The sequence below is a fragment of the Hibiscus syriacus genome, unplaced genomic scaffold (genome assembly GCF_006381635.1).
Source record: "Hibiscus syriacus cultivar Baekdansim isolate YM2019G1 unplaced genomic scaffold, ASM638163v2 tig00113096_pilon, whole genome shotgun sequence".
Lineage (NCBI taxonomy): Eukaryota > Viridiplantae > Streptophyta > Magnoliopsida > Malvales > Malvaceae > Hibiscus > Hibiscus syriacus.
The window spans coordinates 1,206,277-1,270,000 of record NW_024063440.1 but is presented as its reverse complement, the minus strand read 5'-3'; the positions used below and the strand labels follow the sequence as shown (position 1 = coordinate 1,270,000).

At 31.9% G+C, this 63,724-nt stretch overlaps 3 protein-coding genes across 3 annotated transcripts; all 3 read left to right on the top strand.

Moving 5' to 3' along the window:
- Nucleotides 1–11,826: 11,826 nt before the first annotated feature.
- On the top strand, nt 11,827–17,339 carry LOC120185305 (apyrase 2-like). The gene is made up of 9 exons (XM_039189558.1): nt 11,827–12,318; nt 15,020–15,148; nt 15,240–15,296; nt 15,391–15,483; nt 15,560–15,765; nt 16,160–16,251; nt 16,487–16,701; nt 16,779–16,968; nt 17,040–17,339. The coding sequence occupies exons 1-9, from the start codon at nt 11,920–11,922 to the stop codon at nt 17,147–17,149; spliced, it is 1,491 nt and encodes a 496-aa protein (XP_039045489.1). The 5' UTR covers nt 11,827–11,919; the 3' UTR covers nt 17,150–17,339.
- Nucleotides 17,340–27,330: 9,991 nt separating this feature from the next.
- On the top strand, nt 27,331–28,945 carry LOC120185348 (NAC transcription factor 47-like). Its single transcript, XM_039189595.1, has 4 exons — nt 27,331–27,385; nt 27,430–27,598; nt 27,705–28,030; nt 28,298–28,945. The coding sequence occupies exons 2-4, from the start codon at nt 27,430–27,432 to the stop codon at nt 28,916–28,918; spliced, it is 1,116 nt and encodes a 371-aa protein (XP_039045526.1). The 5' UTR covers nt 27,331–27,385; the 3' UTR covers nt 28,919–28,945.
- A 12,666-nt stretch (nt 28,946–41,611) lies between these two features.
- LOC120185298 (ricin B-like lectin R40G3) lies at nt 41,612–42,842 on the top strand. Its single transcript, XM_039189553.1, has 4 exons — nt 41,612–42,135; nt 42,211–42,333; nt 42,417–42,642; nt 42,773–42,842. Coding segments are annotated over exons 1-4 (864 nt in total). The 5' UTR covers nt 41,612–41,622; the 3' UTR covers nt 42,775–42,842.
- Nucleotides 42,843–63,724: the final 20,882 nt, after the last annotated feature.

Sequence of the window (63,724 nt, the reverse complement as noted above, 5' to 3'; positions counted from 1 at the left end):
TGAATAGGTTTCAAGTATGATTATGGAATTTATTTTGGAAATGTATTTATGTTAGTACAATACTAACATATGTATCGATATGAAATTATGATTTTGTAAAGATCGTGATTGATTCGGTGTTCAAAACAAATCGAGTATAAAAAGGACTAAGTTGGAGCATAGTGAAGAAAAATATTTTGAAAATTTTAAAGTGTCAAGGTGAGTGCAATACATGCATGACATTGTACATAGATGTTTTATACATCATGTACATAGATGTTTTATACATCATCAGGAAGACTTGCGATAAATCGATCTTGTTTATGTGACATAATATTTATGTCATTTATCATATATTTGATATATTTTAAATATGCCAAAGGTTGAATATAAAATGCATTGATTACTGATCATTACATATGTTGTTATCATGAACATATATGATATTTATCATGAATGATATTTCGGGTATGAACTGTCAAATGTTAAATGGTATTAATATACTTTGTCATGGAAGGATCAAATAAAATAGACTATATGCCCAAGTATGTTATTGAGGATCGGTGGTATTAATGGCATGTCATGGAGTCTAGCAGCTACATATTAGGTAGCACTAGAGTGTCTAGAGAAGGCACATAGTGCAGGCCTCAAAGTGTCAAGTGAAGACACAATATAAAACACTAGGTGTACAAGGTGGTTAAAGCCCGACCTCAGCACTACGGTTCATTATTAGGTGAGCAAAGCTCGACCTCAGCACTACGGTACAATATTTGACTCCTATATCGGGGTTCTCAGTTATACTTTGGGTTATAGTTTATTGGTTAATGAATGATAAACATACAAATAAGCTTACGAGCTTAAGGGATAAATGACAAGTATATTGGTAAGAAATTTTATATTTGGTTATATCATGTTGATTATTGTAAAATATTGGAAATGCATGTAAAGTGATCATATGTCATTGAATATGGTTATTAGTAAAATTATTATAAAGATATTACTATCTTGGGATTATGGTAAAATATTGGTAATGTGTATAAGGTGATTTTATTCCATTTGAAAATGACATGTAATTTCATGCATGATTTTGTATTGCATTATTTTATTGTTTTAATTACTTCACTAAGTATATACTTAGCGTGTGATGATTTTCATGCGTATGTAAAAAGCCAAGAGTAGAGTAAAGAGTACAAAGCACTCCAGATATCAACAAATATACTACAATATCATTAAGACATCCTATGATGAAATTTTGACTTTGTTAGTGACATGTACTTATCAATGTCCTAGTTGTTCAGTTGAACTATTTTGGAAATGGTTTGTAATAACTAAACTAAACTAACTAAATTGTTTTACTTTGTTTCAATATGGATATCATAAATCCATATTAATATATGTTTTAAATAGTATGTGATAATTTGATATGATATGATATTTTTATAATATCATTTACCATTTTAAGAAAAGAAATTTTAAATCATTTTGAATGGGAAAATATTTTACGAAATTTTAGGTGACATTTATAATCTGTATATGTATAATTATACGGGTTTTAGGTATTACAATTTGCTTTTAAAATCAAACATAAGATTTACTTTTTGTTTCAATTTGATATATTGTGGTTCAAAACTTAGCAGAATTGTTTCAACGTGGTACTTTTTTATGGGTAAATTACATTATTCATCACTCAACTATCTTCTCACTTATATTTTGATAACTAAAGTTTATTTTTTTAAATTTAATTACTTAACTTTCAATGTACTCCAAATTTAATCACTCAAACTTTTTTATTTTTTTATTTTAATTATATATTAATAAAATAATAATAAAAATGTATTATCATAAAAATTATTAATAAAATAAATTAGAGTGATTAAAACATGAGCAATTTGAAAGTTGAGTAGTTGAAAACTTTAGTGACCAAAATAGAAGTCAGAAAATAGTTAAGTAATGAATGATATGATTTACCCATAAAAAATGCCACATGCACTAGTTCCATTAAATCTTCAGTTTAGGGTCTTAAAATGAAACAAAAAATAAACGTTAAGTATGATTTTAAAACAAATGAAAATTTAAACACTAAAACCAAGCAAACTGATAATAATATAATTTACCCTAAAATGAAATAAAAGTGAGAACATTGTAATGTAATGTAATGTAATTATAAGAGAAAAAAAAAGTTGAGATTTTTTTTACATTAAATCTCCACCACATGTTTATTAGCATGTGCTTATCATGTTAAAAAGATAAAATAATAAAAATACTATATAGTGGAAAGAAGAGGACAAAAAAATTACATAATTATTCTTATCTTCTTCCTTCCAACGTTAGAGGACAAAAAGAAAGAAATTTAAAGAGTTTATTTCTTCCACATATTTCAAAAAGTATCTCAATATTTTATGTTTATTTTTATAATTTTTTCAATCATTAATATATTTTGTGAAGAAAAATAAGTATAAAGGAATATTTTTTCCATAGAAAACTCTAATGTTAAGTTGAGGAAGAAATGACTATTCAAAAAATTTATCCATAAGCTAATCTAGGTAAGAGTTTATAATTAAATAAGTAAATGTTTCATGATTATTTATAGAAATTTTAAAGCGTTTAGTTGTAAAAAATAGTTATTATTTTAATTAGTTCTGCATTATGTGTAAATTGGGGAGCTTATAAACATAATGATAATGTTTATGAGAACAAAACCTGAGCTCGATTTTTTTTAAAAAAAAAATCTGATCCAATCGGTTTGGATCTAAATACGTCGGATTCAAATCACATATTTATCCCTATTTACAAGTCATATCCAACCAAGCAAAAAGAAAAACTTATAATATATATGATTGGTAAAACAAAATCCAGTTTCTTGGATATCATCAGCTTTTTCAACCTATATATATATATATATATATATATATATATATATATATATATATATATATATATATATATATATATATATATATATGTGTGTGCGCGCGCGCGCTTGTGTTCGAGCACTCGTGCGTGTGTGGATTAAGATTATTTACACAATGTAAAACTCTTTAATTTTATATAGATTTATGATATTTAAATGGGTGAAAATATATATTTGAGATTGAGTCACTTTTTTTCTAGTGAATATCTTCTCATTTCATATTGTTAATCTCAACAATTTATTTTCACTTATCCAACGATTATAAATTTGTGTAAAATTAAAAGAGTTTTACATTGTGTAACAGGATTATATATATATATATCTTGAGTTCCTAATAAAATGAAGGGTAAATTATACGTTTAGTATCTAAATTATTAGTTTCGTTTTAGTACATAAACTTTTATTTGTTTCAAAAACATACATAACATTTACTTTTTATTTCAATTTGATAATTCGTCGTTAAAAACTTAGCGGAACTATCTCAACATGGCCCTTTTTATGGATAAATTATATCATTTATCACTCAACTGTATTCTCACTCCTATTTTGGTCACTGAAGTTTACTTTTTTTTAATTTAATTACTTAACTTTCAAATTACTCTCAATTTAATCGCTCTAACTTTCAAATTTAATTTTTTTATTTTAATTATATTTTAATAAAAATAATAAAAATTTGTGTCATAAAAATTATTAATAAAATAAATTAGAGTGATTAAAACATAAGCAATTTGAAAGTTGACTAGTTAAATTGAAATTTTTTAAACTTTAATGACCAAAATAAAAATGAAAAGATATTTAAGTGATGAATGATGTAATTTACCCATAAAAATGTCACGTCGTCAACAATTCTATTAAGTTTTTTTACTACAAGGTACTAAAGTTAAACAAAAAATAAATGTTAAATATGATTTTGAAACAAATGAAAGTTTATATTCTAAAACAAACAAAATTGATAATTAAATATTAAACATGTAGTTTACCCTAAAATGAATTAAAAGTGAGAACATTGCAATGTAATTATAACAAAAAAATTGAGAATTTTTAGAAACTTTATGGAAGAGTGTTGAAAATAAATTGAGTTCCAAATAAAATGAAGGGTAAAGTACACATTAATATCTAAATTATTAGTTTCATTTCGTTTTAGTATATAAACTTTCATTTGTTTCAAAATAAAAAATTAGATTTACTTTTTGTTTAAATTTGATATCTTGTCGTTAAAAACTTAGCGGAATTGTTTCAACATGACAATTTTTTATGGGTAAATTACATCATTCATCACTCAATTAACTTCTCGTTCATATTTTTATAACTAAAGTTTAATTTTTTTAATTTAATTACTTAACTTTCAAAATACTCCTAATTTAATTACTCTAACTGTCAAATTTATTTTTTATTTTAATTATATATTGATAAAATAATAATAAAAATGTCTTGTCATAAAAATATTAATAAAATAAATTAGAGTGATTAAAATATTAGATATTTGAAAGTTGAGTAGTTAAAAACTTTAGTGACCAAAATAGGAGTCAAAAAATGGTTAAGTGATGAATGATGTGATTTATCCATAAAAAATGCCACATGCACCAGCTCCGTCAAAAAATAAATGTTAAGTATTATTTTGAAACAAATAAAAATTTAGATACTAAAACTAAGTAAAAGTGATAGTACTATAATTTAACCTAAAATAAAATAAATGTGAGAACATTATAATGTAATGTAATTATAACAACAAAAAAGTTGAGCTTTTTTTTACATTAAATCTCCACCACATGTTTATTAGCACGTGCTTATCATGTTAAAAAGATAAAATAATAAAAATACTATATAGTGGAAAGAAGAGGACAAAAAATTACATAATTATTCTTATCTTCTTCCTTCCAACGTTAGAGGACAAAAAGAAAGAAATGTGAAGAGTTTATTTCTTCCATATATTTCAAAAAGGGCTGAATTTCTCAAATAATATAGTAGAAAAAATTATTTGTTTAAATAATATAATTAATAAATTATTTCGTGAAATAGAGTGATATTATCGTAAACACTAAAAACGTATTAGAGTCCAACGTATTAAAGTCCATGCGTCTTCCCCTCCCTGACCCATCTTCCTTCATTGTGGCCCCTGCGATAACTATAGCTTTGAATGCTCACAAACTCATTCAATTACATCAGCAGACATATTAAAGCTCCACATGCTCTTTTCGTTGACTAATTAAAGTGTAGAATCCTATCTTTAAATCATAATTTAATCTAATCTTTTGGATTATGGTATATTAAAAATCAATATTAAATAAAAAAAAAGGCAAACATGGAGCAATAATAGAAATGAGGTGGGCCTGCTTTTGTTTATTTTGTATTCCCACGTTTATTTTAATAGAAGAACAATAATACTTTAATAGAAGTGAGGTTGGATTTTAGTTTTATAAATCCACTATAATCGAGAGCAATAATACTTGTGGCCTTGGAGTGTTTTACACGTGAATATGTAAGAGCAATAATGTTGTAAAATAATGGAGCAATCATGTGGAAGTAGGGACGAACGATTGAGGTTTGTGGTTGGAGGATTGAAATTGATTTTTAAATATAAATATGAGGTGTATGGAGAGATGATTACATCGGAAATGAAAAAAAAGAGGGGAAGAAAGAAGAGAGAAAAAAAAGGGAAGAAATAAGAGAAAATAGAAAGAAAGGTGAAGAAGAGAATATCGGTTTGTGTTATATTATTTGATAAATTTAACTCGGTTAGTTAATTTTATTTATAAAATCTATATTATTTATAAAATAATATGAATAATATAGACATAAATTTAAATTTGTTATGTTTGTTAATTTCGATTCAATTAGTTGCATGTGTCATATGTTTGTTGAATAATTAGAAGTAGTTAGTTAGAAGTATGTGTTATTAAATTATGAATGTTATTAAATTTCATTGTGCAGATTCGTCTCGTTGAAATGGCAGAACAAAATCAACTACTTCATTTTGACGCTCAACATATTTCTAACCATTTGGGAGCGATGGTGTTATTAATATTTAATAAAATATTATAATTATTTATTAAATATTATAAAATGTTTATTTTATGATTAATTGATATAAATTTCATGAATATTATAATTGTAGGAAGACAAGCAACGAGTCATCCATCATCGAATTAGTATTCCCGCTAAGCCACACCCTTTGATTGAAGATAACCTGGAAGAGGCTGGATTTTATCATGTTACATTTGTACGAGAGTATAAGTTGGTCCCAGGTTTGATAAGTGCATTGATTGAACGTTGGAGGCCAGAAACACATACATTTCATTTGTCGTGCGGAGAATGCACGATAACCCTAGAAGATGTGGCCTTATAACTCAGGGTTCCAACAAATGGGATGCCGGTGGTGATGAAAAATGATTATAATGTGGAAACAATTTGCAATGAGTTTCTTGGGCAGACGGTAGTAAGCCCAAATGTAAAAGGGTGGCGTTTGAGGTTGTTGTGGTTGGAGGATCAATTGCAACTCGAAAAAATAGTATCGAAGAAGAAATTGTATATGCAACTCGAGCATATATCTTACAGTTGATTGGGGGAGTTTTGATGCCGGATAAATCCGGTGGTCTGGTTCACACGCAGTATATCTCGTTTTTGAGAAATTTTGAGAATACACGTCAATATAGTTGGGGATCTGCGATATTGACATTCTTGTACCGTGAGATGTGCAAGGCGTCAGTAATCGTCAATGATACTAATATCATGGAAATCAGTGGATGTCTGATGTTGCTACAATCTTGGGCTTGGCATAGACTTCAATTTTTAACACCGATTAGTAGAACATCGATTGACTTTCCTCTTGCGGGGAGGTAATGTTTCTTTTATGTATTTTAATTTTAATTAGAATTTATTTATTCTGATTAAAAATAATTAAGAAATATTTTTTTAATTTACAGATGGAGGCATAAAATAGAAAAGACATGACTATTTCACAATAATATCAAAGAGTTTCGGTTAAAGATCAACATTTATAACAAAAAGAAGGTAAATTTTAGAAAATGTAATATAATTATACTATTTAATTTAAATTAATTTATTTAACTTCATTTATTTCTTTATTTATAATTTTATAATTTTGTGTAATGAATTAATTTTCATAAATGTTAATTTTATAGTTTGTTTGGATGTCGTACCTAGAGCAAGAAGTTTTAGCGTGTGTGCCGCCATATGTTTTGTTGGGTTATGAAACGTGGGCTGCTGTTACACCATTGATTCATTTTACATTTGTTGAGATATTGTTTGCGAATCGAGTGTTGAGGCAGTTCAAGTGCCACCAACCTATTCCGTCCATTCCATGGGATCATTACCCCTTGCACAGATTAATGGACGGGGTAAGCACAGCGTGACTTGGGTTGCGAAGCACGCAAACTACATTCATGATTGGAACAACAGAGCTTCATCCGTGCCACCAATTGATCCAATGGAAGATGATGAGTTTAATTTTGAAACTTCTGCTTACCTTCAGTATTATTTCGAGCATGGAAAGTTGCACCTGACGACGTTGGGAGAAAGGCAAGAGTTTAAAAAATATAAGAGGAAATTTGGTAGAGCTGAGAAATTTATACGGAATGAAAGTGGGAGCTCATCTCAACAACATGAAGTTAAACAACATAACCATTTGAATCGACGGAGTTGATGCCTTCTCATGCACCCAATTACACTCCCATGTTTGAATCGACGTATGACTTTGACCAAATGACATCTATGATGTCAAATACCACTATTTGTCAGTCTACATTTCCAGGAGAGACAGAAGATGAAACTGGTGGATAGGAGAGCATAGTGGTGGGCATATATTTACAAGAGCAACTGATATGCCCCTAATGAATGAGGAGGATGAGTATCATACTCCTGAGCAACCGCAACGACCACAACGCATTAGACGTCCGCCTCGACATTATCATTCGACAACACCCCGACATCAACAACAATTATAAACTCTATTGTTAACTGTTTAAATAGTAATAGTGTGAAAAATGTTATTATTATATGTTAAAACTAAATATTTAAATTATACTAGTATTTTAAATCATTTTTTTTTCAAATAATGTAATGGAAAAAAGTATTTGCTCGAATAATGTTGTTGATTTAAAATAATTTTAATTTTTTACATGAGTAATTTTTTTTAATTTTTTACATTAACTTAAATTTGAAGATTTAATAAATAATAGTTATAAATTCGAAGATTTATAAATACCAATAAATTATTATAAAATTAAGTTAATTAAGTTAATTATTATAAAATCAAATATATACACAAATTATTGCGCATAAATTATTATAAAATCAAGTGAATTATTATAAAAAAAATTAAATATATGGTTACTACTGATGACGTCTATATCTTGGAAGATTAGGATATTTTTTACCTTAACTTAAATTCAAAGATTTAAAAATTATTAGTTATAAATTGTTTACCTTACCAAATTGATTAAATTTGAAGATTATAATAAAATAAAATAACAATCGTAAACATGAGTAAATAATTTCTTTGAAATTTTTTATAATAACTTAAATTTGAAGATTTAATAAATAATAGTTATAAATTTAAAGATTTATAAATAACAATAAATTATTATAAAATCAAGTGAATTATTATAAAAAATTAAATATATACATACATAGAAATACATATATGATTACTAATGAGGTCTATATCTTGCTAGATTAGGACATTTCTTTTTTGAATGACCTTCACCACTACATAATCCGTATCTCTTTGGTTGACCTCTCTCTCTAGCATGAAAATCCATACTGATATGATACGACTGGACTTAGGTCGACCCTTTGGACTTCTACGAAGCATTGGATTTGGCAGCCATTTGTCATGATCCTTTTTCGGCCAATATGATTCATTTGGGATTGTTTGATCGTATAACTGTAGACATTTAATATCCTATGTAGGTGAAAACACTCATCAACATAACTGTATGCGCTTACACCAGCATACATACATGCAGCGAATACATGAGTACATGAATATCTCCATGCTTGAAAGTAACCACAATCATACCATTTGAGTTGTAAATCAACTCTAAATGTTTGACATTCTCCTCCTTCGTTGCGACGTATGCATGACACAACAAAAGTATGACCAACTCGGTCAAAATTATGAACAATCATTGAGGTTGCCAATCTCTCGTTTGCTTCCATTGCTTCCACCACTGTAGGAGCCCAAATTTGACCTCTATTTATGAGACACTCAATCTCCTTACCTTTATCGGACCAAACCTTAGCCAACCTAAAGTATGTCTCCTTCATTAAACTCGCTATTGGGAGATGACGTGTACCTTTTAGTATTGAATTAATTGTCTCAGCAAGGTTTGTGGTCATGTGTCCGTATCGTCGACCCTCGTCGTATGCTTGTGACCATTTTTCTCGCGAATTTCGAAGCCTACTTCCATACACGTTGATCATCATAAAATACCTTCAAATTGTCCAATATCTTATCAAAATTTGGTTGTCGTAGTTCGTATCTTGTTTCATAATATATATATATATTGTGTTACAGCTCAATTAAAAAAACCACATAAATTAATGCATGCAGGGGTAAAACAACTATGCATGTAGGGCCACAGGTATTTTTGCTTACATAATCACGTGGGGTAAATTTTTAGATAATGTGTTGAAATTTTTTATTGACTCCATTATTGCTTACAATATTAAATTATACATTTTACATAATTCAATAAAATTAATTAAGATATAAACGATTAATATATTTTATTTTTTAATAAAAATAAAATTATTAATAAAATTGAAAAAATCATTTTAAGATTATATATATAATCCTTGAATTATAAATATGGAAAATAAAATATTTAATTTAATTTATAAATATATAAATCGTAATTTTTAAAATTTTTTGTATAAACTAGTGTTATAATATATATATATAATCTATTAAACTTTTAATTAAATCTAAGATTTCCTTAAGTGATTTTGTTTTTTTAAGTTCTATATCAGGACGGTTCAAATTCCTCTATAACTATTTTATTTTCTTTTTTATGGAATAAACTATAGAACCATTTGTAAACCTAAGAAATTAGGTTCAAATGGGAAACGCATACTCTTCCATGCGATTTGCATGGGTCAATAAAAAAATCTTTCATTATTGCTATACGGGGGCGACAAGGATGGTATGGGTCAGGGAGGGAGAAGACGCATGGATTTCCATGCGTCTTTGAGGAGACGCTAGGGGTTTTGATAAATCGTTTGGACTCCAATGCGTCTTCGGTGTTTAGTGTAACATTCAGTCTATTTCACGAAATAATCTGTCGAGTGCATTATTCGAGCAAATAATTTTTTCTACTACATTATTTGAGAAATTCAACCAAGTATCTCAATATTTTATGTTTATTTTTATAATTTCTTTTCCAATCATTAATATATGTTGTGAAGAAAAAAATAAATATAAAGGAATATTTTTTCCATAGAAAACTCTAATGTTAAGTTGAGGAAGAAATGACTATTGATAAAATGTATCCATAAGCTAATCTAGGTAAGAGTTTATAATTAAATAAGTAAATGTCTCATGATTATTTATAGAAATTTTAAAGCGTTTAGTTGTAAAAAATAGTTATTATTTTAATTAGTTCTGCATTATGTGTAAATTGGGGAGCTTATAAACATAATGATAATGTTTATGAGAATAAAATCTGAATTCGATTTAAAAAAAAATCTGATCCAATCAGATTGGGTGAGAATCTGTGGATTTGGATCAGATGCTTATCCCTATTCACAAGTCATATTCAACCAAACAAAAAGAAAAGATTATAATATATATGATTGGTAAAACAAAATCCAATTTATTGGATATCATGAGCATTTTTTAACCTAAAATGAAACGTTAAGAGTTAAAATGCTAAAAAAAAGAATAAGAGACAAAATGATTATTCTGTCAAATATTAAGGCCCTTTTTGTCCTAAAATAAAATGTTCAAGTCCAAATTGCTCCAAAAAATAAAATAAGGGCAAAATGATCATTTTGATAAACGTTTGAGTCTAATTTTTACATTATGCCAAATAAAATAACACATTATCATTTGTATCCATTTGATGAATACCGAATTAATTTCAGTTTAATCGATTAGATTCGAATAATAATCACCTCTAAAAACTAGGATTGATTGATAAAATATAAAAACAATGAAAATTAAATGTATATTATAAAAAATCGTTAAAAAATCGTTAACTATCTCACAACAATTCCGTTAAGAGTTAACAATAAGATGATTGATCGAAGTAATTTTAATAGTTTAATGATCAAATTGATAAAATTCATAATTTAATGATCAAAATGGAATCATCCTAATAGTTTAATGATTTCCGGTATAATTTGACTAAAAATTGATGTGTCAATTTTTTAATACAATTTAAAATGAAAACTGTTCATGCATGAAACATATGCTTTTGGCCACATCTTTGTCACAATAATGTGTCGGCGACATATTAAACACTAAATTCCATCCTTCTTAGTTATGAAAACTTAAGAAATCGATTTTTAGTCTAATTTGTCGTAACTTAATTTTTATACTTTTAAAAATTAATAATTTAGTTACACAAACCAACCGATTTTAGTGGTAAAAGAATTGTTGTTATTATTTGAAGTCTCAGATTTGAGTACAAAAAATGTCATGGATGTAAGCGATAAAATCAAATAGTTGAGAGTTATATTAGATGTAATTTAAGAAATAATAAATCTTTGGTTTTTAACTTATTAAATATCTTCGGTAATAAAAATGAATGTTATTTTCTCGGAGAATTCAGATTCGAACATATATATTTATTATTAAAGCTTTAAAAATCTTATGATCTTTATAAAAAAATCTCAGCCTTTATATTTAATTTCTCCCTCTACCAAAATAAAATATAGATAACACTAAATTTCCTCCGCCCCTTTCTCTGCCTTCGTAGATTGCTTATTTCCATTATTTTATTTTCTTAATTAAGGTTAAAAATCCTATAAATTTGAAGCTTCTCAAATCCAGAATACTGGAAGATATGGAGTCATTACACGAGCCCTTTATGAACCGAGGCTCGATATCCCCTACCGGAAACGGCACCACCGATCACCTTGAGAAGATGAAGCTTACGAAGGCGAGTCCCGACTCCGTCTCTGATAAGATCGAAAGATATCGAGGCGCTTTGTTGGTGATCTCCATCCCTGTGTTGGTCATAATGTTGGTGGTGTACGCTATGCCGGGGAAATCGGCGCATGATGCGACGGTGCTGAAGGAGATTGAGCTTCTTAGCAGGAAGGTCGGGGTGAGTTACAGAGGGGATAGGCAATATGCGGTGATATTTGATGCGGGGAGTTCCGGGAGTCGGGTTCATGTTTATTGTTTCGATCGCAATTTGGATCTTGTTCCAATTGGCTCTGAATTAGAGATTTTTGAACAGGTAATTCTTACAGTTTTATTATATTTTGTGTTATTATAGGATGTCGTTAAAAAATTATTAAAATTATTAATATGATAATTTTAAAATTTTTTTAACAATGACATAATATTATCTTATAGTAATACGTCAATATTACTGTCAGTTTTTAACTATGACTGACCCAAAAAAACTATAATTAAATGTTAATTATGATTTTGTAAAAAAAAATAATAGGATGATCAAAATAGAAAAAAGTGATAGTAACAACACATATATATTGATTTTGTCTCAAATCATTCAATAAATAAATGCTTAAAATGTTATATTTAAACCCTTAAAAAACTTTATATTTGATTTAAGAAATTCATGATAAAATAAGTTGATTTTGAGATCTTAAAGACGTTCCCTAAACTTGATTAGACTATATCTTAAACTCTATAGGTCGTTATCTTATGAAATACTTAAAATCTCAGTATAAAAAGTTATCGTTGACTATACTAATATGAATTTGATTAAGTTCAAAATAAATATGTTTAACCATAAGTTGTTTAAATATCACATGTTGAAATATATGTTATTTTCAAGTATTTAAATTTAACTTTTTAAATATACACTTATTTATAATTAAAGATAAGATTAACACATGCATTGTTAATATTTGTCCCATTTAGCTCGTACATATATCTTTTTGACTTTATAAAAAAATATTTTTGACATAAATCACAAAATGTTTATTATTTTTAGTCAAAATTAGTACAATTTTCCCTTTCTTTTATTTAACATATGATTAAATTATCATCACTTAGACCGAAAATATGATAATAGGATGTGGTTTTAAAAGTATGTCTGACGTGATACATCTTCGCATCATGTGATACAAAATAATATTAATCTAAAAAGTAATTTCATATAAATATTATATTAAATATTAAATTTTTAACGTGATATTCAGATAGAAAATCACTTTATGAAATTATCGATCTTTTCGTTTTAGAAAATTTCGGGTTAAGTTTTTCGGTTTTAATAATTTAGTTTTTGGTACGGTATATAAACAATCCTTTGATTATATGAGGTTGCATTGTTAAGTCCATTGACTATTAAAAGTTATAAAATAATCCTCTGATTGTAGGATATTGTTTTGTTGAGTCTCTCAACTATTAAAAGTTACAAAATGATCACCTAACTATTTATAAATTTTTCATTTTCTGTTAAAAAATTGACAGTGGTCTAAGTTAGATGCTAACTTGTTGATTGATATATAATAATATACGATCTTAAAATCTCAAACGACTATACAATTCAAACGATTACAGGATCAAATTTTACCATATCTCAATCAACAATTTAACATTATCTAACTCAAATGAAAGTTAATTTTTAACAGAAAAATACGAATTTAAAATATATAAATAGTTAAATAATTATTTTATAATTTTTAATAGTTAAAAATACCTAACAATATATAATTATATAGTCGAAGATTTATGTGTGTAGTTTACTCCTACTTTTTTAACGAAACGAAAAGTAATTATCCTTTTATGGAACTCTGTGCATGAAATCTGTTTCTCTATCTCTTAAGTTGTTTTGGTCGCATTATTTTAATAATTAAAGATGTTTTTCTCCCAAGTTTTTGGATTAGGATTTGATTTATGTTTTATGTTTAATTGTAGAAGCCAATGATTAAAACTTGGAATATTGAGAGAGAGAGAGATAAAGCTTTGAAATGATAACCACGTGCTAATGTGATGTAATTTTGCTTTTCATCTTCGTGGAATTTTATTTGACAAGCAGTTACTGTTATTTTTACCCCAAATTTTGTTGTTTTTAAGGTTAAATTCAACCATCATACAATTACGGAAAAGACGCAGTGTTGTTCGGACTTTTTTTTTTTGGAAAAGATCACGTCGTCTAAATGATTTTCAACGTGAATTGTAATAATCACACTGCTTAAAAAAATAATTTTACTCGTACTCTAGATGGAAAAAAATTTCTTCTCATTTAAAAAATAAAATACCACGTGACAGCTCTAAGAAAAGTTTTGTTATAATAAAATCCATAAAATTATATATAATTTTTTAAAATAAAAATTATAAAGTTAAAAGAATAGAAATATATGTATGATTTATGAATGGTAAATAATTCAAAATATTTATAATTTATTTTTTAAAAATAAAAATTTTAATATATTTTTAAAATATTCTGATATTTTTGGAATTTTATTTTATTATTCCACATGTCACTTTTTCGTAGTGCCATGTGTCATTTTTTGGTTGTGCCATGTCACTTTAAAAATGTAGGATATATTGGTAGGAGGGTTACGGATATAGTTTAGGTACCTGACTCAAAAAAGGTATAATGCAGGTCGCTGGTTCGATAAGAAAAGGTATAGTTTAAGGGCTGATTGTTGAATCAAGCCTTTTTCCAGAATTCAAAATCTTTGGCGTCCAGGATATGATTAAATCTGGACCTTTCGTGAGAAATGTACCTTTAAAATGATAATTTTGTTGCATTATTAATTTTTAGCTTTTTTTTAAGAAGGAAATGTATATTGTGCATATTTCAAAGTAAGATTTGAGTTTCTACTTTAAAAGAGAATTTTACTTAGAGATTGGACAAAAATCAGAAATTTCCCGCATCGATTAGGTAGGATTTTTAAACTTTTTAGGAAGAAATGTATATATCTGCATTTTAATTGATTTTATGTGGTTTTGTCTTGTTGCAGATCAAACCTGGTTTGAGCTCCTATGCAAATGATCCACAGGCTGCAGCAGATTCGTTAATTTCTCTTCTTGAAAAGGCGGAAAGTGCTGTGCCAGTAGATTTGCGATCAAAAACTCCCGTCAGAGTTGGGGTTTGTATACTTAGTTGCTTTTATTCATGCTTGTTTTTGAATTCTAAATCCTTTTAACTTGCTGAAAATTGGGATTTTAAATGTTGCTTAGGCAACTGCAGGTCTGAGGGCATTAGAAGGCAATGCAGCTGACAGAATTTTGCAAGCGGTAATTCTACATTTGGAAATTCGAAGTACGTTGGTTTTGTTCACATTATTTTTTCCATTTCATCAGGCTAATGTTGCTTTGGATTCTTATAAAGGTTAGAGATCTTCTGAAAGATAGAAGCACTCTCAAGTCTGATGCAAATGGTGTCAGAATTCTGGATGGATCTCAAGAAGGTTCTTATGCGTGGGTATGTTTTGCCATCTTCCTACTGGTTTAGGCGGTGACCGAATTCGTAGTTTCTTAATTGCCTTCCACCTTTGCAGGTGACAATAAATTACCTATTGGGGAATTTGGGAGGGACATACAAAGACACAGTGGGCATAGTTGATCTTGGTGGTGGATCTGTGCAAATGGCATATGCCATCTCCAAGGATGCTGCTTCAAAGGCTCCAAGTGCACCAGATGGAGAGGACAATTATGTAAACCAAATGTACCTAAAGGGATCAAAATATTACCTCTATATTCACAGGTTTTTCTCTTTCATTTTTGTAAATTGGTTTTATGATTCTATTAATGATTTAAAATAGTCAAAGGAGAGATTTTATGACTGAGATTGCAACAGCAGTCAATTTTATCCAATCACTTGTTTGCTCTGTAGTCATGAAACCATCCTACTAATCATTATAAGCTTAAGGGCTGTTTGTTTACTTCAAAATGATTAAGCGTTGAATGATTCAAATGTTGAATGATTCATAGGCTCTGTATGAATTAGCTTTGAATGTGACATGCTGTTTGATAATGGCTTTGAATCATTCAGAATGTACTTCTGTGCTGAATCATTCAAAAATGCGAAACAAACGCGGTTCCATTAAGAGGCAAACAAACAACCCCTAGTTAATATACTTTGTGCTTTTTCCATACAGTTATTTGAACTATGGCCTATTGGCAGCTCGAGCAGAAATTTTGAAGGCATCTGATGAATCTGGTAACCCTTGCATCTTGGAGGGTTTTGATGGTAGGTTAGATTTATCTGATAGAGAATTAAAATCATCCAGTAGCTAATTTTTTCTTTAAAGCTTTGATCACTGAAAATGTATTCTATGGCCATTGGCTGCACATGCAACCAGCTTCCTACTGTGAACTGTGAATGTAGTTTGGGTAGTTTATAGTTAATGCATCCTATGTTCTATGGATGATCGAATATGTGCCATTTAAGTAATTAACATATTCGACCTTTTTATCTTTATAAGGTTCTTATGCATATAACGGAAAAGAATATAAAGCATCAGCTCCTTCATCGGGGACAAACATGGAAGAATGCAGGAGGGTGATTCTGAAGGCTCTTAAAATAAATGATACATGTACATATATGAAGTGCACATTTGGTGGTATTTGGAATGGAGGAGGTGGAGATGGACAGAAGAATCTGTTCGTCGCTTCGTTTTTCTTCGACAGGGCAGCTCAGGTAATGTGTTGATCAAGAATCACATTGCATGGAAGAAAGTGATTTTACGTTCTAACTGAATTGTTTCATGAATACAGGCCGGTTTCATTAAAGCTGCTGATCATGTTGCAATTGTTAAGCCTCATGCTTTTGCAGACGCTGCTAAACGTGCTTGCGGAACCAATTACGCAGACACTAAAGTGACATTCCCGGATTTGGGTGAGGGTGACTTGGCATACATTTGCATGGACCTAGTTTATCAGTACACCCTGCTGATTGATGGATTTGGTAAGCTTATGCAATTTCATAATTGCAGATCCTATTTGAAGGGCATCTTAAGTTTCTGTTTTCTTGGACAGGCCTTGATCCCTACCAAGATATTACATTGGTAAGGCAAGTGAAATATGGCAATTCCTATGTGGAAGCTGCTTGGCCACTAGGCAGTGCCATCGAGGCCGTATCATCTTGAAGCAGAATTTCAGGTAATAAAGCTGTAGGTGGCCATGTTCAGGTTTGAAATCGGATGTTGGAAGGAATAAAGGAAGAGAATGTATTTGTAGTTACATTATTTTCCGTCGGAACTGAACAAACAGATTATATTAATATCAGTGTGGTTGTATCTGTAATATCTTTGTCAGTGAAAAAACTCATGTCTCAAATAGTAGTATCTTTAAAAAGATTGAGATGTTATTATGTATTTATTTATACTTTTATCATTTAAGTGTCGTAATCAATTCTCTTACACAGGCTGAAAAAAATGGGATGTCAACCAACCAGTCATACCTATATAATTCCGATATGAAAGTTTAGTCCATGGTGCCAGTTCAATGATGTCTTAAAGTTGTGAAATGAAATGACTGAAAAGGGGGGGTAGTTGGTCATGATAATAGCTCATATATTTTGTGGGTTCATGGGATATTTTTTAAATGGATGTTTGACGAAGCATACAAGTTCTGTATGGAGCTGAAGGAGCTGAAGGAAAACCAGTTATTGCATGAACTAATGATGGATGAAATGCTTAGGATTGGATTTCTGGTAAGCAATTTGCAGTGCAAAAAATGGCTCCTTTGAAGAATAATCAATTGCAAAATAATCGGATGGATAACCAGATCAGACTTGACTCTAAGATATTTGATCAGGCCTGCATGATATCACCAACAATTTATACAGGATGCCTCTTTGCCTTGCAACTATTTCTTAATACTATCTTAATATCCTCAAATTAAATAAGTGTTAGACCATGAATGTCATATCTCTGTCTTTACAAAATGCACATAATATCTTTTGAGTATGATTTTTCATGTAGTTAATGTACAAGGTGTGGCTACTTAGTCTTATGAGCATGGGGCAAGAGGGCTAGCAATACTATTGTTCCTGCCACAAGAAATCGATACTGTCTATAGATCTTGTAGCACTAGTTTGCAATACTTTATCCACTAGTTCTTGCAGATCCTTTGTTGTGAGCTCACCATTGTCATGCTGATCATACTGCTCCTAGTAGTACAACTTTCTGTAAGACATTCTCGGAACATATTTTGAGTTGCATTTACATATTCTTTTGTTTGATGGTATACCATTTGACGATGAATTAAACCTAGTTATCTTTCTGAAAGAAAATGTTTTTGAATGATTGAAGATGCTGAAATTAGAATTTCTTAGAAACCCTATAATGAAAGGATGCTCAGCTTTCTTACTCAGGAAATACGGATCATTTTGAATGATCTCTAGAATTCGTGAAATTCTTCATACTAAACATTGTACATAGTAGCCACACTGCAGGATCTATGAGATGCCTATTATATTTTTCATAGTTCAATATCTCTGTAATATCTTTGGATCAAATATAATTTCAGTTTATCTGAGGTGAAAAAGGAATACAGATGAGGAAACGCTTTTAGAGATAAGCTATTAGATTTTTTGTCTATCCTATTCGTCTCATATGCTGTATGGCTAACCACTGTGTAGGATCTATTTTATGTGTGTTTAAACAGTCATTATGGGAATGGCCAAATGAGTGGAAATATTCATAAGTACATCCTGTTTGAACAATACCTGGCTGAAAGTCATTAAACTGTATGTTCTTTTGTGTATACGCGGACTAGCATGCGTATTCCCACACCATTGACAACATTTTTTTAAAACTCAAATTATGTCACAGCCCTCAGATTGGCAGTTTATTCTCATCCTGTTCATACCCATGTTTTCTCCTTCACCAAATTCATAATTGACCCACTTGCATTTTATAGGTGTGTTATTTCTTTACAGTTGACAATGGACATTCTTATACTGTTAATAGCGGCTGACTTTCCTACCCATTTGCTAATCCTTTGTTTGAAAGGTCTTGCATCCAGCATGGCATGAACTAATGAAACTGATTAGTCAAGCTTAATACTGTTTAATATACGTCATATATGCTTTGCTCTCGTGTAACCTGAGAAATCCAATCTTTTTTTCTTTTGAAGTACTCATGTGGGACACATTTAGATACCGATACGAAGATATAATCCTTTAAAGATCCTCCAAATGCATGAAAATATTGAGCATGCATGTTTCAGGCACATGTATAGATCAGACAGTTGAAAATGAAAAAAAAAAGAGAATGAAAAGTTGAATATTTTTACATTTAACACATTGAAAACCTCAGAGAGAAAGAGTAGATAATGCTGTGTGATAGATTTTAGTTTCCAAGTTAGGCCTAAGCTGGTGTATTTCCATTTGACATGGGATAACTACGAAGCCGATGGGTTAGGTGAACTACACGTGGAAAACTACAGGAGGTCATTTTCATGACTTTTTTTCACATATAGAACTTAGTTAGCTGATGCGTATTCTTACATGCCATCCATACATTTGACTGGTCTAACTTGTATGATTAACCCTTTCTCGGTCAAATATATCCAAACTACTTGATGTTATGATTGATTGCACGTTCAAATTTAAAGCTACCCTTCGCCTTATGATAAGCTAAGGACAGGAATAGACCAGAGGAACAGTGGATCCACCTTAAAATTTCAAATTATCATGATATATCTAACTATATATATATATATATGAATTAGCCATAATCTTTTCTTCTCTCAATAGGTAAATCAAAAGTCAAGGTTCCCACAACAAAGTAATAAGATGTTTTTGACCGTATATTGGAGGTATAGCACCTTGGGTTTATTGTATTGGCCTGAGCTGAGGTTTCCCACTTCTTATCTGATGTTTATCTGTAAGCTGATAAAATGCAAGGTTTAAAGGAACTCATTGGGTACTTAATAAAGGGATGATATATTTTATATGTATAATGACTGACATTTGGACATGTGAGTATTTGAATTTCAGCTGAACAAGTTGCCTAGTACATGGAAAAGCAAAGGAGTTTGAGAACAAGAAAGACTTGAAATCCCAGGTACTTTTGTTTTCCATCATACAATGACATAATAAGATTCAAAGCATGAAATCCTATTCATTGCATGCTGACAAACCCAACGTAAACCTCATAACCCAAAGCATCTTTGAATGATAAATATCAGTTTCTCAGAAAAAGAAAAGGAAAAATATTTGTGGATAATCATAAAAACTTGATCATTAGCATATCCTCTCATATAGAGACAGTCCGAAGGGGACAGTAGTAATAGTCTTCTTCTGAAAATTTTAAATTCTTATATATTTTAAATATTTTTTATATTTTCTATTAATAATCTGTTATAAGTCGCCCCTAACATATAATCATGTATTCTTAGACCCATCTCTCTTAATTCTTGTTTGTCTCATTCGTCTTCCCAGTTTGTTCTATTTTGGCACCTTTCCATTGAATCACAACTACTCTTTGGCTCATTTTAGTATGGAAAAACTAAAATATTACTTTTATTTGTCATTGTTTTTGAGCCATGCCGTGCTAGGTTTGAATGCCAAGAAGTCTTAAGGAATAATTAACAGCCACAATTATACTACCATTATTATTATAATCTGCCCTCGTGTCTTCCTTTGCAATCAGAAAATATATATTATAGTTTTTTAACTTAGTCCCCCGTAAAAATTTAAAAAGTTATTTCCTTAGTCCACAAAATACGCCACATCTTGCTCCTTTTGACATTAATTTTTTCTGCTCGTTTGCATAGGGAAAGCAAATTACATACCGATGAGGGATGAATTGAGAGGATGTATGGTAGAAGTGGTTCATTATAAATTTATAAATGTTATCTTTCCTAAGATAAAATCATACGTTTGTTCATATATATTGTGACAATCTTATTAAGAAATGAGATTAGGTCTTAATGGGGAAATTATCAAGACTTTTCAACCTTGGGATTCGTAATTTGCCTCTTAATCCGTCAAGTTTTGCATGTAAAACTTGTTTTTATGTGTTCTTAGTGATGTTTTCTTTTTCTTGTGGTAAATAAAAAACACACGTGATCGGATAAAGTATATTAGACCGCCGTTTTCAAGCAAGGAGTGGTATAACTTGCCATGACCTTAGTTTTTTACTATGGATAGGGATGGACCTAAATGGATAGGCGGGACGATCCTCTTTTTAAAATTTTTTAAATTTATATATATTTTAAATATTTTTTGTATTTTATATTAAAATCATATTTTCTTCCATCTAAAATTTTATAAATACTTAAAATTTTATAAATGTACACTAACACAAAACTAAAGATTTGAAGATTTTGGAATTATGGTATATTCTTCTTCGGTGTCAGTTTTATGACTAAATCAAAAAAACTCACCCACCAAAATGCACGTGGCCCCATTGTTTGGAAGGTTATTCAATGACTGACTTTGCTTTTGAGATGCCATTGTCAATTTTCAATTTATTTTTTCCTACCCTCTTGAATTATTAAAATTATGATCATATTTAAGCCTTGATTATTTTTCAAAATGTTAGGTACAATGAAAAAGATAACCCTAATCACAATTACAATTACAATCGAATTAATATATTTAAACCCATTGTAATATATTATTAAACTGATAATCAAAACATATTTACACCAAAATTAGATGTGTGACGAGTATCGATTCGAATTAATTAAGGCAAACTTTAAAACAGAGATAACAACAAAAAGAATTAAGTTAAAATAAAACTTAAATTAAGATAAATTTTAATTCGAAACTACACAAAATACTTATATACAAATTATTTATTAAAATAATTTTTACAAATATATATATTTATATAAAATATTTTCGTCAAAATCTATGTTTAATAATTAATGTCACTTCCAAATGTACAAGTATACCATGTTTTCACACCGTATAAGGGATTGGATAACAAGACAAGAAAAATGGGAATGGTATCTTGGTGCGACGTTGAGACTACACGCGTGCGCCACACGCATGAGTTACTATTTAAGTTTTGATTAAGTCACCAATTAACCTGGATTAGGATAATGATGACATAGCAATAGCATCAAAAACAAAATTAATAATAAAAAATGATTAGTGGCTTTGGGGGGGAAATCTTCACCAATTGCATCCTACAAATGAAGCATTGGGATTATAATAATAATAATAAAATAATGTTTTGGAAGGTCCAAACAGACATCATAATTGAAGTTGCTAATTAAGCTTAAAAAGGAATGCTTACATCTAAATATATACATTTAACTTTAGGGTAAACTACATGTTTAGTATCTAAGTTATTACTTTTGTTCAGTTTTGATACCCAAATTTTATTTTGTTTCAAAATCATACCTAACGTTTAGTTTAGGTTTCATTTTGGTATCTCGCCGTTAAAAACTTAATTGTGATGTTGACGTATTACCATGAGACAATGCCACATCAATATTGAAAAAAATATAAAAAATCACATCAATATTTTTGTTAATTTTTTAATGATGGGTACCAAATTAAATCCAAAAATTAAATGTTAAGTATGATTTTGAAACAAAATAACTCTTAGGCACCAAAATGAAATAAAGTATAGTTTAGGTATTAAAAGTGTAGTTTACCCGTAACTTTAAAAAAAATGGGTAATGCTCCATTGACTTGGATGTCTCTTTGGAGACATAATCCTTTTATTCCAGGTGTTAACTATAAAGTGATGTCAAATTCACTTCTATTCTAAGCCTAGTTTTTGTACTGCAAATTTTATTTTGGAAAAAAAAAATTAGCTGACTTTATTCTTATATGTAATAGGGTGAGGGGAGGTAAGGTAGTAGGTTGCCCCAACGTCAGGTTGAGAGTAGCTTCCGTAGAAGACATCATGCAGTCAGAATTATGAATTGTCCACCGTGAAACTCGATCCCACGACCACAAGATTAAAAGTCTTGCGCTTAATCACTATCCTTTATGGTCACAATTTAGTTTAATTAGATAATATTGATAAATTTTCTTAATAAAAGTTGATTTGAAATTTAATAGTTCAATAATTTATATGTTAATAAAAATATAAGTTCCTTTTTAAAATACATTGAGTGATCATAAAGATAAATGAAGATATTATTTTCTTTGAAGGACTCTGATTCAAGTAGTTGGATATTTAGAGTGTGCGTATTATCAATGACTAAAAAAGATTATAAACAAATACTACTATCTTGTAACCTTACTAATAATAAAATTTAATTTTTATAAAACATGAGTTTAAAATTAATCTCGTTTTTTATAAAATGAAAAATTAAATTAAATTCATGACTAGATCTTATTAAAAATAATAGTAAAACATAATTATTAACAAAATTAGCAAAATGAAATGTAAGTGATTAAGGGTTTAATTTAGGTTAAAAAGAGTAACAAATGTGAATGTTTGAGTTGGGATATTATTAAGTATTAATGAATAAAAAGGTAGCATCTACGTGGGAAGTGGATAAACATGAAAGTAGTACTGAAATTGTCCACACTTCACTTCCAATCAGTTTAAACGTATTAAACACTCAATTCCTCGGTCCAATTATCATTGAATCTACTTCTTCCAAAAGTTTTGATTACGAAACCATCTTTTGTTTCTTATTTATTCTCAAAAATATCACGAGATTATAAAATAGTATCTGTTTATAATTTTTTTATTAATTAACAACGTACACAAAACTAAGAGAATTAACAATCGAAATTTATTAAGTAAAATCAATGGTAAAGAGGAGTGGTTTTCTTCTTAAAAACTCTGAATCCAAACAATTACGTCTGTAGAGTATATGATCGTTTATTATCAATTGATTAAGAAAATTTTGAATAGATCACTAAACTTATATACATATTCTTAAATCAATAAAATGTAGTTATGTTATTGAACAAATTCCAATAACCTCATATACAAATGGGTTGATGGCATATGGCATGTAGCCAAGTGACACTCGATCAATCTAATAATGTAATCCACTAAAAAAGACATTTTTTGACCATTCTTATCATCTCTATCTATCCTTTCCTTCCCATCCCATCTCTTTTGCCCTATCTCCAAACCCTTCCCCCCCCCCCCCTCCCGTATCCATTGGAAGGGCATGAGGTCCCTATTGGACCCCACCCCCATCCCTCCATTGAACTACTAAAACAAACCTTTGGTTTAGAAAATCAAAGAATAAGTCAAGATATACAAATACATACGGCAGTATGAGTGGACTGCCACAACAATAACAATTTTTTGTCTTTTTGCATCCTCAAACTCTTCATATTATTTGTATCACACAACCTGCAAATTACACCTAATTGAATCATGGTTTATATCATCAAGTTTCTTTTTTGTTATATTATAATCCCATCAAGTTATTTGCCCGGCTTGATAATTTTATTCAAATAAAATCTAATTAAAATGAAATTTCAGTATTTAAAGGGTAAATTGTATTAAAAAATTAACAATGATGTTGTTATGAAATATTGTGATTAGGGCTGGAAGAGAGTGTTTTCTTCTTCTTTATTTTTTTTTATAGAATTTGTTGGTTTTATTAAAGATAAAAAATATTCAAATTACAATAAAGATTTACAACTAGGGCTATAAATGAGAAGAGACAAATTGTCATATACTCGAGATCGACTCGGTCAAAGCTCGATATATACTCAACTCGAATGGACTCGACTCTAATACTTAACGAGCCGAAACAAACTACTTGATATTCGACTCAAAAAATAATAAATTAAAATTTTATTTTTAAAATTAAATTATTAATAATATTAACATTTATGTGTTGATTTTTTTAAATGCAATATAATGTTTTCATATACTTAAGGTTCAGGTTCGAGTTTGAGCTTCAAGTGAGTTAAGATTAAGATTTTTTTTATTTTGAGTTTTTCAAGATTCAATTCATGGTTTCGAGTTTGAGACGAGCTTGAAAATTTTAAGCTCTCTAGTTTAATAGTCGAGTCGAGCTCCATAATACTCGAGCTCAACTCAGCTAGTTTACAACCCTGTTTCAACTACAACTGTAAATAGTGGTGGATCAAGAAATATCTTTTAGGGTGCACAAACCTAAATTTTTTTATACGGGTGGGCACAATCATTAAAATAAGTAATTATTCCAAGAAAATTCAAACTTCAAGGTGGGCACCAGAGTGTAGATCCGTCATTAACCGTAAACTAAATACATAATAAAGAGGTATTCTTATAATCAATAATACAAGCAAGTAGCCACTTAAGACCACACAAGTACCATACAAGGAAAAAGTTAAAAAATCTAGGCTTAATACAAAAATAAGCGCCTAAACAATGCATCGAAAACGTTTTGTTGCCTAAAGAAATTTTTGCTAAAAATAGGTGTCTAACGTTTTCTCAATTACACTTTTAGGTGTCTACCGTTATATATTTTTAATTTTTTAAAATTTTTTAATAATATAAATATTATTTAAAAAACTTAATTTATTTATAAAAAATCCAAACTTTTAATGAAATTATAAAAAAAACTAAAATATCTCATTTCAACCCTTATTGCCAACGGTCATCGGTCATTTATGGCCACCATCGTCGCCGAACACTTGAGTTTTGATCGGAATTGCATGGTGGTTTGAATGGTGGTGGCGATGTAACTTATGGCGATGGTGGTGGTGACGAAAAACAGTGACGGTGGCTTAAATCTAATGAATCTTTAAAAGTTTTTCTAAGACAAAAGGTGACACTTTACGACGAAAGGCCAACGGGGTCGACGCCGGTGCTTATGAAGGTGGCGGTGACGGTCACGGATCGCCGGTCGACGACCATGGAAAGGGAAAGGGGAAAGGGGAAAGGGAAGGAAATGAGAAGGGGGAGAGGGGTGACGGGGCTATGGGTTTTTTTTAATAATATATTTTAATTTTTAAATAAATTTAAAATTACTAGAACGTGACATGTGTCATTTAACAACTGTCACGGTCCAGACACCTAAAAATCTCCGATGAAAACGTTTAGCACTTATTTTTAACGAAATTTTTTTAGGCACTAAACAAATTTTCGAGGCAAAATTTATGCACTTATTTTTGTATTAAGCAAAAAATCTAGTCAAATAAACTTGAATAAAAGATAGATATGAATAGATTTGACCTCATCAACAAACGAACCATAAATAGAGATCAAATTATTGAAAGACCACCGACAAACCGTAAATTAGAGTCGAGAGACATGAAAAACAATCCACGAACGCTAATTACTTATCCAAATCCAATCTAAGAGTGCAAAGCAGCTTAAGCAGGAGAGATTAATATGCTAACAAAGAAGCGACATCTTGATTATATGTGACAATGTCAAATCCAACGCTGAGTGAAAATGATAAATGAAAACAACGATCAAACGACCAAAACGTATTAAAAGACCGAAAAATGTGTCATAGAAGGAAAATTATTAAAAAATAAAATAAAAAAATCAAAGATATGATAAAATAAAATAAAATAAAGGAAAACAATGACTATTGATGTTCGACGACTAATATAAATATTAATGTTATATCGATCACAGAGATAAAGAAAAAAAGAAACTAACGGTGATTAAGGGGGGAAAACTATACTGTTTTAGCTACAAGAGAATGTTGAACTCAAGATCTATTTGTAATAAATATAAAGCTTAGTCAGTAAGCTAGGAAAATGATGTCTTAGAGTTATTTCATACTTAGATCAATTTAATTAAACATACCCATACAATTTAATTTATTTAATTTGAATTTTCGAATTCAAAAGTAAAATGAATAAATAATTGAAACCAAATAAACTCATTAAACAAAGTGAAAATAAAAAAGAATATAATTAAACATATTCATCTTATTTAGTTAATTCGGTTTTATTTATTCATCCTTAATAAAAGTAAACGATCCATGCATGTCAAATTAAAGTAAAATGACTAAATTTTAAATTAAGCATAAGGGAAGGGCCAAAACCAAAATTTGATCTATTATACTATCATATATGGAACACGTGGCGAGGATCATGAAATGAAAGTGATGTCATTAGTTAAGCCGCAATCTTTAAGGTGCAGACAAAAATTGGAAAAGCAAAAACCAATAATATTCAATTTCAAAGTCGAGCGCAACAGAAAAAAAAACCCTCAACAGCTGGCACTTGGCATGGGACCCACTTACAATAAATAAAAAATGAGTATTATTGCCTTGCACTAATCCCATCCTTTCATTTTTATTTTATTTTTTTCTTTTAATTTTTTTCCACATAACGACAAAAATCCTACGTCCATAAAATGCCAACCCTTCATCCCCCACCAAAAATTTCAATCCCCTTCTTCTTCTTCTTCTTTGAGTTGTTTTTGGAGGATTAATTTCCCCTTTTCAATTCGTCTCCTTTGATTCTGGTGTTTGTTTGTTTCAGTTCATAGCTTAGTTCATCTCAAGCTTTCGTTTTCAAGCTGTAATGGTGATGAACATGAAGCATCCACAATCAAGTTTGCCCCCAGGGTTTAGGTTCCACCCTACAGACGAGGAACTCATCCTTCACTATCTGAAGAAGAAGGTGAGTTCCTCGCCTTTCCCTGTTTCGATCATCGCTGACGTCGATATTTACAAGTTCGATCCATGGGACTTACCAGGTGAGCTTTCGTCTACCAACCCTTTTCATGTTATCATCATCATATTTGTCATGCCAAGGCTATTGTGTTGACGTTGTACATGTGTTTTGGTTGTTTTTTTTATCAGATAAAGCTGCCTTTGGTGAGAAAGAATGGTATTTCTTCAGTCCTAGAGATCGGAAGTACCCTAACGGTGCGAGACCGAACAGAGCAGCGGCGTCCGGTTACTGGAAAGCGACCGGCACCGATAAGGTCATAGTTACCTCTTCGATGGAAGATGGAAGGGGTGAAGTGCAAGAGAATATTGGTGTAAAGAAAGCTCTTGTTTTCTACAAGGGCAGGCCACCTAAAGGGATGAAGACAAATTGGATCATGCATGAGTATAGGCTTACAGACAACCCTCACTCCAACTTCAACCATAGACCACTCAAGTCCAAAGATTCATCCATGAGGGTAAGCCTCTAGCGATTTTTTTAATCCATTAATAACGTATACACAAAGATACAATTACTCGAAGAATTAAAATTTCAAATTATGTTTCGATAATTGTGACGGTGACATTGATTTTTTCAAATAAAAGCCCCAATTATTGCATTATGCATAGTGGATATATAATTTCTACATGGCAGATAATGTGGTGCAATTCCATTTGAAATGTCTACATATATGAATTTACTCTCATTCATCATGTTCTTATTCTCTGTTTTTTTAAATGTTCAGCTGGATGATTGGGTTCTATGCCGGATCTACAAGAAGACCAATGCTTTATCTTCAACAGCAACAATAAGTGCAGCAACAAGTGATCAAGATCAAGAGGAAGAAGAAGCAGAACAGTTCATTAAAGATGCCCTTTTACCAGCCGCCATTATAACCCCTCCACCAAGCAACAATGCCCTTCAGCCCCAGAAATCTTGTTCCTTCTCCAACCTGTTAGACGCCATGGATTACTCTTTACTCAGTAGTTTCCTGGCGGACAACCAGTGCAACGGATCCGTATACGAACCATATTCCTTCAGCTTCGCGAACATCGAGCCGCCCTTAATGAACAACTACACCAACAATGGCACCAACAACAACCACAACAACATCAGCAGCAGCAGCAGCAGCAACAGCATGATAGTGCAAAAGCTTCCCCAATTGAGCTCTTCGGTTCCGAAAATGGAACACAAACTCAAGCGACAATACTCGAGCATTGACGAGGATTACTTGTTGAACCCATCAAAGAAACCTTTCAGTTACAGCAACAGCAGCAGCCAAACTGATACGACTCATTACAACTTTCTAAACCAGTCCTTCAACCAGAGTTTACTTCTAAGTCCTCACATTCAGTTCCAAGGATAAAAAAAAAAAAACTAAAATTAAAAAAAATTGGAAAAGAAATTATGGGAAAAAGATAAGAAAAACAACCAATGAAAGTCTAGGTGTGTAAAGAAGGAAGCGTGTATGGGTAGAAACATTTAACTCCATTGGGATGGCATCAAAAAGCTGATACCATTTCACATAGTCAAAAAGTTGAAGAAAATGTTAGAAATGGAGTTCAAAAGGGAACCAATCATTCATGAGTTTTGCAGAAAAAGATTATGTAGTGATGATGGTGGAATTGGCAGCTCAAATTCTCACTTTTGTAAACAGTGTGCGTTGCTTGAAATTTGATGAATTGATTCTTTTCTTAGGAAAAGAAAAAGGCTATTATTATTCTCAATCACCTCAAATGGAATCAAGACTGTCATTTCCTTCCTGTATTTACAAATATTAAGATTCGAACTCCAATATATTTATATTTATTTATTTATAACAATTAAAACCAATTTTTATAAGTCAATAACCTGATATTTTTAATTAAAACAGGCATAAACAAGATCATTTAGAGCAGCTAATTTAACAAGTAGGTACACTTGTTAAGTCTTATTATGTTAATCGGACTTGAAATCCTTGATTTGATTCAGTTTGATGGTGGGATAAGAGACAACTCAGGGAGCTGTTCCATTACTAAAAAACAAATAATAAACAATTAGTTACCTAACAAGCATTGAAGATTTACAGGAATATCCTCTAAATCATGTTTCTTGATTTGCTAATTCTGTTAAAGAAATGACATGATTGGTGCCTAAACTATATAATTAGTAATCCCAAGTATAATTTGTGTCATAATCAACACCAATTGTCCACATTAGCTTTGTTTTTTTTTTCTCGAGAAGACAAGGGTTCGATTATGCTTGTCATTTAAGAATTGTTTAAATAATTCATGGGACCCTTAATTTTAAAAAAACTAGGGTAAGGACTTAACCGAATAATTGACTTTAAAGGTGGACTAAATATGTAGTTTTCCCATCAAGGAAAGGGCAGGTGAATGTAGAAATTTGAACTGATAAAATCTAATTTAGACAAAATTACCAGTAATATCTAACGACTTTGCTTTTTTTTTTTTGAAGTCAAATTGTTAAAATAAGCCAAAAACTATTACAAATTATAAAAAAACCCATGTTTTAAAAATGGGAAATTTAACAATTACCCATAATTATATATTATAAAAAGGGTAAACTATTCGTATGACCATTTAACTATTGCCTTTTTCATTTTGACCACAAATTTTGAAGTTTTTTCAATAAGACCGCCAAATTGTTTAAGTGTTGCACTCAAGTAATTGGCCATTAACTTTTGAGGTGACATGATAGTTAAAAAACTTGGTAAAATACATAATTAGTCCATAATATTTATATATTGTATCGATTTGGTCCTAATTTAAATTTAATTTTATAAATATAATCCTCCAATATAATTTATAAGTATTATGGACTATATGTGTAGTTATATCAAGTTTTTAATTATCACATCACCTCCTCCGTTAAAAAATAACGACTAGTGGTTTGACTGCAACACATAAAGAGTTTAATGGTCTGAATGACAAAATTTTAAAAACCGATGGTCAAAGTGAAAAGGAACAATAATAAAGTGATCATACGAATAAGTTATCCTAAAAAGTGTTACGCGCAATCATATGAAGGATTTGGATAAACATTATGATTCAATCAAAATTAATCCAAGAAAGCAGGATGATTATACATTACTTAAAGGAGCCACGGTTCGTAGGTAGGATTTGGTACATATTGAAGGCAACAGCTTGTTTTGGTAAAATTTTATCTCTTCTTCCTTTGTGGACTTATATTCCAGGTTCATTGTACGTCCATGATTGCACGTCACCAATTAAAAGTAGTGGCTTTGATCTACGTTACCTAAATCCCTATGTGATTCTTTTAGGTTGATCATCGGTATTTAATCTATTGTTCGATTATTTCAGATTAAATTTGGCATAGACTTATTATGGTGACAACACTTCCAATTCAATTTACTCAATTTACAAATGCCAAAATTCGAATTTTCAACTTTATTTAAAGAATCTAGCATCTCATCTCGTTAAATCAACTTGTTATTGGTAAATTTCTATATGATTTTAGAATGGATGTTAAACAGATGTATAAGGCTATAAATGAGACGAGATAGATCGTGAGCTATTTGATACTCGACCTGAAAAACTAGCGAGCAACTCGAAAAAGTAATATATTAAAATTTTATATTTTTAATTAAATTATTAATAATATTAACATTTATATATTTTTTTAAATACAATATAAGACTTTCATGTACTTAAGGTTTGGGTTCGAGTTCGAGTCGAGCTTCAATTTTTTATTTCGCATTTGAGTGGAGTTTAACAATTTTAAGCTCGTTAGTTTTTGAATCGAGTAAAACTTAATTTTAATGTTTTTGAGTGGAGTCGAGATTAAGTATTGTCGAGTTCGACAATACTTAATCTTAACTCAACTTGTTAACAATTCTAGAATCTAATGCATCATATCACTAAATCAACTTGTTGTTGGTAAATTCATATATGATTTTAGTACGAATGTTAAACAAATGTCTAGGGCTATAAATGAGATGAGATAGATCATGAGCTACTCGAGATTGATTTGGTCAAAATTTGGTCAACACTCAAATCAAATGGACTCGACTCGAGCTCGAACTCAACTCGAATTTTTAACGAGCTGAAGCGAACTACTTGATACTTGACTCAAAAACTCGCAAGCAACTCGAAAAGTAATATATTAAAATTTTAGATTTTTTAAAATTAAATTATTAATGATATTAACATTTAGATGTTTTTAAAAAAAATATAATATAAGGCTTTCATGTACTTAAGGTTCGAGTTCAAGCTTCAATTTTTTATTTCGAGTTCAAGTCGAGCTTAATAATTTAAGCTCACGAGTTTTTGAGTTGAGTAAAACTTAATTTTAAATTCCATATCGGCGGAGTCCAAAAGGAACTGCTGAGTCAGAGGAAAGAAAATGACAGTGGATCTATGTATGTAGGCCAGTCGTATGAAGATGGGAATGGTGGAAATTCTGCAGCTTTGGAGAAAGGGCTGCACAACGTACCGGTGGTACCGTATGATGGGCCGGGTTGTCAGTTGGTAGAAGAAAGTTTTGGGCTAATGGAAATAAACAGGATCTCGGACCAAGTCTGGATAGCCCAAACTATATCTAATAGTTCTAGATTGCTAGACGTGCCAATTGAGGAAGATTATACTCATAAGGATTTGGGTGAAGTTACTTCAATTGAGAAAATTAAGGAGGATCAAGGTTAGATTAAAATTCCAAGCCAAGCAGAGATCTTTCCTATGGTGGTGAGCAAAATTAAAAATATGAATAAAGGGACGAAGATGGGGAGTGATTGTATTTACAAGGAAAAATTAGTTTGAAATGAAAGAAAGGAAATGGTGTCGGTCGGTGTGGTGTGCTTATTCCAAGCGGGGTTTTGGAAAATAATGGGAGAAAATCGGATCTCCAGGCAGAAGCAGAGGCGACCTTAGCAACTTGGGTGGTTTTGGGAGTGGAATTTGCAGCTCCGAGGCGGCAGTTCTTCAAAGATTAGAGCAAATTGAGTTGTTGGGTAAGGTTTGAATAATACAATTGATGGTTGTTAGTCTTTGTGTTATGTGTGTTTTTATTATATTATGGATTTGGGTTTTATTATGGTAACATGGAACATTAGAGGTTTAGGGAAAAGTGAAAAACTTAGGGATGTCAGCAGAGTAATGAATTCGAATAAAGCCAGTGTGGTATTGCTTTAGGAGACAAAAGTGTTCGAAATATCTGCTTCGGTAGGTAGGAGGTTAAAAGGTTCGTTAGGAAGGGAGTTGGTTTTTGCTTCAGCCGAGGGTGCTTCAGGAGGGTTAATCTCATTGTGGGATCCTAAAGTGTTTAATGTGAGTATGAAAATAGTGTATAGGAGAATTATTGCATTAAAGGGTAAACTATTGTTGAATGATTTAGAGATTGACATTACTAATGTTTATGGTACGAATGCTCAAGGAGAAAGAATTGAATTTTTTGAATTGCTTAGTGAAGTTATAGTAAATTTGGATGCTCCTGTTATTGTGGGGGGTGATTTCAATACAGATAGGGTGGCTTCAGAAAGAATAAGGGTTCAAGAGTTTTTGGTTTCTATGAGAAATTTTGAAGAATTCATCTCTCTTTGGAATCTGATCGATGTTCCAGTTTTGGGTAGCGTGTCTACTTGGTTTAGGAGAGGTGTTAACGTGTCGGTGAGCAGACTTGATAGGTTTTTGATCTCAACGGAAATAATGTGTGCGTTCCCACAACTATTGCAATTCACGTTATCCACGAGTCTATCAGACCACAAACTAATTTTACTTAAGAGGAGCTTTAAAAAGTTTGCCCGTCCATTTAAGTGGTTTAATCATTGGGCGGACGATCCAACATTGTTTCAAAAAATTAAGGGTGTGTGTGAGGCAAATAAAGGCAAAGGTTTGAAACAAATTTTACTGAAGTCGAAGCAAGAAACGAAGGCTTGGGTGTCGGCAGTCTGAGAAAATAATATGGATTCTATTGAAGAGATGGGTAGAAAGATTGATAGTCTTGAGAATATGTGCATAACTAATCCTAGTAATCGTGCAACACATACGAAGTTGGTGTCATTGAAGGCAAGGCTATGGGCAGAATTGAGAAAGCAAGAACGAGATTGGCTACAAAAATCAAGATTGAAGTGGTTTAAAGAAGGAGATAAGAATAATTTTTTTTTCAACTTACAGCTACGGCAAGAGGTAGAACAAATCAGATCGTGAAAATAAAGGTACAAGACTCGGTTATCAAGTATCAGAAAGGTATTCAACACACATTTGTCAATTACTTCTGTGCGGGTTTCAATGATGTGAAGACAGTGCCAGTAAAGAGCTTTGATATACCTTTTAAGAGGTTAAATGCTGCGACTAGAAGGAGCATTGAAAATCCTTTTTCGGAAGAGGAGGTGTGGTCTATTATCAAATCGTCCGATGGTTCAAGAGCTCCAGGGCCGGACGGGTTTAATCTGGATTTTTTAAGAAGTTCTGGAAGGTAATTAAAACCGATGTTATGAGTTTCATGGCTGATTTTTGTTGGGGCAGAATAGTAGACTTTTCATTCAACAACTCATTTATAGCCCTCATTCCGAAGAAAGTCGAAGCTTCTAACCTTGAGAACTTTCGACCTATATCATTGGTGGGTTGTATGTACAAGATAGTGGCTCTTGTTTTGGCTAAGAGGATGGCAAGTTACATTAACGAAGTGATAGATGAAAATCAATTTGCATTTATGGTGGGTAAGTAGATTTCAGATTGTGTGTTGATTGCGAATAAAGTTATTGACAATTTGGTCAAAAGTAAGAAAGAAGCAGTGTTATTCAAGGCTGATTTTAGCAAAGCGCACGATACTGTTGATTGGAAGTTTTTGAATTTTATTCTCAAGAATATGGTCTTTGGTAAGAGATGGAGGAAATGGATTAATGTGTGCATTTCGACCCCTTTGATCACTGTGTTAGTTAATGGTTGTCATTCTCCTTATTTTTTAATTAAAAGGGGTTTAAGACAGGGTTGTCCATTGTCTCCTTTTTTGTTTAATGTTGTGGGAGAAGCTCTAAGTGGATTGCTAAAGAGAGCGGTAGATTTCGGTCTTTGTAGTGGAATTAGCATAGGGGATGGAAGAGCTGTTGTGTCACATATTCAATTTGCAGACGATCTCCTTATATTTTCCGAAGAAAATGGAAGAATGATAAAGAATGTCAAGTGGGTTTTAAAAATCTTTGAAGTAGCCGCAGGTCTAAAATTAAACATGAAAAATACAAATTTATTTGGTATAACCGTGGCTGAAAACAGAGTGAAAAGTTAGGCAGATCTGATTTTATGCGGTTCATCGGTTCTTCCTACAACTTATCTCGGTCTCCCACTGGGGCATAAAAAGAATTCTAAGTCATTGTGGCAGCCGATTCTGGACAAAGTCAGTGCTCGCTTGGATAGCTGGAAAGGTAAGCTTTTCTCTTTTGGGGGTAGGCTTACTTTGGTTAGATCAGTGGTGGTTAATCTACCTGTGTACTTCATGTCTTTATTCTCAATTTCTAAGCTTATAGCTGCTAGGATTAACAAATGTATAGCGAATTTTGTTTGGATTGGTAATAATGTGAGAGGAATACACTGGATTAAATGGGAAAATATGTGGGGTCTGTTTGATGTTAATTTGAGGAATCACGCTTTGCTTAACAAATGGATTTGGCGCTTTAGTGAGGAAGAGAATAATTTATGGAAAAAGATAGTAGCAGTAAAATATAATTAGGATTAGGATTCTATTATTCCTGTTGGGATTTTCGGAAGCTCGAATCGACAACCGGAACGGTTTGCAAAGAGGGGTCAGAACGGTTTTGTGTTTAGGGAGTAAGGAGATTGAAAGATAGAAAATTGCACAGCGATTTAGAGTGGTTCGACTTTCTCAACCAAAGTCTACATCCACTACCTTAGCTCCTCACCAAGGATTTTCCAACAAATTCACTAATTTGTTCTTTCTTTTGAGGACAAAGAGATAACCTTACAACTCCCTAGTTTTTCTGGGCTAAACTAGAACATTTCCCTAGCTTTTACACGGGATAAGCTAGAACCTTTCCCCTTTACAATAGGATAAAAGATGTAAACAAGAAAACCTCTCTAAGGTAGGCGTTTACAAGATTGAGCTCACAAGAACAAAATATTTACAAGAGAAAGATGAAATAAGAATGAAAAACTCTTCTCTTGTGTTTGATTTCTTAGATAGCTGTTCTCTTACTTCTTCAAGTGTCCTTAGCTTGTATTTATAGCTTGGAATGTGTTTGAAGTCATATCTAGCCGTTGGGGATGTTTTGGAGCCGTTTGGGAATGATTTTTCTGCAAAAATAGGCTGCCCAGAATGGGGGAAATCGGTACCCCTTCATAGGGAATCGATACCCCTTCATAATATTCAAATAATATGACCGTTGGGCTGATGAACAGTGAGGGAATCGGTACCCCCTTGGGGGGAATCGGTTCCCTTTTACATACTGAAATTTTTTAGCCTCGGGGTACTATTCATAAAAACATTTTTGTGCTCAATTTTAAATTAAAAGAACTTTGAATTATTTTTGTAAATTTTGAATAAATTAAATTAAGTCCAAATACATTTTGTAAATTCAATTCAAGTCCAAAAACCATTTTGCCTTAAATTGTTATATCAAAACATAGTTCAACAATTCCAAAAGTTGTTAATGTCAGAAAATTTTCATGGGTTTGGCGTAATATTATCAATCCTGCAGAGTCTTGTGGGGCTGCTTTGTTGTCTGAAGTAAGATGTGTAATGGGGAATGGTTCTAAAATTGAATTCTGGTCCGATCATTGGACGAAACCAGTATCTTTAAAAGTGTCTTTTCCTAGACTATTCCGAATAGCGATTAAGAAAGCCGGGAAGATTTGTGAGTTTGGCCATTGGGTTAATGGAGTGTGAGAATGGGAGATAGAATTAAGAAGACATCATTTTTAGTGGGAAAGGGCCTTGTGGAGCGAATTCTTGCTAGTTTTAAACAGAGCTGTTAGTCTAGCTTCTGGTGATGATAAATTAAAATGGATAGGCTCTGCAGATGGCTTTTACAATGCTATATTCTTTTACAATAAGTTAGCTTGTGTAGGCAAGGTGAAAGACCCTATTTAAAAATATGTGTGGAACAAATTCGCTCCTCCAAAAGTTTCAGCGTTTGTTTGGAGAGCGATTCATCAAAGATTGCTGATCATCATAGAGCTGAAAAAGAGAGGTATACATTGCAATGTTCAATCTCTTTGTGTTTTTTGCAATCATGAAAAGGAAACAATAGATCACATTTTGTGTCATTGTGATGTGGTGTGGAAAGTTTGGCAATACTGGTGTAGTGTATGGAAGGTTCACTTAGTATTCCCTATGAAGGTGAAAGGGTTACTTAAGGTATGGATCCAATAGAAAATCAGAAAGAAAGTTCGAGCGTTATGGGATTTGGGTTTTTTTGGTCTAATTTGGAATATTTGGTTGTGCAAAAATAAAGTTAGGTTTAAGGGTAATGTTTTTTCTGTTGATCAAATTTTTAATACATGTTTGATTTAGATTGGGGTTTGGGCGAGTGCTTTATGTCTAACGTTGATTCCGGCAGTCCAAGATTTTCTACGTTGTCCTCAGTCAATCATTCTTGGCGTCGGGTGTGAGTAACGCCATGTTTTATCTACCTAGTTGGGTTCGCTTGATTGGATCAGTTCCTCTATGAATCGTAATTAAGGCAGAATATAGTTTTTGCTTTAGTTTCATGTTTTTATATCTTTAAAAATTGCACTGTACCTATTTCTGGTTGAGGTCCGTTGTATCCCTATTTGAAAAGGGACTTGCTCTACTGAGGCTTTTTCGTGCAGTTTGAGATTTGATGGTGTTGTGCAGTGTTGTTGCTATGTTTATTCCAAGTTTGGTGCAAAAGACTGTTGTTGGCCTTCGTTTATACCCATGTGGTGAGGTTATTTATGTTTGATGAATATGGTTTTTGTTGCTGGCATGATGAATCCATTTGGTGCTGTGTTTTTGCGGTATATCGAAATTGCTGTCCATTTTGTTATAATTCCATTCATATGCTTGGTTTGTATTGGTGTTAGTATGATATGGGGAGTGGATCGATGTTGAGCTGGGTTGAATATTGATGAAGTTTTGGTGTTATGTAGTGTTATAATGTCGTGTTTTAGTAGGTCTGGTTGTTTTGGCAGCTACTGCAAGTTGGTTACCTTTCATTGCCGCTGTGTTTTTGCTTTAGATCAATTTAGTTGTCCTTTTCGACCTTGGATTGATGTTGAGCTGGGTTTCGTTCTTATTGTGGTGTTAGTATGAGTAGGGTTGTGGTTTGGGGTATGTTTTGTTTGATGTAAGAGCTATACTTGTATAAGATTCTTTCCACCTCAAGGTTCACTCTTTTTCTCTATTTAGGGTTAGGGAGGTTTTTTAATGAGGCCCTTAAGGTGGTGTACTTTGTTTGGATTATAATACAAAATACCTTTTTTCAAAAAAAAAAAATCGACGCTCACTGGTGCACATGCATGATCAAGAAAGTATGTTATGTGAATATGATATGGATTGTATATGACAATCAATTATGAAAGCTAAATTTTATGTATGATTATGAAAATGATGTGCATCAAATCAGAATTTGTATAGGATGACATTGATATATTTACCTATTTTTCTTTTTGAGACTTTCAGTGACTTAGAATTGAATACAGTCACTACTTTAAAATTCAATCGAGGTGTTTAGACCTTCGGGATATATGAAGAGAAAATGAGAGAGTGATATTGCTTGAGCTCCACTCTTTAGGATATGTTGTGGTGTATTGTAGTGTGTAGAGACAGAGCTCTGTCGGGGCCCAAAAGGGTCCCGACCCCAGTAAAATATTTATATACTTGATAGATTTTGGTCTAATAATATTTTGGTTCATGTAAAAGTAAGTATTCAAATTAAAAAAATATAATAATTTATTAAATATTTAATCAAGTAGGGATCAAACAAAAGAAAGATAATCCCATGTCCTCAAAATTTTTGGTCTAACAACAATTTAGGTCATTGTAAGTTTAAATATTAGACAAATTAAGCATTATCTTTTGAATTTTGAGTTTAAATACCTAACAAGACATTGTATTTTTCTTAAAAGGTTTAATATTTCGATTGTTAGAGTATACCAAAGACCAATCATATAATGATTGTAATAATACTTTTATTTACCGATTTTATTGAATAAAGGCATTGCCACTATTATTTTCAGTTATATATATGTGTTTAACATAAACTATAAGATAATAAAGTCCATATAATGACATAATTGTTATTATTAAAAGATCCCTAGTTAAGTATTATTATAGGCATGGACAATAATAATACGCTTAAGACTAACATGTTATTGATTGATGACAACGAGTTGTCATTGACATAGAGATGTCAAAATTGATACATGATTATATTGTTAGACAACAATATATTGGATTGACCCACCATGAGCATATGTCTTGGATTATTATGTGATAGTCATAACATTGCTAATAGTGATGACTATATGTATGATCCTTATACTTGAGATCAATACAATCCCAACATATATTGTTGTATGTTTTGATGCAACTAAACAAACTTCGCAACTGGTTGCTCTATAAAGACTGTTATTGAATATATCTCAATATATGTAGTGGGTGTGTATGATTAAGATATGATTTGTCTTTCCTACATAATAGGAAATATATCACAGGCCACTTGATTGAGTAAGACTAGAAACGCATGGCCATGCTCGAATAAGTTGATATGAGATATCATAAACTATTCGTTAATTAAAGTCTACTCTAGATATCAAGAAACAATAGATGGGCTATACAAGTATGAGTATTCCAAGACTTGTGCCTATTCTAGATATAAAGGACATAAGTATGTAATACATAAAAGAGTTAATCACCAAGATGATATGTTGAATCATATTTTCTTGTAACTTAGGTGACAATGATATATTGCTAGATGTCACTCATTGTATGTAATATTATAATTGGTCTAATAATTACTGCTAACGTTACAAGAACATACAGGGTCACACCCTATGATTGAAACGAGCAAAGATGTACAATTTGTTGTGCGTTACTAAAATATATATCTAGAGTGAATTAAATATATGTTTTAATAATCCCGAATATTTAATTTCAATTAATTAAATATAGATTTAATTAATTTGAAATAATAAAATCCCTAATATGATTAGGGTAACTTGGATATAAAAGGATTATTAAATTCCAATTAATTAAATATAGATTTAATTAATTTGAAATAATAAAACCCTAATATGATTAGGGTAACTTGGCTATAAAAGGGTGTATTAGGTCTAGCAGCCAAAATAGAATACACACACAAAACCTTCAGCCGTTTTTCTCTCAAAACAGTTTTGGTAAGAAAATTATTGTTCTCAATCGGGTGAACTGAGTAGAAGCCGAGACGTGATTTCGTGGAGGCTTACGATTCGAACCGATCTACACCACCAATATTCACTGTTGTTCTTGTTGTTTTTCAAGGAACCTGCTGTAAGTATTCGCATCCCTTCCTCCCGATTTCAGTTTTTCGTACTTGGATCGCTGCTGAGACCGTCGACTTTTGTTCCCGCTACGCCATGGGATGCGCCGACGGTCTCAACATCGATCTCTACCAATATTTAATCCTTGCTTATGCAAAACAATATGAGATTGAGCTTCACTGTATGAGTCCATAAAAATGAGAGTTAAAAGGGAGATTTATTTATCCTATTTATAAACAAGTCTAATTATGCTTAAGTTGAACAATTCACCAATAAATCATTGATTTGAGTAATTTGTCATATAAAAAAGGATAAAACGAATGGATGCATTGTATGATTGAAATCTGAGGTAAGTTAACCTTGGTTGTATTAGAAATTCACCTCAATTGGCCTAAATTATCTAAAATGATTTTAGGAGACCATGAAAAGTGACTTAAAATACATAATTAAATATTTATTGACAATGCATGATCAATTGTGAATTGAATGTTATAAAACATGATTATATTGTGTGTTGGCACATTTTTAATGTTATAAGTAGATTCATGTGTTTTAATTACTATATATACAATTAGGATTTAAATTTCTAGCTGAATTAAGCATTATCAAAATAAAATTTGATGTTTTCCAAACAATACAAAAGAAGAAGAAGAAGGATCTATTCCTTTGGAAAAATGATCAATCCCTTAATTACTGTAATGAGAAGGATTGATCCCTTTATCCGAAGCATCAACCCTTGAAGAAAAAGGATAAATCTCTCGGATTTTAATTCATGCTGCTTTTAAAAGTCTCAAAAATTAATTTTTTTATGACACTTAAATAAGTAATATTTTATAAAATAGTACTCCTCAAATTTTGTAAGTGGATCTTAACTTAAATTAAACTGAAATTTTAATGACATGTTTGTATTGGCTTTAGTTTTATTATTAAACCAGAAATTTAGAACTTTACAATTACGTCCTTAATAAAAGTTAAATTAAAGAAGATTTTGAAATCCGATTAGCTTGTATGAGTATGTACAAGATGATTAATATGTTTAGATTTAATTTTAAGTATGAATCATATAATTGTATGAAATTACTAAATGACCCCTATAATTATGTTTACTTGCTCGACATAATTTGAAAACACGGCTTAGTATTGTTTGCCCATTAAGTTGTATGTTTTAAATACTTTTGTATGTATGATAATTAATTTAATTAATAAAAGAAAATATAAAATCATATATTTTATTTTGGGTCACTTCGTTGATTAATATGATATATGATATCCATGTTGGATCATTCTGATCGAATATTATATGTCATACCATATGCGTTGGTTATAATGGTAACTTAAAAATTATGCTTAAATTAAATTAAATTCGGAATTTAATATAATATAATTTTAAAGACATAATTTTAACATGTCAACTATTCATTTAATTTTAAATTTTAAACTTCGGAATTTAATAGTAACGTGTCACCTTTAGAACAAAACAAGTTTATGTAAGATAACAAATTAACTAAATTAAGGTATGATTTTCTAAAATCATGCATTCAAAATCATAACTTTGACAAAGAAATTGCAAGTTATATATATGAGTGTTTGAGTGTATGGTTACACTACAAAAGGAATTATGATCAGCTTCTTGTTGTTTGTATCACAAATTGAAGAGGCGAAGCAATTTGATAGTACCGAACATATGGATTATTTTTTCGGTCGCAAAAATGAAGATGATTTTGTCGATGAAAAACGACGCAGGGTCAAAGACGAGTCACCTTCTTCCAAGACGAAATCAGGATCCGTGGATGAAGAATACGAGGATGCGCAGCCGTACCAGCATGGTGGTGGTGACTACCCGCCAAATGAACACGGTTCACACTACTCGACCGGAGGACACGGTAAACATGAAGGCCGCAGAGGTGGTGAAAGAAGGTCTGATGATGACAACGACGATGATCGTGGTCATGGTCGTTCCCGTCCCTCATCTAAAACTCACCATTTCTCTCGTCCTGATTCACGTTCACCTACCAGAACCTCCAACCATCCCACTTTCAAAATCTACTGCAAAGCTAATCCAAGGTTAAACCTTGCCATTAGAGATGGTAGGGTTGTTCTGGCTAGAGCTGATCCCTCTGATGAGCGCCAGGTATTTATCCAACAACTACCATTGTAAATGAGTAGAACGTTCGATTAAAAGTTTGCGAATAATTTGATGTTTCAGCACTGGATCAAGGATGATAAGTTCGGGGCAAACGTGAGAGATGACGAAGGTCACCCGGGCTTTTCTCTGATTAATCTGGCTACTGGTGAAGCACTCAAACATAACAATGGAGAGGCTCAGCCTGTATGAATCCATTTTATTTTCGTATATCATTCTGAAAATTTCACCTTCAAGTTTGTGTTGAAAAAAAGATTTATCGAGTGCAGGTGGAACTGGCACGTTACAAGCCAAATGAATGTAATACAACATTAATCTGGAGCGAGAGCAAGGTGATCGAGGATGAAGGGTATAAAGCCATAAGAGCGGTTGATAACATTCACCTCAACATGGATGCAGACCTTCGTGATAGCCCCGAAGTCTGTGATGGCAATAGGATTGTGCTCTGGGGCTGGAAGACAGGAAATAACCAGATATGGAAGATTAAACCACACTGTAAGTTCCTCAAAAAAAGCAGCAACAATGCCAATAGTTATTTTAACTCGTCTCGACTCGAACGAATATTCGCCCCTACAGGCTACAGTCAAATGTTGTGTTCGGATTACCTTTCGTTTCTTTTATGCAGGATGGTTTGCAATTATGGTGGTGGCAGTTACCGGATCAAAGAGCTTGGAAGGATCCCCTATGCAACTCTTGAATTTTTTTTTCTTTGAATGGTCTACTACTAGTGAACTTCGACTGCTACTTAATTTATATTATCCAATATGATATAAATAGAATAAAACACTAATTACGTACTAATGTGTTGAAAAAGAAATAAAACATTTTTGCTGGCTGCAGTGTTTCTGTCAATGCCTGCAAATTTTGCTACATGTGTTTTTGGTTAAGCTCACTAGTCTTCTTCTACTTTGCCACCTAAATCTGAGTGATTACAAACTAATATTTGTTCAAAGAATCTTATACCCTTATATATGCGGTGCTCAAATTCAATACCTCAAAGAATAACAACAATCTCTTAATTATTAATATCGTTTAGTTCATGTTACGAAGAACAAATCTTACCCATAAGCAAATGTGAATAAGCGAAAGCAGCTTTTACTAAACACTCAGCTTTTGAATAATTCAAATAAAAGTTTCTTTAGTTTGCAAGACGATTAAGATTCAACATTGTGCCAACGTTTTTCGTATCATAAAATATGTGATAATTTAAAATTTCAAGCAGAGAATTCTGGTTTAATTTTATACGTAAATATTATTGAAAAAACAATCATAAACTCTAATATTAAAAATACAAAAGAAACTCTCTAGTATAATCAAAGACGTGCAAAGGAATCATTGAGTGACTTATGTGACAAAAAAATGTTATTCCCTCTATAGGTTTTGAATTTAATTAAATGGATATGTAGGATGTGTGCGTTGTCAATAGATTAGAAAAATTATAAACATATATTAACTTGTCCCCTAAATGATAAGATTGAGTTATAAAATTTTAAATTAATACAATACTAAAACACTGTTTTAACACCTTAAAATTTCTTAACAAGATTATTAACTCTTAAATAATTACGAGAAAATTTATTTGAGTTTCGTTCGATTGAGATTGTTGTTGGTAAGATATACAAAAGAACGTGAGATCAGACATGTTTAGACACTTCATATCTTTAAATTTATGAGTGAAGTGAGATCTTTGTGAAGATACTAATTTTTTTCATCCATTTGCTTTTATTATTATTAATATTATAATATTATTTATTATTATTATTATTATTATTAATAAAAAATATTATTATTACATTTCTGGCCCAAATAGACTGGCCCAAACCCACAGGAAACCCTAAACCCAACTAGGGTTTCAACATCTTCACCCAGCCGTCGCTCCTTTTCCACCGTTGGATCTGGCTTGATCCAACGGCCCACAACCTTTCAGATGAAACCCTAGGGTATCATCACCCTAGTGCCACGACGCCGGCCGCCTCTCTGACACCTCCACCAGCCATTGCCACGCTTTAACGAGCCTCTAGAAGAAACAAGGAATGCCGTCCACGTTGAGGGCTATGGTGAGTCACCACTATAGTTTGGTGACTCACCAAACTGCCACCCTTTTACACGGTCCGAGACAAGCATTGGTGGTGGCCTATAAAGCCATCACCGAATCTGCAAAAAAAAAAGAGCGAGACAGAACCAACAGAGAAGAACGGCGAGAAACATACACAACAAAAGCTAACACCAAACCGAGAGCAAATAACCACCAAACAACAAATGAAAAAAAAAGAAGAAGAAAAAGAGACTCACTGTAGCCTTCACCCGCTGCCGGAAACAAAACGTCTAAGGTAAAATAAATTAGATCTACGTTGTTGGGTATTGTTTTAGACTAAAACAACCTATGATCTAGGTTTAGGATAACGGGGCTTTATTTTGGGGTAAATTTGTAAATTTCGGCCACCGTGCGGCGGGGATTAGAGCCGGAACACGGTTGCCGGCAGGTGGCCGACTCCCTCCGGCGAGGGAAAACCAGAGGAAACGAGAGCTTCTCTTTAAAGAGGCAAAAAATAAAATGATAAGGTTTGGTCTCTTTAAGACCGGTTATAGGACTTATATACCTTCATCAAAACAACGTCGTTTTGATGAAGGGTATTTGCATAATTTAAGGGTCGGTCCAATTATGTCCGCAATACCTTATAGTTTGTAATCATCCCATTTTAGTCACTGAAATCGAATTATGAATCTTTTAATTTGGTCTCATAAATCTTATTTTATTATATTTTAGTCCCTAATATATATGTTTATATGATTAGGTTAAATATCTATTTAGTCCCTTATAATTTTAATTAATTTTATTTTAATTCCTTATTAAAATTTAGGGCTAAATTACATTCTTAATGTGTATATCAAATGATATTTATAAATATGTCCATTAATTGTTTATATTTTATAATTTAGTAACTGACTTCTTTATAATTTTGACCATAAGTTTTATATATTTTGTAATTTAATTTTATAATTTTAATTTCTTTTATTTTGATAATTATTTATTTACAATATTATTTTATTATTACTTTTGATATATTTAAATTAGTATTTTACTTTAATTATTATTGTTATTATTATTATTATTATGTAGTCAGATAAATAATAAATAATAAATAATATTTATTTACTTATTTTTATATATTATATATATATATTAAAATCCTATTTATAAATTTAATTTTATATAAATTACTTTTAAGAAAACTAATCATATTTTAATATTTATTTAATTTTTAATATTAAGAAATGGACTTTCTTAAAGCACCTAGAAGTTCTTTTATGATATTCTTAAATAAATAAATATTCTATTTTTATAAATTAATTATACTAATTTATTTTAATTATTTTTATAGAAATGTTTTATTAATATTTATTTATTTTTTAATATTAAGAAATGAGTTGTCTTAAAGCACCTAGAAGTCATTTTCTGATATTTCTAAGTAAATAAATATCTTATTTATAAAAATAAATAAATAAATAAATAAATAAATAAATATATTAATATTTTTTTTAAAAATTATATTAATAAATTTGAAATAACAGGATTATGAATTAAATATATCTTCGAATTTTTAAATTTCTAATAATAGAGACAATTTATAATTAATGAGTACCAATTTTGGGCGTTGTGGGGGTGCTAATCCTTCCCCAAATGTAATCGACCACGAGTCCCTTTTTATTATTAAAAAGAACGAATTTTTGGTTAAAACGCAGATTAGTTTATCTTTTAACTGATGTTTTCTTAAAAACTCTTTTAAAAGATAATTTTTAGGTATTTGACCTACCTAACTCAAAAGGCCGACGACGACTCCTTAAACATTTTAAAAACCATTTATTCACATCACCTTTCCCACCAAGTAAAAATTTTGTACCCGGGCGAAAACCGGTTACGACAGCTTGGCGACTCCGTTGGGGAATTGGTCAAGCTTTAAAATCAATTATAAATTGTCTCTATTAATTAGAAATTAAAAATTCATATATTTAATTTATAATTCTTTCCTTTCAAATTTTTTATATACTTATTATTTTCATAATATGTTATATATACGTCTTTATTACTGTTTTTATTTTATTTTTATTTTTAGATATTAAATTTCATTTGTTTGTCAAAGGTTTGAATATTTCTCCTCACACACAATACTTGCATTGTATAACATAAGCTTTATAATCAAGCTTGTCCCTTTTAAGTGGGAGTGAAAGCGACGTCTTTGTGAGAATTTATTCTCTGTGTCAGACCTAGCAAGTAGCTTTCGGGGTTCATATGCTCTATGTCTTCGTGAGAATTTATTCTCCGTGTCAGTCATAGAGAAATGTGTCCCCTCGAATTGAACTCAATCCATTTAAGTCTGTGATGGACTAGGATTGAGGGTTTGGCAGCTTAAGGGGGCACCGACAAGGACAGTTCGAGTACCTTTACTCCTAGAACTGAAACCATATAGATAATAAACACTAGAAATTCACCCGATCTAAGACAATACTGAACCTCTGTCCGTAGGTGTACACAAAGGAGAAATAAGCTCTAGTTTTTAATTTTTAATTTTATTTTCTTTTTCTGAATAAATGCATGCGAATTAGAAATCATGCAGTTAGGTTAATTTTTCCAAACAAAGCATGGAATTAGAAAGCATGAGATTAGGATTTATACTTTGATAGAATTTTTTCTTTCCATTAACTGGTACTAACCAATTTATTTTTTTCATTTCTCATTTTTATTTTTTCATACATGTTGTTTGCTCTAACTTGTTTATATTGATTTCTTTTGTTTGCATTGCATGATCATAGCATAACCAAAAGGTGTTGACTTGAAAGACTGCTCATCAAATTAGAAAGAATTCATAAATGGACAAAAATTTTTATGATCAAACAAAATATGATGCAGCCAAGGAAAGACATCCTGAGGAAACTCCAAGGATAGAAGCGAGCTATGCACACAAAGATCCTGCCAGATTGATACCAAAAGCAGTCTACGGTAAGAGCATCAATCGGGACATTCATAATAAAGGAGGTTTTTATGAAACTCAAGCATGTTATTTGAAGGACCAAAACAAGAAATTGAGCATAGAAGTGGAAACCATGCATGAAGATTTCCAGAAGATCAGTCAAGACTTTCAAAATGCTGGCATAGGAAACACCCCAGAAGAGTGGATAACAGGGGTCACCAAATTGAAAAAGAACTGCAACATATATGAATATCTTGTCCAAGAATTTCTTGAACACAAAGGTTCTCTTAAAAGGATGTTGAGTTAATCGATTGACGGAATTGGCCAAGAGGGGGGGTGAATTGGCAATTAAAAATTTGGTGGAAGTTTTTGCAGAAAATTAAAAGTAATTGCACAGCGATTTAGAGTGGTTCGACTTTCTCAATCAAAGTCTACGTCCACTACCTTAGCTAGCCACACTAAGGATTTTCCAACAAATTCACTAATTTGTTCTTTATTTTGAGGCCAAAGAGATAACCTTACAACACCCTCAAGAATATACTCCAATTCTTGAGAACACTCCTTCCCAAAGAGAAGATTACAAATTTTCAAACTTACAAGGAAATCCTCACAAGGTAGATTGTTTGCACAATTCTAGAACAAGAAAAGAACACTAAAAAATAATTACAAATGAGCACAAATGGTGTTCTTGAAAGCAAAATGAATATTAAAAGAAAAATTGGCTTGATATGAACAAACTTGGTGTTTGATGCTTTCTCTCTTGTTTCTCTATAATTTCTTATTGATCAAAGGCTTCAGAACTTGTTTAAATACTCCTTCAATTGATTCTGAACGTTGGGGATGATTAGTGGAGTCAATGGAGCCGTTTAAGTGTGAAAACCATTAATAAAACAGCTTGGAGTGTGAGGGGAATCGATACCCCTCCTGGGGAATCAGTTCCCTAAGTGTAAAATTCAAATATTCGACCGTTGAACAGTGGGGGGAATCGATACCCCCTGGGGGGAATCGGTTCCCTCTGAGTATACTGGAATTTCTCGGAGCAAAACCATTCAGGGGGAATCAGTTCCCTCTGGACAAACTGTAATTTTTGGCTTTGAAACGGTTCAAAATACTCTGTAAAATTGTTTTGAAATTATTTTAAGATTAAAACTTAATTTTACACTTTAGTAAGGATTTAAAATGAACTTTGAAATACTTTGAATATGCTTAGAAAAATCATTGTCAAAATTAAAATTCTTTTAATTTACTTTGTTATATCGAAACATCAAAATGTTTTCAACAATCTCCCCCTTTTTGATATAACAAAACATTTTAAGATTTTCTAATTTCAAAATGAATTTTGATTTTGAAAAATACTACTCCCCCTTACTTTAACACTTTCTCCCCTTTAAAACAATTAACACTTCTCCCCCTTTTTGTTAAATCAAAAAGATATTTTAAAAGAATTTAAACAACGTTTTGAAAAGTAATTAGCCAATTGATTATAAATATAGCTTAAGCTTCTAAGAACGCAATCAAGAGAAAGATTAGCCATTAGTTCCATAATTCAATATTCATAAACAATGTGAAATGGCAAAAAATTGGTCATAATGCAACTAATATGTAAATGATGCAAAAATAAACATTAAGCTCAAAATGAAAGTTAAAACCAAACCAAAAATATAAGCATGTAAGTTCAAATATCCAATTATCCATCAAATTCTAACATCCAAAATAAAACAATCCATGAACATCAAAATGTTTCACAATTCAAAGTTTTGAGTTCGGGATGATAAATCCATTGGCCCATTTCCTTATCTTTTTTCCATCTTGCTTTCTTCAAGGAAGTAAGATTGATTTAGTTTTGAAGAGGGATAAGAATATCATAAGAGACCCTAAGACCGAGTTTGATAAACAAATTACTAAGGAGACAACCATAAACCAAGGTTTCTATATTCTTGGAAGGAATAGTGTTTATGGAAACTCACTAAAGATGATCTGTGGCAGATTAATTTTTTTTATGTTTGATACAGTATATCCACCATATATCTATGTTCCTAAGGGAGGATTACCTACCTCTGGATGGTCTAAACCACCAAGAGATAATATAGTGAAGGAATCTATCACGATAAGTTCTTAGGGTACTCTCACTATCCTTAGACTTATAGGGTGAATCCACAGTCTCTTTTTCATTAAAACTGAGTTATCTAGTCCAAATTGGGTAGCAATTGTGCCGGAGTCAATAAAAATGAATTGTCCTAAAATATAGGATCGAATTCATATAGTTTCAGATCGACGCTCGTTTTGGACACATACCACATTGGAATAAAAAAATGCGGACTAATTGATGATAAACCAAATGTTTGAGTTTAAAGAGTTTATCAAACTTCTAGGATTTAAGAGTAGGAAGATATTGGAAGTTCATATCTTCTATAGATTGGATCGAAGGGATACACTCTTCCCAGATTTTGTATGACTCAAAACAAGTATGGTGCATATGGTATAGATCTTGTCCACAACCAGGTACGTTGAAACAAGAGTTCATAATGGTCATATTTGGGTTATTTGGATTGGGTGGAGGAATAAGAGGTCGATTTTGACTTGAGCTACTAGACAATGTCCTATGTCATTTAGGATTTGACATGCTTTAAGAATCAGAATAGAATTTGTAACATGCAAATTTAAACACATGTATGCAATATAATCAAACCCAAAACTCTAATGAGTTCTCAATATTTCAAGGTTCTCTAAACCGAATCCTAAAGGGAAATATTTTGAAAAACTATTTGGAAAATAATATTTGAAAATCATATTACGTATAGTTTTTATGAAAACATAATTGAATCAAAAACATCAATTAAAATAACAATTTTTGATTTTTTTTATTTCGAAAAAAAGTTTTGAAAAATTGAGTGTTTTTGACGAAATTGGTTGTAAAATCATCATATACCAATGCTCGATGTAATGTTAATCTTAGAACTAGTCCTAAGTTCAAAAATCAATGAAATAGAGGATTTTGAAATATTACCTTGAAAATTTGGATTTTATGAGAATGTGATGTTGTTTGCAAGGATTAGAAGTTGAAGAACGATCTAATTTCGACTTGTATTTGATGATTTTGGCAAAAAAGGAGATTTAGAGAGAAAGAGAGGACGAACGGCGTTTAAGAAAGAAAAGAGGTTTTGAGAGAATGAGTTTTCTGGTCGTGATATATCCAGAACCCATTGGGGGTATCGATTCCCTTAAGGAGGGAATCAGTTCCCATTCAAAGGGGGAATCGGTTTCCCTTCAAGGGGGTATCGATTCCCTCTGCCCTATAATTCAAAAATCTGTATTTTAAACACTCAAAATGCTAAATTAATTTTTTCTAGTGGTATTGGCAACTCATATATTGAAAATTAATTATGTTCAATCAATCAAATTTATCATTAAATTTTTTTTAACATAAAGTTAATTTTCACCAAGAATCATAAACTCCCCCTAACTAAAAACAATGAATGCAATCAAAAATTACTATTCTATGCATTTTTCATTTATTCTTGAAAGTGCTAAATTTATTTTAAACACTAAGTGAAGATAGGTCAGTTAAACCTAATTCTCTCCTAAGTGTCCAAAAACGTTCCTTGTCTAAAGATTTTGTAAAGATATCCGCTAATTGATGCAAAGTATCAACGAATTCTAGAACTACATCTTCCTTAGTGACATGGTCTTTAATGAAATGATGTCTTATTTCAATATGCTTAGCTCTATAGTGTTGGATGGGATTTTTAGTGAGACAAATAGCACTAGTATTGTCACACTTGATAGGAATGGTACCTACTTCAATTCCATAATCAAAAAGTTGTTGTTTCATCCATAAAACTTGTGCACAACAACTACCGGCTGAAATGTATTCTGCTTCAGTGGTAGATAATGCAACACAATTTTGTTTCTTTGAAAACCAAGAAATCAACATATTTCCAAGGAATTGGCAAGTACCGGAGGTGCTTTTCCTATCTAATTTGCATCCTTCATAATCCGCATCAGAAAAGGCATGCAAGCTAAAGCTAGAGTCTCTAGGATACCAAAGTCCTAAACTAGGAGTGTCCTTAAGGTATCTAAAGATTCTCTTAACAGCTAGTAAATGTGATTCCTTAGGGCATGCTTGAAATCTAGCACATAAGAAAACACTAAACATAATGTCCAGTCTACTTGCGGTTAGATAAAGTAAAGATCCAATCATTGACCTATATAATTTAACATCTACACATTTACCCCTTTCATCTAAGTCAAGCTTTGTTGAAGAACTCATTGGAGTGTCATGAGGCTTGCCATTTTCCAGTCCAAATTTCTTGAGCATATCTTTGACGTAATTAGCTTGATTGATGAAGATGTCATCTTTTCTTTGCTTGATTTGGAGTCCCAAGAAAAATGAGAGCTCCCCCATCATGCTCATTTCGAAAACAATGTAGTGTCAACCTTCCCTTTTGAAAAACCTTTTTCAATTAAAAAGTTTGATAATCTTTCATACCAAGCTCTAGGGGCTTGTTTTAAACTATAAAGTGCTTTTGTCAATTTAAGAACATGATTCAGAAATTTTGAATCTTCAAAACCTGGAGGTTGTTCCACATACACTTCTTCTTTTATAAAACCATTTAAAAATGCACTTTTAATATCCATTTGATTTTAAAAACATGCAAATGCTAATAACATTCTAATTGCTTCCATCCTAGCTACGGGAGCGTATGTTTCATCATAGTCTATGCCCTCTTCTTGAGTATAGCCTTGAGCAACAAGTCTAGCCTTGTTTCTCACTATATTACCACTTTCATCAAGATTATTCCTAAACACCCATCTAGTACCTACAGTAGATTTATTACTAGGCCTTTCAACTAATGTCCATACTTTACTTCTCTCAAATTGATTTAACTCTTCTTGCATAGCCATAATCCAATGTTCATAATTTAATGCTTCTTTAATATTCTTAGGCTCTATGCATGAAATAAATGCAACATAATTACAAATATTTCTAAGAGAAGATCGAATTGTTACCTCTTTGGATGGATCACCTATAATCTCACCATCCTTGACATAGTTGTACTCTCTTGGATAAGATACTTCCCTTTCTTCAATGGTTGGATTCTCGAGAGGATCATGAGTTTCCTCATCTTTTGTTTCTTCCTTTGATGTTGATTCTCCAACGTCATGTCTAACGTTATTTGTATTTATAATACATACATCATCATTAACACAATAATCCTTCCCTGGAAGGAGATTATCATCGAAAACAACATGTATAGACTCTTCTACAACTAAAGATCTTTTATTAAATACTCGATAAGCTTTAGAATTTAAGAAATAACCCAGAAAAATTCCTTCATTACTTTTAGCATCAAATTTTCCAAGGTTTTCTTTACCGTTGTTTAAAACAAAACATTTACATCTAAAAGGATGAAAATAACTAATGTTAGGCTTTTTTATTATTTTTGAAAATTTCATATGGAGTTTTCTTTAAAATTGGCCTAATCATTACTCGATTTATAACATAACAAGCGGTATTTGTGGCTTCCGCCCAAAAATATTTTGGCAAATTATTTTCACAAAGCATGGTTCTAGCCATTTTTTTTAAAGTTCGATTTTTCCTCTCAACAACTCTATTTTGTTGAGGGGTTCTAGGTGCTGAAAAATTATGGCTAATACCATTAGAATTACAAAACTCATTAAATCCAAGATTTTCAAATTCAGTGCCATGATCACTTCTAACACTAATGATGGAGTAACCTTTTTCGTTTTGGCTTACTTTTGAAAATGTGATGAAATTTTCTAATTCTTCATCTTTAGTACTTAAGAATAGAACCCAAGTATATCTAGAATAATCATCTACCAAGACAAATGCATATTGTTTTCCACCCAAGCTAGTAGTCCTAGTTGGCCCAAAAAGATCTATATGGATCAATTGTAATACTCTACTAGTTGACACATCATTAATGGATTTAAAAGAAACTCGCTTTTGTTTTTCTTTAGCACAAGCATCACAAATTTTATCATTATCAAATTTTAGTTTAGGCAGCCCTCGAACCATTCCTCCTTGAACTAACCGTTGTAAAATACTCATGCTAACATGTCCTAGTCTCCTATGCCATAACCAACTATCATGCTCATCCTTAGAAACTAGGCACAAATTAGTCATATCAATAAAATCTAAATGCATCATGTATATATCCCTATTTTATGACCAACAAGCATAATCAAAAATAGATGCAATGTCAATCAATTTTGCAATCATTTAAAATAAAACATTGTATCTTTTATCAAATTTATTTTTCAAAAGATTATGCTTTTAACCCATTCACATATAAAACATTATGCAATGTTGATTATAGAGATTAAGATCACATGCATAAAGTTTTTGAAAATGTTATGCATTAAAACTTTATAATATTTAAACAAAAAATCTATGTATAAACATTAAGAAAAAATTACAGGTCAAAATTTTGCAAAACCAAAGTTCTTGAAAAATCGATATCAATTGTTAAAGAGATATCAATTACATTTTAAAAACAATTTTGACCAAAAATTAATATGATGAACTAGAGTTTATAAAACATTACCAAAAATTACCATGTTCATCATACAATATTTTTCAACATACATGAGATAAAACATAATTCAACATTTTAAAACCTCATGCATGCATAAACTAAATGAGCAACCAAATAATAAAAACATTAAGTTTATAGGTTACCCATTCCCTTTTTATGTGTGGCTAGAGCATCTTGAATATCATCATCTTTATCACCATTGCTCTCACACACCTACAAGAGACATTTAAGTAGATTTTGGTATCCAAATTGCTTTGGATCCTTGAACATTAGTTTCAATGCCTCTTGTTCCTTTTGGAACCCATACTTGTCTAATTTTAAATTGTTTTCCTTTCTTTAAAGGACAAGTATGTTCCTTATGACCATGATAATGACAATGTGAACATATTGTCATTATTGAACTAGATGAATTATTTAGAATGATCTCTTTTTCTCTTGTTAAACATTCAAGCTTATCTTTCAAATTGAAATTTTCTTTTTCAATACTTTCAAATTTCATTTTGAGAGTTCTAAATCCTTCTTCAAGATTTCATTTTGATTTTCAAAATCCATTTTCATTTCTAGAAGAAGTTTGTTTAATTTGAAAATTTCTTTTTCAAAGTTTTCAGATTTTATTTTTGAAAGCTCTAACCCCTTTCTCAACATTTCATTTTGATTTTTCAAGTCTGTTTTAGCTTTCAAAAGAAGATCATTTTTAGCAATAAATTTAGAAATTAATTTATTGTATTTAGAGTTCATGGTCTCAAACTCCGAAAATAATTTATCATAAGCATCTTGTAACTCATTAAAAGATTTTGAATTTGATATATTTGAGTTAGAAGATACCTTTGGCTCTGTGAGAGCTAATAGAGACATCATTTTTATTGGTTCTTCTTCTTCCTTGTCTCTATAGATCTCCTTAAGCTTATCCCACATTTCCTTGGAACTTGAACAAGAAGAAACTCCTTTATATACATTAGGATCGATTGCACAACACAACATGTGCATAGGCTTTGAGTTTTGTTGAGCTTCCTTCCGTTCTTGAACACTCCACTTCTTTGCCTTCTTAGTAGGAGAGGAATATCCTTTCTTGATTATCATCCAAGCTTCCATATCAAATGCTTTGATTAATATCATCATACACCTCTTCCAATGATGATAATTTGTTCCATTGATTTGTGGAGGCACGTCAATAGGTCTGGATTCTTCCATGGAGAATAAACCAGAAGTAGACGCCATCTTTATCGATTTAACTCTTCCCAGATTGACTCAAGAGGCGATTAAACCTTCAAATGAGTGAGGCTCTGATGCCAATTGTTGAGTTAATCGATTAATGGAATTGGCCAAGAGGGGGGTGAATTGGTAATTAAAAATTTGGTGGAAGCTTTTGCAGAAAATTGAAAGTAATTGCACAACGATTTAGAGTGGTTCGACTTTCTCAATCAAAGTCTACGTCCACTACCTTAGCTATCCACACTAAGGATTTTCCAACAAATTCACTAATTTGTTCTTTCTTTTGAGGCCAAAGAGATAACCTTACAACACCCTCAAGAATATACCCCAATTCTTGAGAACACTCTTTCCCTAAGAGAAGATTACAAATTTGCAAACTTATAAGGAAATCCTCACAAGGTAGATTGTTTGCACAATTCTAGAACAAGAAAAGAACACTAAAAAATAATTACAAATGAGCACAAATGGTGTTCTTGAAAGCAAAATGAATATTGAAAGGAAAATTGGCTTGATATGCACAAACTTGGTATTTGATGCTTTCTCTCTTGTTTCTCTATAATTTCTTATTGATCAAAGGCTTCAGAACTTGTTTAAATACTCCCTCAATTGATTCTGAACGTTGGGGATGATTAGTGGAGTCAATGGAGCCGTTTAAGTGTGAAAACCATTAATAAAACAGCTTGGAGCGTGGGGAGAATCGGTACCCATCCTGGGGAATTGGTTCCCTAAGTGTAAAATTCAAATATTCGACCGTTGAACAGTGGGGGGAATTGATACCCCCTGGGGGGAATCGGTTCCCTCCGAGCATACTGGAATTTCTCAGAGCAAAACCATTCAGGGGGAATCGGTACCCCCTTGGGGGGGAATCGGTTCCCTCTGGACAAATTGTAATTTTTGGCTTTGAAACGGTTCGAAATACTTTGTAAAATTGTTTTAAAATTATTTTAAGATTAAAACTTAATTTTACACTTTAGTAAGGATTTAAAATGAACTTTGAAATACTTTGAATATGCTTAGAAAAATCATTTTCAAAATTAAAATTCTTTTAATTTAATTTGTTATATCGAAACATCAAAATGTTTTCAACAAAAGAAAAATGAGCAGCTCCAAGAATTGACACAGAAGATGAAGGAAAAAAAGAATGTCACGGAAGAAGTTGCAGTCCAGATAAGCAATATAACCCATAAGCTGATAGACTAACTTGGCTTTAGAGAAGAAAATGGGAAAGTATTCCCTTATATGTAAAGTTTTGTTGAAGTTAGGAATGAAAGTTGTCCCTTACATGTAAAAGTTTTGTTTGATGCACGAAAACTTTTGTGTTCAATGAAATCTATTCTAAGATTATCACTCTTGAGTAACACCTTTTCGTACATGCATTTGCATTTTGCATCTTTGCATTTTCATTTTGCATTTGTTGTTTGCTTTTGTATTGCACAATTTGCATTCTTATTTTTATTTCTACATTCACATCTTTGCATTTTCATTTTCATTTGCATCTTTTCATTTTTATGTTTGTATTTACATTTTCATTTTTGCATTTGCATCTTTGCATAGTTACATCTATAGTCTCAAACTTACATCATGCATTAAAACATTCATTCATTAAAAATAAGGATTTCAACCGAAGTGACCTTGGTTCTTCCTTGTAGCAAAAACACTTGGCACAACACAAGAAAAATGTCTAAAGAAACGGAGGATAGGCTAACCAAATTTGAGATAGAGAAAAATGAGAGACATGAAGAATTAAGGAGCAAGTTGGCACAAATTGAACCTAATACCGCAAATTCTTAGATCGATCTACTGAACAATATGAAAGAAATAATTGGGAAGCACCAGACTACTGGAAAGAGTCTTGTTGAAGACCCCACAAATCCTCTGGGTGTTACACCTGTTCACATTCCTGAGCACACTTCTGTACATCAGGAAATCCAATCACCAGTTCACTTCATTGTTAAGAACCCACAATATCAGGCTGGAGCATCATTCCCCACTGACTACCCTACTATTTCTAGGTTGAAGCCAAATGAATTTTGTACTAATAATGGGTTTGACGCCAAAGAGCTAAGTTTGGTCCCCGACTTAGTTCTCTCACCAAAGTTTAAAGTTCCAGATTTTGAGAAGTATAATGGGACCACATGCCCTTCATATCATATCACTATGTACTGTCATCGTATGATTGACTATATGGAGAATAAAAAGTTGTTGATCCACTATTTCCAAGATAATTTATCGAGGTCTGCATCCAAATGGTATAATCAGCTAAAACGTACTCAAAATATGTTATTGGAGGGACTTAGCTCAAGCCTTTTTGGATCAATACAAGCACATGGTTGATATGGCCCCTAATCGAACAATGTTGCAAAACATGAATATGAAGTGCAATGAAAGCTTTCGACAATATTCACAATTATGGATGGACATTGCTTCTCAAGTGCATCCACCATTGACTGAAAAGGAGTTCACTACTTTGTTCATCAGTACATTAAAATTTCCCTATATTAAGCACATGATAGGGGTTACCACTAATAATTTCTCAGACATCATCATGAGTGGAGAAATTATCGAAATGGCTATCAAGAATGGCAAGATAAAAGGCTCTAACAATACTGACGTAGAGAAAGAAGCCGAGGTTAATACAGTGAGGTCTTATTCAATTAAACATGGTGCCAAACCTTATAGAGTGATCAAGAAGAAAAAGAATGTGTAGGGTTTTCAATTTTCTCCCTTCCACTGTTCGAGTGAAAAATTGCATCCAAAAATGCTCTCAGCCATATTAACTACTCCACGACTTGTTCAACTACAGTGGCCTCCAAATGAGAATTGGACCTATAAGGAGGTTCCTTGGATAAATCATATTGGAATTCCAAATTGTTCAGCTAAGGTTCCTGGTAACTTTGAGGGAAATTTCCAAGATCCTTTAGATCAAATAATTCTAAAATGCAAGGTAAAAGAAGGGGTTAAGGTTCAATACTCAGAAATCGTTGCCTCAACAGAGACTAATGTGAGCAAATCCTGCAAAGAATATCGGGCACAAGAAAATGGGAAAAGAAATGAAAAGGCTCCTATGGATGTAATTCGAGATTAACTTATAGGTCTAAGAAGGAATGAGGCATATATAATAACCCATAAGACACCTCAGATACCTATATTAGATTTTCTGAAAACCAGTAAGGCAAGGGGTAACTTAAGGAGTCTAGTTAATACTACCCCAATTATAGCTGAAATGAGCATCCAGAACCCCCTCGATCACATGAGAGCATTTAGTCATTCAGAACAATCAAGGAAAGTGATAATCTCTCGAGCAAGAAAAACTCTGAAGGTGTTTCAAGAATCTATCTCAGATATGTACCCTCATTTGGTTAAAGGCTAATAGATTACACCAAGATTGGTGAAAGTGTCACCAAACCCTTATGCCCATTGCTATGATCAAAATAGTTTTTGTAATTTTCACGTGGGAATATCTGGGCATTCAACAGGGAATTATTGGTCACTGTTAAAAGAAATAGAGATGCTCGTTGACAAGAGAGTCTTGACACAAGAAATGATTAAGAAATGGGGGCAAATAAAGATGAAAATCATGGGCCAAGTACACACCCAACATTCGAGAAATGATAGAACAAGCTAAATAAACAAGTGGAAGTTGTTATCTACCACTGTAGTACTTTCTATTTTCAGCATCTTGTTTGAATATGTTTTTTGTTCCTTTCTCAGCCTTTTGTGTAATAAATGAATTTGTGTTGCTTTTATGGTTATGAGCAATGAATTAAATTTTAATCTTGAAAATTTTGAGTATTAAGTAGATTAAATATTCTTTTTCAAAAATTATAGATCTTTGGCAAGTGGTAAATTATATCTTCCATATCCCATCCAATGCCAATTACTTGACCCTCATCAAAAGTCAAATCTTGACCATATATTTATCTGAGACTAAAAAATAATGCCTATGCCTGTTTTTGAGACACTAAATCCAGATATTTACCTTCTCGGGTAGAGTTGATTAGTTCGTTACCTTCCACTATATACACAACTTCAAAAGTCACACATTTGTCTTTCCAAATACAAAACCATCATAAACCAAAAGACCTCAAAAGAACCAAACTTTTAAATTATCCGTGAATCTTCCCGCAAGAAGAGACGAGATGAGGCATCATGGACCAACTTATTGAAGATAATTTCGAGTGATTAGGGCATACTCAAAGAAGAAGGAAAAAGATTGATTTAGATAAATATATCATGCATTAATTACATTGTTTTCATGTAAACAAAGATTAATCTTGAATATTCATCCCCCTGGGAATACCTCTTTTTACAAAGGCTTCATTGTATGAGATGACGAACGACATTGTTTCATTTATCCTTTCAAATATATGTATATATATATATATATCCCTTGTTGTCCCCTTTTGAGCCTGAATAATTTTTCTTCCGATTCAACCCTAACCAAGGGTCACATTCCACATTGGGGGCAAGGTGAAGGATATATGCTCACAAGGATAAATATTGTCAATCTAGCTTTATTATGAAGATCAATCCATTCAAGAATAACGAAAGAATTTTTGAAATGTAAGAGGAAAAGGAGTTGCTCAAAGCAATTGAAGTCCTATATTAAAAAAAAGGAAAAAAGAAAAGGGAAAAAGGAAAAAGGAAAAAATGAAAAATTGAATCAAGATGGGTGACTCATTAAAGCCTCAAGTTACAAGGTTGATCAAGTGCAATAAAGTTCAAAGATTCATATTCAACAAGAAGCACAAGAAATGCTGGAGATGAATGAATCTTATGGAAAAATCCCCAGTAAAGCAGATCCAAGTTAAGCAAGGAAAGATTGAAGGCATCAGAATGAATTGATCATTGGTTTAATTACCCTTAAACACTTGTTTGGGGCCTTTTTATCCATTTCTTTCATAACCATAAGCCCTGGCCTACGTTGCGTACCTGAAAAGTCCATTCTAATCATACATGGATTTCTATGTAAATGAGACTATCTTCGTATTTCATTCCACCTCTCAGGATTGATTTTTATTTGCAAAAATTATTTTTTTAAATCTTTAATGCATGATATGAAAAATTATAAAAGGGGGTTCAAGATGTAAATTTTTAAATAACATCTTGAAACCAAAGGAGGATTCGAGTTGAAAACCTGAAAAGGTGGCTCGAATATTGAATGGTGCAACAACGACATAAGAGACGATCTTAAGCTCTTGATGAAGCACCACACATCTCAAAGATGTTCCTGAGATTCTGGAACCAAGAAGTATCTCTATGAGATGAACATAACAACCATTCCTCCAAGATAATGGAAGCCCAATGAGACATATATACTGGATCAACCTGACAGACATTACTTTACCATAATCAACCTAAGCCCTAAATCAGTCAATAATTTTGACACTTGCCATAGGACTATGATTTTTTTTAATTTAAAAGTGTAATTGATTTATTTGATATTAATTAAATTCATGCTTATGATTTGATTCTATTGTGAACCTGTGATAGGCAACATTTTACAAAATTCTTTCATTCTTTGATAAAGAAAGGAGAAAAAAACATTTTCAAACAGGACAGTCTTAAATGAGGAAAGTCCTTGAAGCAAGTTGTTGTTTATTCTACCTCTATTGTAGAAAAAGAATAAGTCAGGCCAAAATGATGAAACATTCTTGAAATCAAGTGGTCTGAGAAGCCATAAAGTTTGGATAATTGAACTTATGACGCTCTCCTGTGACGTTATTCGCAATTTATCGAGAAAGATTATCACTTATCTCATACTGAAGGCGATAAGCATTATCAGACAAATTATTTTCTCCAGCCACTAATCCATGTTCTCTAGAAGATTACATCACAGAGCTTATAAGTCCCATTAAGGGTATTATGGGAATGAACAAGTCCACCACCTGTACTCTGATTATACTGTGATGTTGGTTCAGGTCTTGATGCATCATTGCTGCTTGTTCTATATCGATCATTTTCCTTGTCAGGATTATATTCATTATGTCCTTCAGAAGATTGTTGAACCTGAAATTGAGAACTTATAGACACAGAATAAGACATTGGAACAGATTCTACACTTGTATGCCTTTCATATTAGGTAAAATTGGTTACGGGATTCTAAAAGTAAAGATAACCAGTTTTACTATCAACTAAACCTTTCCATGGTTCGGGAAGAGTGGGATATGTATGTGTGTATCTTGAAGCAACAGAGAAGGCAATCATTGTAACATTCATTGCAAGAAAAGGCACCAACAAAAATCTTCTAGTTCATCCTGATGATGTTTATCTTTTCCAGTGAGGTTGTTACACGGGATGCCACCGACAACAAGGTCGAATCTGCCAAATCTACTCATTAATCGCTCCAACGGATCACCATTCAGTTCTTGCGCATTTATTTTCAAAAGTATGATAAGACAGTAGAAGGCAACCTTTGCATCACTAATCCCAGAGAAAAGAGACAGGACATTGATACAACCGGAGAACATGTCTCTAGCAGATCATTCTCCTCGTGTATGGATTTTAGGGAAACCTAGAAGCATTTCCACCTCATCAGGTTCAAGCGGAACAACTTTATTTCTTTCAACCCATAACAGATTTCATTTTCGGCACTCATCAAGAACATACTTCTGGACACTCGAAGGTGGCTCATCGTCATAACCTTCAAGAGCCTTACGGATCCTTTCTGTCAATTTATCACTTCCTGTACATGTTTGTAAACAGTTCAACTTTGTTCTTAGATCCCAGGAAGGCCACCATTTTTTTGTCAATGGAAAAGCATCATGTATGGTACGTAGAGGAAGCAGAATAAGAGGAAATTTGTTCTTAATTGGCAGATTATGAATATAACCCCTTTTCTGTACAACATCACAAAAATACTTCGAATCTACAAATTCTGGCTCTACATCGTATAAGTACGGTGACATTTTGGTCCAAAAACCAACTGGAGCAAGTGTCATATTCTTGTAGTAGAAATAAGGATGCCCAATAGCATCTTCTGGAAATGTTATTTGAGTTATCTGATCTGATTCGATAAGAACCCCAAAACCAATCATTGGATTTGGAAAATGAACTGCATGATCGTCTTCATTAAGAAGCTTCTTTTCAAGATTCCTCTCCCTCTTCCTTTTCCAAAAATCATAGCTCGAGTTTTGCCTTTTCTTGTAAATGGGGTCATTGCCTAATGGCTTCCTATATTCTACCGGAAGAAGCGCGTCAGCAGCCTTAGCCATTTGAGCAGCACATATAAAATCTGTCAACTCTGCAATTGATAAATCCGAACCATATCTCTCCATGGCTATTGAAGCCTCAGCCTCTGATTACCCCATTATTGTCAAGTATAGCAGTTTATTCTCCTCATCAAAATCATAATTCAGGATTTCCTCGGTATCAGAAGAACTATCAATATCTGTGAAATCATCCTGAAAGATCACTTCATAATCACAGAAAAAGTATATTCTAGAAATAGCCTTAATTGAAAACAAGGTTCACTGTGTCGTCCTGGAATGAATTACCAAGCAATTTATACCACTCTGTCTGATTAGATCCATCCAGATCCAAAAAATGGGCACCTCATTCAGAAAAGGCACATATCTCAGATATTTTCGTCAAAATGATTGATTACTTCTTAAGTTTGTGACAACATGAAGAGAATTCCTCAAGTTACTTAACAACTGTTGTTTAGTGACATCAGAATGAGAGTATTCAAGATAAACAGATTTGAGGCACGGATAAAGCCGTAAGTACCCACAACAGTACATTGTCAAAATTGGACCTCGTGGGGATCATGATATTCAAATCGAACAAACATTGAGAGTAAACCAGAAATAGAATATCATGGCATCTCGAAAGCCCATTTTAACCAGAAATAGAATGGTGGGGCATTTTGAAGACTCATAGTAATATGAATATTTGAGTATTCCTAGAGGCTCATCTCAGCAAAAAGTAATGTTCAACACACTTTTAACATCTGTATCAGCAAATGTTGGGGGCATTTTAAAGGTTACTTCAGACAGATCCATGTGGGGCATTTTGAAGGCTCAGATTAACAAGAAGTAAATAATGGAGCATGCTGAAAGCCCATTTCAATCATAATCATAAATATTGACACATTTTGAACGTTTGTATTAGCCAATTATGGGGGATACTAAAAGCCTCTTTCAATCAAAATCAGGAATGTATTTTGAACGCTTGTATCAGCAAATGTTGGGGCATGCTGAAGGCCCATATCTTATGAAAAGATAATTGACTTGAGTAAATATTTCCAATGAGACAGAAAAGAATGAAGAATGAAAATGGTAAAGCAGTGACAGTCGAGCTGACTATACATAATTGCTTCGTTCATCAAACAGTTACACTAACGTCCTGTTGTTGAACAAATATCTACTCAGTAAGTATAGTTTCAAATACCCAATCTTCTTAACCATGTGTCGAAGGACAGCGTGTTCTTTGTTAAGCTACATCATGATTGCATGGATAAAGATGGTCCCCAGGAAGACTACTAGATCTAGGGTTCAGTTCCTCAAAATCTCGGCTTTGAATTTTGTATTCTCTGTGTCGGCGATGATTGGAAATATTTCTTTGAGATTCCTGGCAGTTAGTTTCAACCATACTGTTGGGGTTACGAAGCTATTTTACACATCAGTTTTTGTTTACTTGATGACATTGCACAAAGAGGCTCAGCTTACGTATATTCCCCTTATTCCCATTGTTACTGGTGTTATCATTGCCAGTCGAGGTGAAATGTGTAACACCCCAACCCGTACCCGAATCGGATACGAGTCTGAGATGTCACATTAACTTTTAAAAACGATATTCTTACAAAAATATCAAAACATTTGAACTCATATTAAG

What these genes read in the sequence shown, in the direction of transcription:
- LOC120185305 (XM_039189558.1), top strand. Translation starts at nt 11,920, where the DNA reads ATGGAGTCATTACACGAGCCCTTTATGAACCGAGGCTCGATATCCCCT. An exon ending in AATTAGAGATTTTTGAACAG is followed by an intron (nt 12,319 to 15,019) that starts GTAATTCTTACA and finishes GTCTTGTTGCAG; the next exon opens with ATCAAACCTGGTTTGAGCTC. An exon ending in AAACTCCCGTCAGAGTTGGG is followed by an intron (nt 15,149 to 15,239) that starts GTTTGTATACTT and finishes AATGTTGCTTAG; the next exon opens with GCAACTGCAGGTCTGAGGGC.
- LOC120185298 (XM_039189553.1), top strand. Translation starts at nt 41,623, where the DNA reads ATGATCAGCTTCTTGTTGTTTGTATCACAAATTGAAGAGGCGAAGCAA. An exon ending in ATCCCTCTGATGAGCGCCAG is followed by an intron (nt 42,136 to 42,210) that starts GTATTTATCCAA and finishes TTGATGTTTCAG; the next exon opens with CACTGGATCAAGGATGATAA. An exon ending in ACAATGGAGAGGCTCAGCCT is followed by an intron (nt 42,334 to 42,416) that starts GTATGAATCCAT and finishes TATCGAGTGCAG; the next exon opens with GTGGAACTGGCACGTTACAA.
- LOC120185348 (XM_039189595.1), top strand. Translation starts at nt 27,430, where the DNA reads ATGAACATGAAGCATCCACAATCAAGTTTGCCCCCAGGGTTTAGGTTC. An exon ending in CGATCCATGGGACTTACCAG is followed by an intron (nt 27,599 to 27,704) that starts GTGAGCTTTCGT and finishes TTTTTTTATCAG; the next exon opens with ATAAAGCTGCCTTTGGTGAG. An exon ending in CCAAAGATTCATCCATGAGG is followed by an intron (nt 28,031 to 28,297) that starts GTAAGCCTCTAG and finishes TTAAATGTTCAG; the next exon opens with CTGGATGATTGGGTTCTATG.